Source organism: Bos indicus, chromosome 12, assembly GCF_029378745.1.
Source record: "Bos indicus isolate NIAB-ARS_2022 breed Sahiwal x Tharparkar chromosome 12, NIAB-ARS_B.indTharparkar_mat_pri_1.0, whole genome shotgun sequence".
Classification (NCBI taxonomy): domain Eukaryota; kingdom Metazoa; phylum Chordata; class Mammalia; order Artiodactyla; family Bovidae; genus Bos; species Bos indicus.
The window spans coordinates 63,696,596-63,768,684 of NC_091771.1; the positions used below are offsets into that span (position 1 = coordinate 63,696,596).

Sequence of the window (72,089 nt, forward strand, 5' to 3'; positions counted from 1 at the left end):
TTCACTGAATCAGTGTTACACAGTGCAAATTTTGTTCCCATGCAAACTTGTCAGCCTTCCCCATCTTTCTTTTATTTTCATTTTCAACTGTACTCTTTCTGCCTTTTATTCTGTTTTGTTAACTGAACATTGTTCTTAAGGCTATATAATCCTGTTTCATAGGGACCAATTGTTCTCACATTTTATGGCTGAAACTAACAATTTGTGGAATTGTCTTCTGCATTGATCAATACATTTTTTTTTTTTTACATGTATGCTATTCTCCAATGGCACCCCACTCCAGTACTCTTGCCTGGAAAATCCCATGGATGGAGGGGCCTGATAGGCTGCAGTCCATGGGGTCGCGAAGAGTCGGACACGACTGAGTGACTTCACTTTCACTTTTCACCTTCATGCATTGGAGAAGGAAATGGCAACCCACTCCAGTGTTCTGGCCTGGAGAATCCCAGGGACAGGGGAGCCTGGTGGGCTGCCATCTATGGGGTCGCACAGAGTTGGACACGACTGAAGCAACTTAGCAGCAGCAGCAGCAGCATGCTATTCTCCTATATATCTTTCCTGTCCTTCCTTCATTTGCCTTTACTTTTAAATGTGTTCAGCAAGTATATGTCTCATGTTTGATTTGTTTCCTTAACCAACATCTTCCAATGGTCAATATGGGTCCACTTCAAAGTTCTCTGATGACTTTTCTGAATGGATTACCCTTCCCTGATGCTCCACATGGCTTTAAATTTAACAGCACTAGTTGAGCCAGATATCAGATTGATGTCTAAAACTTTCATTCAAACTTCAAGTTTTCAGAAGCCTTTACTACCTCGCACACAAGAAGATAATGGTGTCTCAGATTTATCTGTATTATTCAGCGATTTGAACTGATGGAGAACATGAGCAAAAATTTGCAGCATCCTCTGCTGAAAGAGTTTTACCTTTCTTTTTCATTACTACCTCTATTTTTCATGAGTCATGGACATCACAGCTAAATAACTGCATCCCTACTTCCTTTGTCTCCTTTGAATATCATGAGAGGGACTAGGTCTAATTTTCTGATACAGAACTTGAGTCTTTGAGTAGAGAGACTGAGTAGGGAAGATATGGTATGTCTTTCTCACTTTTCTCTACCATATTTTTTTCTTTCTTTTTTTTTTTTTTTTTTGACTTGTGACCTTATGATAGCATTAAATAGATAAATTGATAATTTCTATTTCCCTTTTTCAAATATCTCTTTGATAATTATGAACCCTGTTTAATATCTGTTAAAGGTACTAGAATTTTCTCCTACTTTATTTTAGATTTCTGGCTTAATTCTGTTTTTGTGTGTTTTTTTCTACCATCTTCAGTATTTTTAGAAGATAGTGGGATGTGTTTAATTCAAAGTTCCTATATTGGCTTCATTATACCACCAAAATATTCATATCATGGCCACAATCATGCTTAGTACAATACTGTACTAAGGATTTAGAGGGGTTCAGTTGATAATACGATTTTTTCCTACTATCTTGTATTTTTATCTCTTTTATGCTTCTTACTTTTGCATAAAGAGGATCTTCTATTATGACATTTCCTTTGGCATTGCCATAACTCTTCTATCACTTCCTGTGAGAAGAAATAAATTATCTGATGAATGAATTTAATATGATTAACAGAGAGTTAATATTCAAGCCCTTCTGATGGCAACCCACTCCAGTACTTTTGCCTGGAAAATCCAATGGACAGAGGATCCTGGTAGGCTACAGTCCATGGGATTGCAAGGAGTCAGACACAACTGAGCAACTTCACTTCACTTCTGATTCTCTTTAGGATCTGTCTTCTTCAAACAATTCTGCAACTCTATGCTCTAGTTTTCACAGACTATGGTCACCAAAGTGGATTGACCAGTGACTAGAGTATAATTTTAATCTGAAGAGAAGCATACCTAAGTCACATTTTCCAAATATTTTTATTATCCTAAATTGCTCTTTTAATTTCTAACCAGTCTTTCAATGAGTCATTCAGTTTCAAAGGTGTTAATCTGATTAAATTTCAAAATTCCAACAAATGACACTCAATTTTGGGATAGGAAAGCTGTTCTGTTTTCCTACAGCCCTTTCTACTATAAGAATGTACAATCGATCAGTATAGTCATATCAGAAAATAAAAGGAATAGTACTCTATTGGAAAAGGCAGATATCCAAGATGAATGGGGGTCTATATCACTTTGCATTATTACCAATTGGCACATATTATGTGTATTTCCTGATGATTTTATTTGTAAATTGATGGAGTTGGAACAGATGACTATAGGGTTTTTAAACTCTGAAATCTTTTATAAATTTCAGTGAGATCCTTTCTTTAAAAATTGAAAGGAAAACTCTTCAATGCAAACAAAAGTGAATAAACAAATAATTGCAAAAATTAAAAAATCTATATTTTAACAAATAATGCCACCAAAGTTATTGATGCCCAGGCCAAACTAATTTAAAAAATCTACTATGACATTTTATTGACTTTTCAGAGCTTCTTGATATCCATTCTTGAGCTAAACATTAGCAAAGTCAGATTACATTTCTAACAACTAAAAGGAGTTTATTCCAGAGCTAAGCAAATGATCCTGAAAATAGGTTTACACCAATGGCTTCTAACTGAAATTTAGGACAGTAACCTTAATTTCACCAGCTGTTCTTATTGGAATAGAAAGCCTCATGAAAAATACAAAGCTGTATATAGGGATTTACAAACACATGTTGTAGGTGGTCAAGCAAGATCTTAGAACAACAAACTTACTACATTGAAGCCAGAATTTTTAAAAAGTACATATTACTACCTCCCTGAGTAAGGAGAATTTATGACAACGAGATATTATGCACACAAGGGTTTATAAGCTCTTAGAGGATGATTAAATATGATTTATAGCTCAAAATAGCATATTGTATTTATTTTCTTATTGATATTGTTGGTGAACCATAAACCAGATGTTGCAATAATCTCAAGTGAACATTTTAAAACAATCCACATTCATATATTTTGCTACTTACTTATATATGTTGCAAATGTAAAAATGCAAGCATGCTTGAATATTTAATTAAGGATTCCACTTAGTATTTTCATATCTCCCCTATGTAGCCCAAATTCCTTGAGCAAGAAAGAGTCAGGATATACAAGAAAACCATATAATAAAAATAAGTTTAAAAAATATAAAGACCTTTAACTACAAAATTGATAAATCATAGTTAATAAATTTCCCCAAAAGTTTTTAAGTGAAAATTTGCCCTCAACATGTCTGAGTCTCTTACTGTGTTTCTGAAATAACTTCATCTCCATTTATCTGTTTGCCCCATTTCACGTCTTTCTATCAGAACTTATAATAAATTTTCTCCTTTGCCCTTCCTTTCAGGAAGTAAATTGTCTTATTGCTTGTTGAGGAAAAAAAAAAAGTATGACAGTTGGAAAACTGTGTGTGCTCCCATCATGAGATACCCAAACATCCCTCCTATCTTATTTTTTTTTAGGTATAGCTGATTTATAATATTATGTTAGTTTTAGGTGTACAGCAAGTGATTCAGTTATACATATACATGTATATCTGTATTTTGGATTATTTTCCATTATAGTTTTTCATAAAATGTTGAATATATTCCCCATGCTATACAGTAAATTCTTGTTGTTTATATAAGTTATATATCTTTGTTATCTGTCTCACATATGACAGGGGGACCTGTTAATCTTACACTCCCAATTTATCTCCATTTCCCCTTTCAAAACCATAAGTTTGTTTTCTATGTCTGTTTTGTAAATAAGTTCATTGGTACCATTTTTTATGTTCCATATAAAAGTGATATCATATACATTTGTCTATTCTGTCCCTTCCTGTCAAAGCAGGGAAAAGATCTCTCTTGCCAAACACATGTACTTTTAATGCTTAAAATTAGATTTCTCCTACTTTGTCATTTATTTAAAACCTTAATTTAATATTTTCTTTACTATTTAAAAAATTTTTTTGGCTGCAGTGGGTCTTTGATAAGGTGCACAGGCTCTTCATTATTGCACGTGGGCTGTTTCTAGTGGTGAAGAGCAGGGGCTACTCACTACTTGCGGTGTGAGAGCTCCAAGATATAGTTGCAATTGTGATGTAAAGTCCCAATATTTTCTTTTATACACCTTATCCCCAGCTTCTGTAATGTTTCTTTTCTATCAATAGATACACATTCTACCATTTTAAAAACAAACAAAACTGCCTTCAAAGCTCACCGTCCTTCATTCTAGCTGTTGTCCTATTTGGGGCTCTTCTTTTCATACTAGACTTTAAAGAGTTACTTACATATGATGATTGGCTTCATTCATCCTTTGCTTTTCACTCTCCAAGTCACCCCCAACCATGTCCACAGACACTTGTCAAAGTATTGCTTAAGAAAGAAGTCATCTAAAAAGAAAGAAAATGATTGTTTTTAAATACAAGGTGTATTGGAAAGTCAGAATGGAAGAAAACATATACTAATTAAAAATTTGAATGAATAGACAAGGATTTCTTTCTATTGACACTTTATATTATATCTGGCAGTGGAAATAAATTTTTAATATTGTATGATTCTGTTATAAATATATGGAATAGGGAATGTTTGGAACAATTATATTCTAAGAGAGGGGCAGAGAGTGAAGTTATGTAAAATGAAATAAACTTTCTATACTTTATTCACAGTGATAAAATGATGACCTCAGTAGTTAAATTATGTGTATAAATAATGCAGTACCTAGAAAAACCACAAACACTATGGCTAAATAGAAGTGGAATTCCCATATATTCGTGTAACCTGTAGGAAGACAGGAAAATGAAAACTAAAAACATAAAAATATGTAAAGGAAAAAGTAGAAGATAGAAAAATTAAGTGACAGACAAGCTCTAACAGATCATTAAATACAGATGGTTTAACACAACAATTAAAAGACAGAAATTGGCAGAGGCGAATATAGTCTGTCCATAAGGAATTCACTTCAAATATAATGATATAGGTGATTTGAAAGCAAGGAAAAGGATATATCAAAAAAAAATGAAAGGAAAGTAGAAGTGGGTGTATTATATAAGATAAGTAACCTTCAGAGCAAATAAAATGACCAGAGATAAAGAGGAACATATGGGCTTCCCTAGTGGTTCAGATGGTTAAGAATTCGCCTGCAACGTGGGAGATGCAGGTTCGATCCCTGGGTTTTGAAGATCGCTTGCAGAAGGGCATGGCAACCCACTCCAGTATTCTTGCCTGGAGAATCTCTATGGACAAAGGAGCCTGGTGGGCTACAGTCCATGGGGGTCACAAAGAGTCAGACATGACTGAGCGACTGAGCACACAAAGAGCGACATAATATAATGATTAAAGGGTCAAGCCAACAAGAAGATGCAGAAATTTGCACTAAACAACCTAGGGACAAAAATCAATCATCATCAATCATTTAATTAATAATCATCACCTAAGTATAAGTCTCCCACCTTATTCAAAACTTAGCTTAGGATGGATTATGGACTTAAATAAAAAACATAAAATTATAGAAATTTTCAAAACAATATGGGATAAAGTCTAGGGGTAAGCAAAGAGATTTGATACCAAAAACACTATCCATAAAAGGAAAACCTGGTAGGTTGGACTGCATCAAAATTTAAAATTTTTTTCTTCAAAAGATGATGTTAAAAAGATGAAAAGACAAGCTACAGAGTAGGAGAAAATGTTTGCAAAACACATATCTCAAAACACACTCGTATCTAAAATATATAAAGAATCCTAAAAACTCAATAGTGAAAAACAATTCAACTTGAAAATGAGCAGAAGACAAACATTTTACTTATGAGGATAAACAGATGGCAAATTAGCACAGGAAAAGATGTTCTATATCATTAACCATTTGGGAAATGCAAATTAGAACCACAAGGAGATAGCATTGTATACCTATCAGTATGGCAAAAATTAAAAATCATGACAACTTTAATTGCTGTTGAGGATGTACAGAAAGTGGATAACTTATAGCTTGCTGTTGGGAATGTAAAGAGGTATTATTCCTCCTAAAAACAGATAGACTTTGTTTTTTAAACCAAGTATGCACTTTCCATAGAGCACAGTGATTATGCTTCTGAACATTTATCCCAGAGAACTGAAGACTTATGTTCACCCAAAACCTGCTCAAAAATGTTTATAGCAGCTTTACAGTAACAATAAATCTTGAAAATAAATCAGATGTAGTGGAATGAGAAAATGATTAAATGAACTGATATATTCATAGCACGGAGTATTGCTTAATAATCAAAGAAATGAGTCAGTAATACTCCCAACAACCTAGAAGAAATCCCAGAGAGTTAGTCTGAGTGAGAAAAGCCAATCTCAAAAACATTACATAATATATCATTCCATTTACACAATGCTCTTGAAAAGACAAGTTACAGGAATACAAAACATACCAGTAGTGGACAGGAATTAAGTTGGAGGCCTCTGGGAATAGAGGTAAGTGTGGTTATAAAAGGGAAAAATCATTATGATGCTACAGTATTTAGACTGTATCAAAGTCAATGTCCTAACTAGGATATGATACTGTAGTTTATTAAGATGTTACCATTATGAGAATCTTGGTAAAGGGTATATAGATGCTATTTGTATTATTTCTAAGAACTGCTTTACGAGTTTAGATTTTTAAAGTTGGAAAGAATGGAGAAAGGAAAGGAGAGAGGAAGAAAAAGCCTGTTACATCCATCTGAAAAGCAATGGCTTGGAGCATCTGAATTGGTATTTTAAAAATATTAATGCCATATTTCACATTCTATTTTTAAATTAAGTCCTTGAAATTTGGTGTATATCTTACATTTATGATACTTCACAGTTCGGACTACCCACACTTCAAGCACTCAGTAGACACTTGTGACCAGTAGCTACTAGCTACTATATTCAAATGTGTGGAAATAAAAACATTTTGAATATTTATTGGAGGGAGTAGGAGTGATGGAATGTGGTAAGGTGAGTAAGAGGAAAGATGAGAGAAAGAAAATATTTGTGTAGGGGGGGGAGATGGTAGGGATAAAATTTAATACTCTCTAAAAATATTGATTAATAAAAAGTGTATGGCCTAACTGATCTGGAAAAACATTAGAGATGAACCTATTTCCAGGGTAGGAATAGAAACACAGATGTAGAGGTGGACACGTGGACAAAGGGAGGGAAGGGGAGTGGGACAAACCGGGAGACTAGGTTTCATACTACCGTATGTGAAACAGATAGCTAGTGGGAAGCTGCTATAGAGCACAGGGAGCTCAACGTGGTACTTTCTGATGACCTAGAGGGGTGGGGTGAGGCGAGGGGCTGGAAACAGCCTCAAGAGGGAGGGGACATATGTATACACACAGCTGATTCACTTCGTTGTACAGCAGAAACTAACACAACATTGGAAAGCAATTATCTTTCAATAAAAACAAACAAAAAATACTTGTGCAGTTTAATAGAAAAAAAACTTTCTTTAAGGGTTGAAGAATAAAAACTGTTCACCCAGAATCTTCTACTCAGCAACATGTACTCCAAAAATGAAGGGGAAATCAATAGATCTGCAGATGAAGGATTTAGGATAGCAGATCTATCCTAAAAAGAACAATTTAATTTTTAAAAATGGTGAGGCAAAGAACTGAATAGACATTTGTTTGAAGAAGACATCCTAATGACCAACAGATACATGAAAAGATGATCAATATTACTAATCATCAGGAAAATAAAAATAAAGACCATGGTGAGTAGAGTAGAAACTACCACAGCTTTGTAAGCAACCATAGTCCAACAAAAATTAATTTAAAAGCAAAATAAACTCCCAGTTATTCTTTAAAAAAAAAACCGCGATGGGATATCACTTCACACCTGTTAGGATTTATTAACAAAAAGACAAGCAATAAGTGTTGGAAAGGATGTGGAGGAAAGGGGATCTGTTTGCACTATTGATGGGCATGTAAACTGGCATAGCCATTTGTAGAAAACAGGTAGAAGTCTCTCAAAAATTAAAATAGAAACATGTGACCTTGCTATCTCAATTCCAGGTATATATCCAAAGGAAATGAAATCCAGGTCTCAAAGAAATTTCTTCACTCCCATATTCATTGCAGCATTATTCACAATAGGCAAGATATGGAAGCAACTTCAGTGCCCACACAAGGATGATGTATTATAGATATTATATATATATATTTTTTATATATATATATATGTATACAGATACACACACATATAATACATATGCCCAATGGAATATTATTTAGTCATGAGAAAAAAAGGAAATCTTGACATTTGTGATAGTATGGATGGACCTCAGGGGCATTATACTAAATGAAATATGTCAGTCAGAGAAAGATAAATAATATATGAAATCATAGTATCTATGAAATAGTATTTATTTCGTAGTGTCTATTTCTATCTGTGAAATCATAGTATCATGAAATCTAAAAAAAAAAAAAAAGCTGAACTCATAGATACAGAGAGTTGAATGGTGGTTTCCAGGGGCTGGGGCTGGAGAGAAATGGGAAGATTTGAGGGTATCAGAAACCACATGGGTCGCCTGGACTTATATTCACACCTGACAATAGTAAGGTCTCTCTGTAGCCCTCCTTCCATCTGGGGTAGAGTCATAGGAAGCCTAGTGGTGGGTCAAGACTCTCACTCTTGAACAACGCAATCCCTACCTTGGTGTCAGTTGAGAAAATGTGGGAAACCAGAATTCCCATCAACACACTCAGGCCAAGTGCGGACCCCAGAATTCTACCTTCACCTGGAAGTAATGAGGCAGCACACTGGCACTTTCTGTTGATGGAATGGTGATGGAAAAATATAGCTAAAACAAAAGGTTTAAATAAGTAAGACCCAGCATCTTATATAAAAACATCCAATATTCAATTAAAAAAAAATCACCTGTCATACCAAGAATCAGGGAGATTCAAATCAAATGAAAAAGGACAAACAATAGATGCAAAACTTACAAAGATAGTTGTTCAGTCACGAAGTTATGCCCGATTTTGAGACCCCATGGACTGCAGCATGCCAGGCTTCCCCGTCCATCACCATCTCCCAGAGTTTGCTCAAATTCATGTCCATTGAGTTGGTGATACGATCCAACCATCTCATCCTCTCTTGCCCGCTTCTACCCCTGTCCTCAGTCTTTCCTGAAGGGAATGGCAAACCACTCCAGTATTCTTGCCTTGAGAACCCTATGAACAGTATGAAAAGGCAAAAAGCAGATAGAGATGTCAGAATTAAAGCAGTCATGATCAAAGCTTTCAGGGAGCATATTTTCAAGCACAGACAGTATTTTCTTCCCTGTTCCAGCTCTTTTAAAATGTAATAAGTAATTCTTAGCTTCAGGGCCATGTAAAAACAGCAGTTTGGCCAAATTTCGCCTGTGGAATTTAATTTGCCTACCTCGGATTCAAGGCTTATCAGGCACAATAAATGTTTGGAACAGTTACTGGAGAGTAAGATTAGGAGCCTGAGAGAAGTTAACAAAAGGATTAATGGAGAGTAAGTGTCTAACAACATGAATTTTTATTGTACCCAGTGAGGGTAGGTTAATTGCAGAAGTAAATGACCTCAAAGTTCCTAATTCATCAGTCTAATTTTAACCATATGTTTTATCCCATAGTATTACTTAATCTGAAGGCTTCCAAGGTGGCTCTAGTGGTAAAGAATATGCGTGCCAATGCAAGAGCTATGAGACCCAGGTTTGATCCCTATTCAGGAAGATCCCCTGGAGGAGGGCATGGCACCCCATTCCAGTATTCTTGCCTGGAGAATCCCATGGACAGAGGAGCCTAGGGGGGCTATAGTCCATAGGATCGCAAAGAGTTGGGCACGACTGAAGCTACTTAGCACCCACATCACTTTAACTGAAACTTTTTTTTTTCCTTATGCTACTTTTGTATTGGTTTATTTTGTATTTTTGGATTGGACATTTTAGAAAAGATGACCTCCAAAAGATAAGAATCATTTTTATTATAAGTTTTAACTTATTGTATATAATAATTGCAGTAAATATTTGACTTTTTAAATTGTGTGTCTCATGATATCTAAGGTGAATTCCCTTAGGAGTCATTTTCTTTTCTAAACTGTTAATAGATAAATTATTCTATTGAAAAGATACATTAAAGTTAATTTGGATTAGAATGAATGTGAGGGTGTATAAAACTGTATGTGAATTTAAATTAAATAGATCCTAGAGAATTTGAACTATAGGAAAAGTGGAAGAGTTGTGTATCATGTATGTTTACTTTTGAATGTATTAAAATAGGGAAAAGGGGAGTTTTCACTACTAAAAATTCAACATGGCTTTAAGAATCTTCAAAGTAAGAACGCACGTATCATCAAATATAGCTACTAAATGTACACACTATATATATAAATTATCAGCAGAAACCCCATAAACCATTTGAATGGACAAATGGAATGGGTAGTGCACTTTTTATTTTATCTTCTGTTAACTTCTCTCCAATTCTGACCCATCTTATTTTAATTTCTATTGCTTTGTTTGAGAGTGTATATATATATACACACACACACACACACACACACACACACACACACACATACGCCTGGTGCCAGCTTGTGACAGTCAATACCTGATAAAGTATGTTAGCGAAGTTATTTTTCATTCCCCTTCCTAAAAAGATTGTTCATCTGCCCAAAATTAAGATATAATGATCTTATTTGATTTTATTACATGCTTTTAATCAAAATCTGAGAAACTATGCACCACAAAATATTTCCAAAAATTATAATCTCTTTCTTAAATAAAAATACATGAATTAATATTCTTCCCAGTCCAAGTGAACATCAGTGAAAAGATCATATATCTCTTCTTTGTCTCATACATCTAGAATCATTCATGTTCTAAGAAGATGGCTACTTCTTTTTTTGGGGGGAAGGGTCATCAGTTTACAAAGAAGTAAATCCTCAGCATTTCTTGAGTATCTAAATGTGCTCCTGCCTTGAAAGTGGGTTCCTCCTACATGAGGTAGCATTCATTGGAAGAGATTCTTAGACTGAGGTCTGTAACAGAGTATCTAGGAGCAATCTTGAACAGTATTTACTCAATTTTCCTGGCAACAGAGCAACAGATAAGCGGTCTTGGCCTCAGATGTTTCTGTGCCCTTCTATTTCCTTTGCCGTGCTCTCCTAACCTATCTCAGGATCTGTGCCTCTGACATGAAGTATCTACCAACATCAGGTGCTGAGGGAAACTCAGCGTGTTTTCAATTTTGGCTGTCAACAACTGTGTTAGGGAAAGAAAACAGTGACAGCACAGCCAACGATCTGGCATCTTTTTTTGTTGTTTTTTCTTGTGCTTCAGCATGAAGTCGTTACATTTCTGTCGGTGGGGATGGCATCACTCTTCACACAAGAGGGCCATGTCAAAAGGGTGTGAACAGATGCAGCAGTTATCGTTGAGAACATTTGCATCACTCTCAACCATTGTGTTAAAGTTTAAGTATGTGCTACACATATTTAGGTGTATCTAGTTATGACTGATTTTTTCTATGAAAAAATAATTCATGGGAATATTTTATTCCATTATGATTTTCTGAAGACTGGCCATGTACTCTCTGCAGTTTCTCATTCATATCAGTTCACAGTTTCTGGGCCTATGTTCTAAAGCCAACATCTACTTTTATGGTACCACTCCAGCTTGAATTTAACAGAGGCTTCCCTAATAAGAGTGGGAAGACACTGAGTTGCCAGATTGATGAATGGGGAAATGGGGTTTTCTACACCTGGATTAAGTTGATACCCAAGGAGGTCTTGGTACTTCTACCCAAGACCACCCACCATTCATACACATACCACACCCCTATGTACTGAACAAGACCTGTGAATGAGAAGAAAAAAAAAGAATAAGAATATTATTCACTAAGGAATTTAATTCTCATCATGAATATGAGCTTTCTGAGTTTTAAGTTCATAACCCTCTTCTTCTCAAGTTTTAAATAATACTGAAGCTCTTAATTTGCTTTCAAGAAGGGGATCTCTGGTAGCCACTGTGTATTCATAAAATTCAGAATCATATACACATAAATACAATTCATATATATATACATAAAATTCACAGTCACATTATATATTCATATTAATGTTTAATTATAATAAAGCTTTACTTCCTTCTACCTTTTATGGAAGCTGTTATTATCCTGCCTGATCAATGGTGCTGATGAATGTATTTGCAGGGCAGGAATAGAGATGCAAATGTAGCAAATGGACTTGTGGACACAGGGAGAGGAAAGGGTGGGACGAATTGCGAGAGTAGCATTGACATGTGTAGCTGGACATTGACATGGAGAGTAGCACCACCACATGTGAAATAGCTAGCTGGTGCGAAGCTGCTGTATAGCACAGGGAGCTCAGCCAGGTGCTCTGTGATGATCTAGAAGTGTGGGACTGGGGAGTGGGGTGGGAGAGGGGGATGTATGTATCAGTTCAGTTCAGTTCAGTCACTCAGTCGTGTCCAACTCTTTGCGACCCCAGGAATCGCAGCATGCCAGGCCTCCCTGTCCATCACCAACTTCCAGAGTTCACTCAAATTCATGTCCATCGAGTCGGCGATGCCATCTGGCCATCTCAACCTCTGTCATCCCCTTCTCCTCCTTCCCCCAATTTCTCCCAGCATCAGAGTCTTTTCCAATTGGTCAACTCTTCGCATGAGGTGGCCAAAGTATTGGAGTTTCAGCTTTAGGATCAGTCCTTCCAATGAACACCCAGGACTGATCTCCTTTAGAATGGACTAGTTGGAGCTAATTCATGTTGTACAGAAGAAACTAACACAACATTGTAAAAAAATTATATTCCAATTAAAAATAAAATTTAAAAAAAGCCCAAATGTGAATCTGTTAAAGTAACCAACAATATTAGACTATCTACCAAATTAAACATTGTTGTTGTTTAGTCACTAAGTCATGTCCGACTCTTTGTGACCCCATGAATTGCAGCATACCAGGTTTCCCTTTCTTCACTATCTCCCAGAGTTTACTCAAACTCATGTCCATTGAATCAGGATGCCATCCAACCATCTCATCCTCTGTCAACCCCTTCTCTTTCTGCCTTCAATCTTTCCCAGAATCAGGGTCTTTTCTAATGAGTCAGTTCCTCACACGAGGCGAATAAACGATTGGAGCTTCAGATTCAGTATCAGTCCTTTAAATGAATATTCAAGATTGATTTCCTGTAGGCTCAACTGGTTTGATCTCCTTGCTGTCCAAGGGGACACCCAAGAGTCTTCTCCAGCATGCATTCCTCTATTCTCCTCGGTGGAAACTGTGATCCTTTCTTCCCAGTCTCTTCTTTCAACACTTCCCTGTGACCCTAATGTTTCAATGAAACTGGACTCTCTGTTCCTTAAATGTATCATATATTCACAATCTCATTGGAAACTTTGCTTATGCTCTTCACCCTGCCTACAGTATGTTTCCAGTCTTTAATTTTTCTGTGTTCTGAAGCTTACTTAAGTGTTTTCAAATAAATATTTAGGACAGATGACTTTTGGAATTGTGCCTTGGGGAAATATCTGGACCCTCACCCAACTAAAAGATTCGTCAGTTCAGTTCAGTCACTCAATCATGTCCGACTCTTTGCGACCCCATAAATAACAGTATGCCAGGCCTCCCTGTCCATCACCAACTCCTGGAGTTCACTGAAATTCACGTCCATCGATTTGGTGATGCCATCCAGCCATCTCATCCTCTGTCGTCACCTTTTCTTCCTGCCCCCAATCCCTCCCAGCATCAGAGTCTTTTCCAATGTGTCAACTCTTTGCATGATGTGGCCAAAGTACTGGAGTTTCAGCTTCAGCATCATTCCTTCCAAAGAACACCCAGGACTGATCTTCTTTAGAATGGACTGGTTGGATCTCCTTGCAGTCCAAGGGACTCTCAAGAGTCTTCTCCAACACCACAGTTCAAAAGCATCAATTCTTCAGAGCTCAGCCTTCTTCACAGTCCAACTCTCACATCCATACATGACCACTGGAAAAACAATAGCCTTGACTAGACGGACCTTTGTTGGCAAAGTAATGTCTCTGCTTTTCAATATGCCATCTAGGTTGGTCATAACTGTCCTTCCAAGAAGTAAGCGTCTTTTAATTTCATGGCCGCAGTCACAATCTGCAGTGATTTTGGAACCCAAAAAAATAAAGTCTGACACTGTTTCCACTGTTTCCCCATCTATTTCCCATGAAGTGATATGTAAATGGTAAAAATTAGAAAAATATATAAATAAATGAACACCAACCAACCAACCATTTAAAATCACTGTAAACTGACCTAAAGGCATATTATAAATATTAAAGCGTATATTGAAGAAAATTTACTAAATCAACCCTGTAAAATTGTGAGTCAGTGGCATTTGCACCATAACTCCACTTCCACAATGAATGAGATGTAAGCTACATTCTAAGTGGGTGACCAAGAATCTCTCCCACAGATTCCACTCAAGGGCAGTAGTGTCTCCCCAAGGGAGGCAGAGCACCAACATGTCACCTCCCCAAATCCATGTTTCGGAGACTAAATTAGAAGCAAGAGCAGCCCAGGGTTGAGAGATTCCCTTTTGCATCCAGTATCCCCCTCACAGAATGGAACTTCTACACCAGACATAGCAGGCTGGAGACTGGGACCCCAAAAGCCCTCATTTCAGTTTGGTTGTGGGGTGGGAGGTTCCACACTCAGAGAAGCAAGACCTGAATACAGACCAGCGCTCCTGACCATCTTCTGGCTCACAGAAAAGAGGTGTCAACCTGAGAGAAGGGGCCCCCAGTCCCTTCACCCAGCTCTGGAGTAGCAGCTCAGAAATTTTCCCAGAGGGAGAGGTAGGCCACCACAATAGAGAGGTCTGAAACTCTCCCTAGGTGAGTCAACTTTTTTGGAACAGAACTTAGGAAAATTCCAGCCTAAGGGTATTCTCAAAATCAGTGGATATTTGGTGGCAAGCAATTGGGAGCTGGTAGTTCCATGTGAGAAACAAGCTAAATGTAGCCAGCTAATTTATTAGATAAAACCAGTGAGAAAGATAAGAATTCCTTCTGGATCCAGAACAAGTCTGAAAGACTGCTCTCAAAAACTGTGATTCCGTACATATTAAGTAATCAACAATTCATGTTAACAGGACCCATGGAAATAATTTCATCAATTTGACCATCATTTGCTATATTTTCCTAAAATTATACTTGCTTAATTTATTTTATTGCATGAATTGTATCTTAAAATCTACAGATCTTTAACTTAAAGAAGATTATATAACACAGATTGTTTGTGCCTTCAAATAAACAAACAAAAGTAAATAATCCTCCAGCCACATATTAGATATGATAAAAATATCAAAAGTAATCTAGGGTGCATTTAGAATGGATTACAAAAAATGAAAACCTGTAAATCTAAAATAGAGAATTTTTAAATTATAGACAAGAAATATAAAATAATTTAGGTTAAAAGAACATATCAGTTCAGTTCAGTCACTCAGTCATGTCCAACTCTTTGCAACCCCACGAACTGCAGCACACCAGGCCTCCCTGTCCATCACCAACTCCTGGAGTTCACCCAAACCCATGTCCATTGAGTCGGTGATGCCATCCAACCATCTCATCCTCTGACATCTCCTTCTCCTCCTGCTCTCAATCTTTCCCAGTATGAGGGTCTTTTCAAATGAGTCAGCTCTTTGCATCAGGTGTCCAAAGTATTGGAGTTTCAGCTTCAACATCAGTCCTTCCAATGAATATTCAGGACTGATTTTCTTTAGAATGGACTGGTTGGATCTCCTTGCAGTCCAAGGGACTCTCAAGAGTCTTCTCCAACACCACAGTTCAAAAGCATCAATTTTTCAGTGCTCAGCTTTCTTTATAATCCAGCTCTCGTATCCATACATGATCACTGAAAAAACCATGGCCTAGACTAGATGAACCTTTGTTGACAGCATAATGTCTCTGCTTTTCAATTCACTGTCTAGGTTGGTCATAACTTTCCTTTCAAGGAGTAAGCATCTTTTAATTTCATGGCTGCAATCACCATCTAACTATATTAATATGTGCAATTAATTTATATTTGTTTTAATTTATATCAATGCAAGAGGTGATTTAGTATTTTTAGTTGAAGTTTTATGAATTGAAATGAAGACGATGAGGTTTTAGTTTTCTGAGTTGTTTATAGTTTTAACACTGGAGAAAATATTTTCCAAAAGTGATTATAAGCTCACTGGATGTCTACTATATTTAGCAAGGCACTATATAATGTTTTTCATTTGAACATAAAAAATCTGGAGACAGAAATCAGCAATGCCTTCTGTTTCTTACTTTAGATAATTACATATAAATCATATAAATCTTAATTCATAAAGCTCCTGCTTATTATAGGATAGAAAATAAATAAATAAAATTGTGCAGTGAATAAGCCTTGTATTTCAAAAAATAGTGAAATAAAAATGTTCTAAGGATTCTTTAAAAATATTCAGAGATTCAGTAAATGTATCATTTTTTTAAATTTAACAATTCTTGTCACTCAAAAAAATGTACAAGACAAATATAAAAATAGAAATATCATATGGAACAACACAATAGACATGTTTTAAAATGTGAAAATAAATAGTGAAGTGTATTAGTTACTCTCCCTTCCATCTAGCTATTCAGTTGTACAACAACATAAGTTGACCCTTGAACAACACGTATTTGAACTGGATGAGTCGACTGACATACCATTGTTGTTGTTGTTGTTTTTTTTTTCAATAAACACAGTACTAGATGATCCACTTGCTGAATCCAACGATGTTGAACCACAGATACAGAGGGCTGACCCTGGGACTTGAACATCCCCAGATTTTGAAATCTGACGGCAAGTCCTGGATCCAGTCCTCTGTGGTTATTGAAGAAAGACTGTAGGTAAATGTTTCACCATGCAGCCTTCAGTGTCCCTAACCTTGTCCTTGTTCAAGGGTCAAGGAAAATGTATATCTTTCTTGGTTCCTGTCCCATTATCAAGCGCTAAGTCACTTCAGTCATGTCTGACTCTTTGCAACCCAATGGACTGTAGCCTGCCAGGCTCCTCTGTCCAAGGATTCTCTAGGCAATACTACTGGGGTGGGTTGCCATGCCCTCCTCCAGGGGATCGTCCCAACCAGGGATCAAACCCAGGTCTCCTGAGTCTCCCACATGGGCAGGCCGGTTCTTTACCACTAGTGTCACCTGGGAAGCACTTATTATCCAGCGCAAACTCTAATTTACTTAAATGTAAATAATCTGTATCTGAGAGGTGACAACTGAAGTAGCCACCATAAGTAGTAGGTACCACAGTGAAAAGTTAATGAGATTGCTTTATCTGTGTGCAAACAATGATACAGGAAGACAAAATACTCCATTTATTACAGTACTAGTGAGATCTGCCTTATAGTTTGGCTTAAGTATAGCAATAGAGATTTAATCACTTCAATCTGGATGCTTGCATTTGCAAGGCCACTCCACCACTTCCTAGTGATGCATTGTTGGACAATATGTGTGTGTATACCTTCTGCATGTCTTTTTGTATGAAAAATGGAGATACAACTGTCCATTTCTCATACTGTGGTGGTGATACCACAGTGAGTTATATTATTATAAATGTGAATACTCATATATTTCTTTCCAAAAGTAATATTTGAAAAATTGGAAGAGAAAAGTTTGAGATTTCAGATTATTTCAAAAAATAATGTGAAAATTAAATGAACATACAACAAACCTGGCATCCTCGAATGATGCTCAGAGAATATTTTTAAACCCTCACTTAGATGGAGTTCTATCCAGGTTACAAATAAACATGACTCTAAGATATACCTGTAACAGAACCAAATATATTTTAAGTAAGTTAGTCTTGGAAACACTTGGATTAGATAATGTCTAAGTGTTTAAAATTGGTTATAATGGGACATGAAAAAAATCTCAACCATATCCTCATGGAGAATTGAATTAAAAATTATCTACTCTACATAGGGTTGTCTCAGTTCAGTTCAGTTCAGTTCAGTCACTCAGTCGTGTCTGACTCTTTGCAACCCCATGAATCGCAGCACGCCAGGCCTCCCTGTCCATCACCAACTCCCGGAGTTCACTCAGACTCCAGTCCATCGAGTCAGTGATGCCATCCAGCCATCTCATCCTCTGTCATTCCTTTATCCTCCTGCCCCCAATCCCTCCCAGCATCAGAGTCTTTTCCAATGAGTCAGCTCTTCACATGAGGTGGCCAAAGTACTGGAGTTTCAGCTTTAGCATCATTCCTTCCAAAGAAATCCCAGGGCTGATCTCCTTTAGGATGGACTGGTTGGACCTCCTTGCAGTCCAAGGGACTCTCAAGAGTCTTCTCCAACACCACAGTTTAAAAGCATCAATTCTTCGGTGCTCAGTTTTCTTCACAGTCCAACTCTCACATCCATACACGACCACTGGAAAAACATGGCCTTGACTAGGTGGACCTTTGTTGGCAAAGTATGTCTCTGCTTTTCAATATGCTATCTAGGTTGGTCATAAGTTTTCTTCCAAGGAGTAAGCCTCTTTTAATTTCATGGCTGCAGTCACCATCTGCTGTGATTTTGGAGCCCCCCAAAATAAAGTCTGACTCTGTTTCCACAGTTTCCCTATCTACTTCCCATGAAGTGATGGGACCAGATGCCATGATCTTCATTTTCTGAATGTTGAGTTTTAAGCCAACTTTTTCACTCTCTTCTTTGACATTCATCAAGAGTTGTCTAGAATCCAGGAAATGAAAGATTTAATAAACACATTTTTGAGGTAGCAGCATATTAATAATAGGGAATATTTTGATGTTACTTTATGATCTACATTGTGCTTTAGACATATTTCTCTGATTTAATCATATTCCAAATATATGAGGTATTTAATGATATGTCACTTTTTCAAATGAACAGATTCCATTTCAGTCATCATCAAAGAGATTCAAAAGTAATAAAGACACAGTGGCTGCCACCTGACTAGCATCCTATGACTCCAAATCTAAGGGATTTCTTATCCATCACAGGCGGGCTACAGGCCACGGTGTCACAGAAGAGTCAGACACAACCTGGCCGCAAGACAACAACAGGAGTAGTGCCGATAGTATCCTAAGTGAAAAAAGCCAAGCTGTTTCCTAAATTCAAGCAAGAGAGTCATGTTATCATGGTTTACTATACCACTCCTGAGAGAAATGCTTGCTATTTCATAGAAGCTCTGTCCCCAAAGAACAAGCACTAAACACTAGTGCATACCCCAGTAAATTACATGCCTTCTTCCTTTAAAAAATATGAAACATAAAAATCCAAGTAAAACACTTTATGAAACGTGAGATGACCACAAATGCAATCCTGTATCCTGTGCTTTATTTCAATGCATCAGGATATTCGTTTACCCAGACTTTGATCTTAAATCAAAGTGCCATTTTCCTGTATTTCTTTACTCCTCTTAATTACATTTTACTTGATTTGTAAATTATTTTATTAAGTAAAATATGTTTATTTTTCCTATAATAACAGAATATTTAGGAGAAACAAACTACAGCTATACAAGCATCTTTAATTACAGAGCTTCATGTATTATGCTTTTATGCAATTTTGTGATATGGAAGACAGCTTTATGTGAGATTACCAGCAATATATCTTCATTAAAGATTGTTGAGGAAAGTACAATGATTTCAAATCTGTAAGCATATCATTAGGCTAGACAGAAAAGCAGCAAAGCATATTAGCTTGTTTTGTTATGGGTGTATGAAACTTTTGAAATTAGAAGAGAAAAAATAATGATTGGTTTCTTTTAAACAGTTAAGAGAATTAAATACAAAAATGATTTTTATATCTCTTGTGTTTTAATTAGTGTCTCAGTTATTACTAGAGAATTTTAATAATGTTTTAAAACTTTTGGGTCTTCCATTAAGATCCAAAAATTTTGTGCCTTCAATTGACTTTAATTAACAGCTTATCATAAAAACTATTCAATGTGTCTTTCAAAATGTTATCACAGTTTCTGTCAAATCTTTCGAATTTTATTTGACAGGCCATCTGGGCTAATCAGATAGCAGTCATATTTCAACCCAGAAATGTTTATATATTTCACAATTGTGTTTTTAAGTCATATTTTTATCATACATATATCCATAGTTTTAGTCCTTGTTTCTCCTTAGAATAAAATTGTCTTAAAACCTACACTGATATAATAGAATACCTGGGCTTCCCTATAGCTCAGTAGTAAAGAATGTGCCTGCCAATGTAGGAGATGCAGGATCATTCCCTGGGTTGGGAAGATCCCCTGGAAAAGGGAATGGCAACCCAATCCAGTAATCTTGCCTAGGAAGTCCCATGGACAGAGGAACCTGGTGGGCGACAATCCATGGGGTTGCAAAAGAGTTGGACATGACTTAGAGACTAAACAACAACACAACACTTGGACTCCTACTAATGCTAATGCTGCTCTTACTACCACCAATGGTAACAACAATCATAATAACAGCACTACCTTTTTCCATTCTTTCTCTGGCTGTAATATATGACCACACGCACTTGACCTATGATAATATATTTCATGTTTATAACGTGTGTATTTGTTATAATCATATTTTATACACAGTGAACTCTAAATTCCCACATTCACACAGATAAAAAGTGGTTAATAATAAGTAGCTGGATTTATGTATACAGACTTTCATCGATTCTGGAATTTTTAGTGTCAAACTAGGAAGATTCTTCCTATATCTGGTACATGATAGAAGTCACCTAGTTAGTGCATGCATGTTTCCCTTTTTCAGTATTTACATAATTCCCTTTTTAAAATGTAGATTCTGGATCCATTTAGGATTTAGCCCCATATACACCATGACGTATGGATCCAATTTTATCTTCTTTCCGAAATAGCTATCCAGTTATCTCAACACCATATATTTTTGGTTCACCATTTCTCCACTAATTTGAGATGCTGCTTTTAGCTCATTTTACATTTCCATCTGAAGTGATTCCATATATAAACTTTCTCTTCCGTTTCAATATCTACTACTCATCTTTCAGCAAATTATTATTTAAGATGTAGAGGCTTTAGATTAAGGTTTAATATCTGGTAGACCAGTGTACCAGTCAGAATTCTATAAGAGAAGCAGATTCTTTATATGCAATGCTGCAGAAAGTTGAGTGTGACAGATGAGTAAAAAGACTGTATGTCTTCTGTGTCTTCATTTGAAGCTGAACCTTGAGGTACAAAGGGCAGTCAAAAAGGGAATATGGGTGGAAAGTTGGGGAAGACATGGACAAATTGCAACAAAGTGCAAGCTGCCAGTAAACTGGAAACTAACCGTATTTGTCTCTCACCATCTCCAAATTTGATGATGTGGGTGTCCTGCAGGAAAGCTGGCAAACTTCATCATAGGCCTAAATATGCATCTAGCTCAAGAGCTGGGCAAGGTGGAACAGATTCTGCCAAACTACTGCTCTGTGCCAAGGAGGTGAGCCAGCAGATAAGCAACAACTTGGCTGAGCGGAAAGAACACACGGTGCATCTTCACCAGCCTCTGATTACGGAAGCAGTATGGGCACTGCTTCGTTTTCACCTTCCAGATCACACATAAACCCTCCTTGTGCCCTTCCCTAACCAGAGTATATCCGAAAAGAAATCCGAGGAGACATAATTTAGCAGAGCCATGTGGATGTACAATAAAGCCACCACAGCACAACTAATGACCCCAGCATTCAAACAGGGCTCTGAAAATCATGTTAGCTTCTGAATAAAACAATAATATAGTCATGTTTCACCAGACCCGATGCAGTTATTCTGCAAGTAATTGCAAGCAAGCTTACTCTTTCCCCAAAAGAAGATACTAAAGTTCTTTTCCACCTTTACTTGGTATTCATTATTTTTTTCCTTAAGTCTCAGTATCCTATTTATAATTTGTTTGCTACTGCTAAGTCGCTTCAGTCGTGTATGACTCTTTGTGACTCTATGGACTGTAGCCCGCCAAGCTCCTCTGACCTTGGGATTCTCTAGGCAAGAGCACTGGAGTGGGTTGTTATTTCCCTCTCCTGTGGTCTTCCCAATCCAGGGATTGAACCTGCATATCTTATGTCTCCTGCCATGGCAGATGGGTAAGTTTATAACTTAAAATACTGAGATACAAGGTTAACTACTATTAGCATACTATATGGTTTTGAACAGGGGAAAGATAAGAGGGAAACTCACATATATACACACTGTCCAGAGTTTAAGCTGCTCCACCTCCACGGTATTTTTTTTTTTTTTTTTTATGGCCAAGCAAACTGTGTGACTTTACATTAACCCTAGCCCCTCATGCTCAACCTAGGAAACAGTCTGAAGAGTCACAAACAAATACAAATTCCTCTACTGACATTACCAACAGCCCTCATGATAAAGTCTCCTTTTCCCTAAAGTCTGTCTTCCCTTGGTGTGCCCTGTGAAGTTTTACCAAAACCCTACAATTTTTGCTTTAAATTGGGTAGTCTGACCTCAGTCCTGGAACATCAAAGCATTCTACCTACAGACCCTGGGAAAGGCACTGTCCTAGGTCCTGTCTCCCACTTTGCCTGCATGCTGCCCTGACCTCCTCATGTGACCTCTCAAGGCATGTTAAGTACTTCCTCCAGGACCTGTGAGTAATAAACATCTCTATTTCAATTTCTCTTGTGGTCTTTTGTTGAGCCTTACTTCACCATCCAACACTGACACTGGGAATTTTACTTAACAAATGTTAATTTAACAAAGCCATAACACATACACACATGCAAATGTATTCATATCAAAACAAGAAATAACTACTGACAACTACTGCAGTTTTTGTTTCTGCAATTCTTCTCATAGTTGGAGTTGTTCTTAATAATTACTTTTCCCCACTAGCCATTCTCTACGTCTTTGTTCCAAAGACCCCAGTTAGCTGGGAGGACCCAAGTCTTACTGCCTAGGGCATGAACCACACTGTCTACCTAGGTCATTGTAGTTTCCCCTTGACTTTAACCACAAGATATGGGAGTATTAAGTAACAGCCCTAGAAGACTTTTAACATTTCAGACATATTCTCCATTATCCTCTCCTGCAGAGTAGCAACCCCAATTCTGCCTCAATTATCAAAATCAATCACCAATATAGTGACCTGTTTCTTTGCCAGTTAATTTACTGACATGGAAAACCCAAAGTATACATGTAGTAGTCTCAACTTTTTGTGAAAGGAACAGGAGAGTGGAAGTATTCCTGACTTGGGGTTAACAACTCTCCATCACCAGAGCCAGGGCTTCCCTGATAGCTCAGTTGGTAAAGAATCTGCCTGCAATGCAGGAAACCCTGGTTCGATTTCTGGGTTGGGAGGATTCACTGGTGACAGGATAGGCTACCCACTCCAGTATTCTTGGGCTTCCCTTGTGGCTCAGCTGGTAAAGAATCTCCCTGCAATGAGGGAGACCTGGGTTCAATCCCTGGATTGGGAAGATCCCCTGGAGAAGGAAAAGGCTACCCACTCCAGTATTTTGGCCTGGAGAATTCTGTGAACTATATAGTCCATGGGGAATCAAAGAGTCGGACGCAACTGAGCAACTTTCACTTTCACTTCATCACCAGAGCCCAACACTGCAGGAATACAAAATGAACATTTTGCCAGTTGATTACTATGTGACTATCTGCATAAATATATTGCTACTGAGTGGCCACTAAGTGATAGAAACACAACTCCACATAACTAAGAATCAATTCATAGAATTTATCCATCTACGTTGTTTTCTGGAAACAATTTTGATACCAAATTTACTATCAATTCATGTTAAATCATAAAAGTAGAACTACTAGAAGGAAGTGAAAAGCTGATTTTTTAAGGATGTTGTCATCTTATGTGATGTTGGAGCTTGAAATCTATAGGGCAGACAGTCAAGAAGGAAAACTTTTTATGTTTCTCTTTTAAATAATTTTGGAATGGGGCATTGCTTCCCCTTTTACCTTTTCAAATGTTCTACATGCAATTATTTTGTACTCATTTTGTAAATTCACTTTTTTCCCACCTGGAATAAATCCATCTCAAGAAGATTTATGTAATTTTTTATACTGACTTTTTACTTATTTTTTTATATACCCTTTTTTCTATTTTTTTTCTGTTTTATAAGCTTATCTTGATTTGACTTCCCCTTTCACCATCTTTGTTTCTTTCTTCACTTATCCACATATAGTAGCTTTTTTGAAGTTTCATCCATGTAGATACTGTGCTCTGCAATATTGAATAAATTATTTAATTTGCAGCTCCAGACATGTACCCTGTGATGATACAAAAACTGGTACAAATTCAGCCAACAATCCAGCAGATCAGCTCACATACTTTTCTTTGCTCTATCCACATTGTTCTTTTTGTTCTGTGCTTTTGGTTTTTCAGGGTAGGTGGGAGACTTTCATTTGTATGTAAACACATCCTCAGACAGGCAGTACATCTTATAGTGTTTCATGTGAAATCTCATGAAATTTCACTTCATAAGCTAAGGAGTTCAACCATCACCTGCCTCAGAGAGGAAGCTGGCCTCTGGACCTGCTCTCTCATCAGGTACTTTTACCTGGCCTGAGGGTTAAGTCAGAGGTGACACTGTTAGATAAAATGCCTTATCAAATGCTTCAAAGACTTTGTAAAATCTGATTTAGAACTTACTAGGTCACAGGTGAACTTTCAAGAGAGTTATATATGTTTAAACCATCTTGAAATTGTTTATGAAGAATATCCAGAGTTTAAAAAAAAAGATAGAATGTAGAGTGTTATTTCAAGGTGTTTGCTTACTGAGCAAAGTAGAAAGCTAAGATGTTAGTGTAAAGAAAGAATGGCTAAAAAATTAAGCTTAAAAGATAGGAGGACACATTGTACCATAAGCAGGGATACAATGTCAGACCAAGTTTATCTCACTTTCATTACATTCCTTTGAGGATATGTATCAAAATCCCAATGAACACAACAGTGAACACTATAGTAAGTATTGTTTCTGGAGCACTTAACATTTGTCAGAATTTTAAGTTAAATTATTAAAGTAAATTATAATTCTAATCCTCATTTTATTGATTGGGTGTCATTACTATTATCTCTTATTACTCTTTGGTAAATTTGAGAAATTATAAATTCTATACATTTGACAAAATAAGGGATCAAATCACAAGTTCAAAATCACACAGCTAATAATTTAACACAACTAGAGGCTGAATACAGAGAGCTGACAATATTAATACTTTTATCTGTAAAGGCAGAGAGAGGTGAAATACCATTTGCTTGAAAGAGACACTCATTTTCCTCATTCATGTATATGTTGCACACATAATGGGCAGGTTGGCCAATGTCAAGACCAACTAGAGTAGCAAGAGTGTGGGACCAAATACGAAGAAAGACTAATACAAAACTCTACAATCCAACAGCTCTAAGAAGTCACTCTCCTATTCTAATCCTCTGCAGTGTATGTGTGTGTGTTAGTCACTCACAGTGTGTGTGTGTGTTAGTCCAACTCTTTGTGACCCCCGTGGGCAATAGCCCACCAGGATCCTCTGTCCATGGAATTCTCCAGGCAAGAATATTTAAGTGGGTTGCCATGCCCTTCTCAGGGGACCTTCCCAACCCAAGGATTGAACCCAGGTCTCCACATTGCAGGCAGATTCTTTACTGTTTGAACTACCCCGGATCCTCCATTACAATCTCTTAATGTTTTAGGGAGAGGCCAAGTACAAAGCAAAAATATGAATAGGGATAAAATGTCAGACCAAGCTTGTATCACTTTCATTATATTCCTTTGAGGACATGCATCAAAATCCTAAAGTTCTTATAAAGAAATTATACTGCTTTTTAAAATGACTGATGAATGGTAAGGATTCCCTCTAGATTGCTTTCTATCAAGCTCAATCCCTGGCGTCAAAAACACCATTAAAATACTTTGCCTGGCTTGGGCATGGAGAAAGAACAGGTAACAATACAGAACCTCATGAAATGAAAGTCGCTCAGTAGTGTCTGACTCTTTGTGACCCCATGGACTATACAGTCCATGGAATTCTCCAGGCTAGAATACTGGAGTGGGTAGCCTTTCCCTTCTCCAGGGGATCTTCCCAACCCAAGGATCGAACCCAGTTCTCTCGCATTGCAGGCAGATTCTTTACCAGCTGAGCCACAAGGGAAGCCCAAGATTACTGGAGTGGGTAGCCTATCCCTTTACCAGCAGATCTTCCCAACCCAGGAATTGGACCAGGGTCTCCTGCATTCCAGACAGGTTCTGTACCAAGTGAGCTTATCAGGGAAGCCCCAAGGAAGACCAAAGGGAGGTGGAACAAACAAGGAGCTTGAGGAAAAGCACTGAGAACACAATGAGCCATAGTGGGAGGTGCTATAACATAACTCCCTACTGATGAGAGAGAAGATCTTCCTTCACGCAGTACAAGCCATGCCGGCATTTGAGATGAAACAGCTTAATATGAGCAAAAACCTCACGCTGAGAGTGAGGAAAAGGAGTACTTCGGAAAAAGATACTTTGAGCCATGATCAGAGTGGTTATTAAGCCCACTGTCTCTCTTCCTTCTCTTCTTCCTCTGTTTATATACACACATACATATATAAAAAGAATAGAATGAATGGCATGGTATGCCAAAGATTTCAGTTATAGTTAAGAACGTACAGATAACACATTTGTTGCTGCTAAGTCGCTTCAGTCGTGTCCGACTTTGTGCAACCCCATAGACGGCAGCCCACCAGGCTCCCCCATCCCTGGGATTCTCCAGGCAAGAACACTGGAGTGGGTTGCCATTTCCCTCTCCAATGATGAAAGTGAAAAGTGAAAGTGAAGTCACTCAGTCATGTCCGACTCTTAGCGACCCCATGGACTGCAGCCTACCAGGCTCCTCCGTCCATGGGATTCTCCAGGCAAGAGTACTGGAGTGGGTTGCCATTGCCTAACACATTTGTTAGGAATAGAATTAAAAAGAAATAAATAACTTTAAGTTTAAAAAATGTTATTTTCCTCTATATTCTGATATCTGATCTTTATGGCCACTTTTACCCATCTTTTGTTTAAGAAAAATATTGCGTTTAAAAGAATATATCCATTTATGTGAATTCACTTTAATCTCTCAAATCATTTTAAGTATCCTCTTGAGATACACATATATTGACTAATTCACTAAAGTCCAGTCCTACTTATTTTTCCCTAATTCATTGTCTTTATGATTAAATGTTTCTTCCCTTCTTGTTCTTCTTCTCTCTCTGCCTGTCTTCTCATTCTCATCTATAAAAAGACTCCTTTTCACTGATTTCAATTTTACTGGTATATCTATGTGATCAAATATTTCCTCAACAATTACTTTAAAAAATAATAGATAACAAATATCAGCCCCAGGTCTAATTAGATAAAAGGTTGAGTCATCCTTTTCTTCCTCCTTTCTTGCATACCTGGAGTTTTGTCTGCTTTGCTGTACACTAATAAGGCTGTGATAGCCAAAACCTCATTTAACATCACCTCATCTGGTAAAATGGGCTTCCCAGGTGGCACAGTGGTAAAGAATCTGCCACAATGCAGGAGACCCAGGAGATGTGGGTTCAATCCTGGGGCTGGGAAGATCCCCTGGAGGAGGAAATAACAACTCACTCCAGTATTCTTGCCCGGAGAATCACATGGACAGAGGAACCTGGATCACAGAGGATGAGACATACACACACACACACACACACACACACACACACCTGGTAAAACTACCTCCCACTGCTAGGTATGGAAGACAGTCTCCTTCTAAAGACACAGACTTCTATTTGTCAATTTCCTCCTGTGATTTTTGGCTATGCTTTCTGAAGTTAATTACTGGCTTGTTGACCTTGTTAAAGGGCTAGAACATTAATGGTTCCCTTTTCTGAGTCAATAGGCTTTCCCACCAATCAAACTATACAAAACGTTGCTTTTCTTCACATGTGCTGGCCATAGATTAGAGGCTTGAGGGTTTACCTCACTCTCCTTCCACATTTGTGACCTATACTCATTTCCTTTTCTCTCATGTAAAAGTTGAAGCCCTTTCTAGAAATACAGATAGAGCCCTAGGCCTTGATATCAAGTTCCTTTCTTATTTTTTATGTCTCTGCTCCTCCTTTCTGGAGACTGGTCATATTCCCGTCACTCTTCTTTAGTTTTATTTTATTTTACTGCATTTACATAACTACATTTAAATTCTTTTGTGGGTTATTACTGCATTCAAATTACTCCATATAATTCAATAGAAATTACTACTGCGTAGAAATTACTGGATGCAATACAGTTTGGATTTTTACTGCATTTAAAACAATGAGAAGAAAGTCATTTTGCTTCATTGTCCCTGAAGTAGTCAAGGATTTATGTATAAAGACACAGTTTTACCGTTAGGCTCCCATTTTGTATTTTTGTCATTTTTGATATTATCACAGGTATTAAATAGTCATATACTGTTTACTTGCTAAGTCATATCTAACTCTTGTGACCCCCCATGGGCTGTATGTAGCCTGCCAGACTCCTCTACCCATGGAATTTCCCAGGCAAGAATACTGGAGTGGGTTGTCATTTCCTTCTCTGGGGATCTTCCCAACTCAGGGATCAAAGCTGCATCTCCTGAATTAGCAGGTGGATTCTTTACAGCTGAACCATCAGGGAAGGCCAAATAGTCATATACATTATTATTTAAAAATAAGACATATAGAAAAATTATATGCCATTTTTATCCAGATTGTTCATTCATTACACTTTAAAATACAAATGAGAAGAGTATATATAATGAAAAATGGCATAAATAACAGTATATAACTTGAAATGTCTATGTATCAAAGTGCTCAATAAACTAAAATTAAATAAAATTTTAAAAATAGTAAGTGTAATATCTGTTAAATCAATATTAATATTCTAAGGTTCAAATATTGTCCTTTCATACATATAAGTTATTATCACTTTTTGGAGGATGCTTTTATAATCTAAGTGTTGTTGTTGTTGTTGTTTTTTTTGAAAAAACAATTCCACTTACAAGAATTTAATCTGAAGAAATAGTTTAAATCCTATAATTCTACTGCTTTAAATGCATTTTGGGGGAAAACATCTAAAATGGATATCATTTGCAACTTTTGTATAGTACTTAAAATTGCAACAAATTAAAAGCTGATTAAATGTCCAATGAAATGGTATGGATAAGTGTCATAAACAAGATAATGAGATAATATACATGAATTAATAATACCATTTAGGAATTTTATTTAATAAAATGGGACAATGATCATAATGTTAAACTGTAGCAAAAAAAAAAAAAAAAAAAGAAAGAAATGATCTTTCTTCTAAATAGGGCTTTCTGAGAAAATTTTATTGAAATTTGCTGAGTTAAAAGTTGAGTCTGAAACCTGGGTTAAAGTTGACTCTTGGATTAAATTATGACAATATAGCTAGTGAGGACTTGAGAGATTTATCTGAAGTTAGAGTAGGCCATGAGGAAGGCATGGCAACCCACTACAGTATTCTTGCCTGGAGAATCCCATGGACAGAGGAGGCTGGTGGGCTATAGTCCATAGGGTAACAAAGAACCAGATACAACTAAAGCTATTTAGCATGTGTGTGAACACACACAGGGTAAGCCACTGTTTTTCAAAAAAACTAACTACAAACATGTGTATATACTTACATATAGTTATTGAGATACCAAAGAAGATTTATTTTATTCACTTGCTTACCACCAATTTTTAAATGAAACTTCAAGAAAACCTATAAATCCATAAAAGTAAATCCACATTAAAATAAAACAAATATTTAGAATGTAATAAATACCAAAAACTTGTAATAGAAAAGAAATATACTGAGGATATTCAGCCACCAATGAATCTGTAATTAAGTGAATGAGGTGAGACTCAAAAAGTTTCCATTTACATCAATTTTTTTAAGTGTATTCATTCTTCATACTAAATTAAAAAGCCCAATATTATTTGTGTTCCCTGACATAATTTGTGTTCTGACTACCTGGTAAATGGGTGTCCATCATACTAAATAGCTGCAGGATTACATGTATCAGTTTGGGAGGTATTAGTGAGCAGATTACAATTTCAATCTGAAGTACAAGATGAGAAGGAATTCTTAGCACAAGTTGTGTGCAAATATGAGCGAGAAGTTCCTGAAACTTGGGCAATGGGGAGGGAAGCATTTCATTTACTGTAACAAGTAGTTTGACCCTCATACCATTATGTGGAAAGAGAGCTAGGGTTTAGTGCTAAGAGGGTACCAACTGGAGGCATCAAGGAAGAGCATCGTTCCATTAAAAACTGAACCTGTTTGAGTACCTTCCACATCCTGCTTTATTCACAAAGAATTTTTTCAGTAAATAATATACCAGTGATTTTGATTGGAAGCATGAAAAATAATATATATGTTTTGATGCAGATATCCTAGCTTTAAACTTTGCAACTAAAGCACTGCTGATTATAGGCTCAGATTTTTATGAATTATTTTTTAAAACCAATCTCACTCCATCTTTTCAATGATGCCCTCAGGGTACACAGACTTAAGATTCTCATTACATCCCCCGCCTTTTTTTATTCCTGTATGTACAGATACCTTGCTAAAGTAGAAATGTGAATTTAATCAGATGTAATATAGCATCTTTAAAAAGATAGCACGTATCTAACACCTGTCAATTCATCAATGTTTGGTCTGCTACTCTACAAATTACTACATATATCATCCTTGACACCTAAACTGATGTAGAGAATAAAACACAACTTACAAATTTTGTGCTACTCACAAGAAAGTCATGCAGCAGACAATCTGTTCGCAAGCTTGGATTTAGAACTCCTTTAGACACTTAAAAAGAAGTGGCTATTCAAAACAATTTCTGTATGTCTGGAATATATTATGAATATATACCTAGGTATGCCATTTTTAATTAAAATTGGAAAAGAATTAAAATACACAGATTGAGAGGCAAGGCATGAAAGACAGTAATACAAACAGGCATAGTGGATCACCCAATTAAATGAGACAGTTGTCTAGGGCAAATACATTGAGGAAGGAGCCAGGAGTCTCTGCGCTTCTCAAAGAAGAGGACAAGGAAATGTGAAGGTACATGAAAGGCCAGAGACACAAACTGAACCTCCCAGGCTACCAAAAATGGCTTGTGATAATGGCAGTGATTTTAGTAATTGTAGTAATTTTAGTAATTGTTGTTCCACTGTATTTTTAGATATCAAATTATGTCGATTAAGATACAAGATATCAAATTATGTCAATTAAGAATGCAAGCAGATCAAACCAGTCAGTCCTAAAGAAAATCAATCCTGAATATTCATTGGAAGGTCTGATGCTGAAGCCAAAGCTCCAATACTTTGGCCACCTGATGCGAAGAGCTGACTCTTTAGAAAAGACCCTGATGCTGGGAAAGGCTGAAGGCAAGAGGAGAAGGGGACGGCAGAGGATGAGATAGTTGGATGGCAGCACTGACTCAATGGACATGAGTTTGAGCAAGCTCTGAGTGATGGTGAAGGACAGGGAAGCCTGGCATGCTGCAGTCCATGGAGTCACAAAGAGTTGGAAGTGACTGAGCAACTGAACAAGAACAAAGAATGTTTTGGAACCTTAGTTACTATATCCTAAAAATTTGGCCATCAGCTCTTTTCAATGCTTGGATTTTTTCAGCTCTCTAAACTCTGAGAATATCTAATGGATTTATAACAACATTTTTAACAATTAGTTGTCAGCTGCTATCTCTCCCATATATTTGTCCTTCCTAGTATTGATTATACATTTTACTTCATTCTATTTTAAGCAAATCTCAGACATTCAAACACTAGAGCTTTTTATGTTAAAATCTATATTTTAAGGCACATTTTGTTGAATTTCAATATTAAAATCTATTTCCAACATTATTTTTCAGAACATTTATTAAAATTAAATGAAAATGTAAAATGCTTGGTAACATATCAGAATAAAGTAGCAAAAATAAATCATGATGTAATTCCATTTAATCAAATTTTGACCATTGGCTGACTCTTTGCAGGCTTCCCTTGTAGCTCAGTCAGTAAAGAATCTCCCTGCAGTGCAGGAGACCGGGGTTGGGAAGATCCCCGGAGAAGAAAATGGCAACCCACTCCAGTATTCTTGCCTGGAAAATATCATGGACAGAGGAGCCTGGTGGGCTGTAGTCCATGGGGTTGCAAAGAGTTGGGCATGACGTAACAACTAACACTTACATACACTTTTGCTGATTAAATATATGAGTACGGATTCAACAGTGCCATTAGAGCCCTGGTTTTAAATATTAACATTGTAGTAGATAATGGTTAATCTTTCACTAGTACATTCCTGTTATCTTTAGGAAAGGTTAAAAGATACAGCTTGATTATTTTAAAATATTTACAGAACAATCTGAATCATTTTATGGAAATTTGAATTGAAATTTAAAGTACAAGTAACCTTTTTTCTTATTCAGTGTAAAGACTGCACATTTATAGTATTGAAAGAAGAGATAATATGCCTTATGAACAATGCACTTATGAATGTTTATTAAAATAACAGTTTATTTTCTAGCATATTAAATAGTCAATAACCCTACCAATTCATTAAACTGTTAATATGTTCTTTGGCTAGCACTTATTTTTTTGTCTTTATGAAACTAGGATGACATATTTTTCAATATCTATATATAGAAAATTTTAACAAAGTATTCAGTGCTTAGAATGGCCTAGAGTGAGGAGCAAAGAATTCCTGGGAGATAGACGAGGAAAATTCACACCTAGCCAGAGGGGAATAGCGCGTTTTACTCGCAGTGTACCTGCTTGTTCGGCATGTAAGAGGCAAATTCAGAAGTAATGCTTTTTTTCCAGTTGGAAAGCTTATTCTATAAAGTTAGACTTTACATTCAGTTAAATGATAATATTGAGTGGTTAAAAATAAAAGGCGTGTCAGTGAGAGTTTCCACTGCTGTGCATATATGGTAACACTATGTGAGATATATGTGGACCTGCTGTTTCAACTACATCTTTAAAAGCAGACATCTGGTTAGTTGCCTGTCTCTTCTAACATAACTCCATTATAAAATAGCACTACTATTTTTTTATGCATTTATTGCTACAGATTGCTCATGTAACATATTTTATATTGGATTTTGTTTTCTCACAGGGATCGGTTTTTCCATGAAGCCCTCTTCTATTCAATCTCCTATAAGAAGAATACCAAATAGCTTTTTTTGTGTGTGTAATTCAATTAAGAATTTATGCATTGTAGTCGTTGGGGTTATTTATGTCTTGAAATAATGGTATTTTCTAGATTACTTCTAATTTTACTAGTTAATTTTAGAAAGTATTAAATGTTGTGAAGACCATAAATTGGGATAATATGACAGAGGCTGAGTGAGGAAAGTGGATAATTTAGATATCATGGGTTTAAACCCCATTTACATTTAGACCAGTATTATACAGAAATGGTATTATACAACAAAAGTCCATCAGTCAAAGCTATGGTTTTTCCAGTAGTCATGTATGGATGTGAAAGTTCAACTATAAAGAAAGCTGAGTGCCAAAGTATTGATGCTTTTGAATCATGGTGTTGGAGAAGAGTCTTGAGAGTCCCTTGGACTGCAGGGCAATCCAATTAGTCAATCCTAAAGGAAATCAGTCCCAAATATTTGTTGGAAGGACTTATGCTGAAGCTGAAACTCTGATACTTTGGCCCCTTGATGTGAAGAACTGGCTCATTGGAAGAGACATTGATACTGGGAAAGATTGAAGGCGGGAGGAGAAGGGGATGGCAGAAGATGAGATGGTTGGATGGCATCACTGACTCAATGGATATGAGTTTGAATAAGCTCTGGGAGTTGGTGATGGACAGGGAGGCCTGGCATGCTGCAGTCCATGGGGTCGCAAAGAGTTGAACACGGCTGAGTGACTGAACTGAACTGACTGATACAAATATGGGGATGTTATTTGTGCAAAGATGGAGAAAACATTTGAAGTAATGGGAAGAGCAAGTGTAAAGACTAAATTACAAATGCATTTGCTATTTTAGAGGAATAGAGTGTGAGGAAAAAATGCCTGAAATGAAGTCAAGGAAGCAGTAGAAGGTCTTGAAGGATCTTGAAGGCCATGGCCAATATTGTCATATAAGATCCTCTTTCTGTATGTATGTGATGGAATTAATTATTAAGGCAGCCTCTACTGGATTATATTTAGATTGTGATAGGCAGAGTAATGCCCTCTAAGGATGTCCATGTCCCAATACTTGGAATCCATGAACATGTTATGTTACATGGAAAAATAACTTTGCAAGTAGAATTAGGTTATGGATTTTACAAAAGGAAGATTATTCTGGATTAATTGATGGGATCAGTGTAGTTACATGGGCCCTTAGCAATGGAAGAAGAAGGCAAAAAGATAAATCAGAGATATGTGGCAATAGAAAGATAGGTATGAGAAATTCAAAGTGTGAGGAGGACTTCACTCACCATTGCTAAGTTGCTACATTCACGTCTGACTCTTTGCGACCCCATGGACTGTAGCATGTCAGGCTCTTCTGTCCATGGGATTCTCCAGACAAGATACTGGAATGGGTTGCCATTTCCTTCTCCAGGGGATCTTCTGGACTCGGGGATCAAACCTGCATCTCTTATGTCTCCTGCATTGGCAGAAGGGTTCTTTACCACTAGCACCATTGGGAAGTCCCCATCCACCATTACTGGCTGTAAAAGTGTAGAAAGGAGCCAGTAGCCAGGCAATGTGGGTTGTCACTAAAACAGCCGAAAGACAAAAAGGAAATGGGATCTCAATTCTATATTTGCAAGAATCAAATTCTACCAGCAATGGGAATGAACAAAGAAACTGGTACTCCTCTAGAACATTCAGAATGGAACACAGACTGCCAACAGCTTGGTTTCAGCCCAGTGAGATACATGTCAAATGTGTGACCAATAGAATTATAAAATAAAATCTGTATTGTTTTTTAATTTGTATGGCAGCAATGGAAAACTAATACAGAGATCTTACCAACACTTAATTTACTAGTGATTCAAAGGCTACAGGCAAGAAGTAGGCAGAGAAAATGTATTCCTTGATAGAGGGTGTTGAATCTGTCAGATTCAGCTTCCAAAATAACTTTCCTCTCTCCAGTGTTCGGATGCATTTGGCTATTAGATTAACAGATGAGTTTTGAACAGCATGTATATAAATGATATACTCAAAGGAATCTTGGATTTGGGGCTCCTCAATTCCATGTAGTGAAAAATACACGTGTGTTTTATTTGGGATTGCTTAAATTTTGGACATAATTCAGGATGAGTAATAGTTTTTCCTTCTTATAATCACTGTTTTAAATATCATGATTACAATTTGCTTCATAAATAACTTGAAGTACTTTCTTTACATTCATTCTGTTTTATAGAACACTGTATAAACAGGAACTCTAACTTTTAAAATTGTATCTGAAACCACCTATAAAGTTGTCCGTGTCTAATGTTACTTTTTTATATGTTTTTTTTAAATGCTGTTATAATTACATTAATCACGAAGTTAAATTTAGGAGACTCTAATGATTGACTGTGTCCTGACCTCCTTGTATATTAAAGGTATAATACCTACTTTGGGTTTATATATATAAAAGACCTAATATGGTCTTTTAACATGATAGTATTCTATAGGAGAGAAGAGAGTAAAAAAAAAAAAAAAAAAAGGAAGTAATAATGGTATTTAGTAGAAATATAATGAGATCTTTATAAAAAAAATTTTTAGCTGGATTTATATGGTTTGACTCAATTCATTACTGTAAATAGATTGTATTTCTTGGAAATGAATATTGGGAGAAATAGATATCGTTTTGTTACTAAAATTTACACCAGATTTCTATGCCGCATAGCAAATTGTCTCACACAGAGTGGCTTACCACAATAAACCGCTTATTATCTCCCAGTTTCTGCAGGTCAGAGCCCAGACATCACCTAGCTGCTTTCTCTGTTCAAGGTCCCCAATACTGCATATGTGTGTGAGGCAGCATCTTCATCAGGAGACTCAACAAGAGAAAAACATTTGCTTTTGAGTTCCATCAAGTTCTTGGTAAAACTGACTTTGTGGCTGTATAAAAAAATAAACATTTTCAAAGCCAGCAACAGAATTTAAACTAGTAGTCTGACCTCTGGACATACTTTTAAAGTGCTCACCTGATTACGTCAGACTCAGACAAGATAATCTCATTTTTTATCTACTTAAAATCAACTGATGAGATATTTGTATCTACAGAATCCCTTCAGCCTTGCATATAACATAATCTTATCATGAAAATGCTATTCCATCATTTTTGCCATATTCTATTGGATTATCTCTGTACTCAAGATAAGGAGATCTGTTAAGGAATTGCCCATTCTGTATGTTACATGGGGAATGACATACAATTTTTTATAGTGATCTCATTTAAAAAAATTCTACTACAAAAAATAATTAAAAGCCTAAAAAGCAACAAAAATAAATTTTTACTAATGCTGGAGATAAATCATGTATTTTGACTTTATTAACATCTAAGTCTTCTTTTAAATTTAATCTTGCTAGACAATTGTCTACTTAATTAACATTTCCAAAGAAACCAAATGGTTGTACGTGAATTTTAGATTGCATGTATATTTTTTCAGTTAATTAGTTTATGTTATTGTCCATCTTATTTCCCACTTTCATTTTCATGCTATTTTAACTTCAAAGTACTTGAGTAAAATATTTGCAAACTTTAAAAAATCTGTTTCGTTGAGGTTTAACTTAGTCATAGTAAAACATACTATTTTTTGATAGAGCTAAACAAACAAAAAGTCAAGATATACACTGTTTTTATCAGCCTCCAAATTTTGGTGCACTATTTATTATCCCGAACTCCCAAAGCCTTGCAGCCAATGATTTATTTTCAGTCCTATTTTTTTTTTCATTTACAGAATGTCACATAAATAAGAGTGCACAATATGTTACATTTTATTTTTGGCTTCAATTAGCATGATGCATTCAAGATTTATCCATATAGCTCTGTGCACCAGCAAGGTTTCTTTTCTATTTCTAAGTAACAGTCTGTTGTATGGATATGCTATGTTTGTTTTTCCATTTTCCAGTTGAAGGACATTTGAGCTGTTCCAAATGTGGAGTGATTATGAACTATACTGCTCTAAACATTCAAGCACAGATTTTTGTCTGAACAAAAGCTGTAATTTCCCTTGAGTAAACACCTAAGATTAGAATTGCTGGGAAACATGTAAAGTTTTTGGATAACTTTATAAGAAAACTGTTTTCCAAATACCTCTAACAATTTTTATCCCACCTGTGGTGGAGGACAGCAGTCACCACTATGAGAAATCCATAAAATGCAATTAGAGTAAGGATACTAGGGAAATGTTCTGACACCTCCAATGAACAGGTGAAGACCTATTGAGTTTGATAAAAGAAAAAAAAAGTCAAACAAAAATCCCCCTATTTAAGGAGAAGTGGAAGAACAGCCTGGGCTCATACTGAAACCAAGCAGGATCCTGTGGGGCTCCTGGCCTTGGAAGCCCTTCTGTGTCCTCTGTTTCTTATCTGTAGGCAACAGACTACAGCCTCCATGACCTTCCCTGAGTTCCAAAGGGTGGATTCAAACAATTGCTAGAGACAAGGGAGAAGAGCCAAGAAACAATATTGTTGCTTTGTGGCAGGGTCCATCTCAACAGACACATATAACAATATCTTTAAGCTCTTTAAAATAGAACTCTTATCACCTGGACTGCAATGAGATCAAACCAGTCAATCCTAAAGGGAATCAACGCTGAATATTCACTGGAAGGATTGATGTTGAAGCTAAAGCTCCCATACTTTGGCCACCTGATGCGAAGAGCTGACTCATTAGAAAAGACCCTGATGCTGGGAAAGATTGAAGGTAGGAGAAGGGGACAACAGAGGATAAGATGGTTGGATGGCATCACTGACTCAATCGACATGAATTTGAGCAAACTCTGGGAGATGGTGAAGGACAGGGAAGCCTGGAGTGCTGCAGTCCATGGGGCCTCAAAGAGTTGGACATGACTGAGTGACTGAACTACAGCAACATAATAGCACTAAAACCCCAACAAATGGAAGATATTAGCATTTTTCATTCCAGAGAAGACCATCTGAGGCCAAATGAAAGGAACCAGAGAAGCACTTCAAGAAATCACCTGAGGATCAAAATAAAGGACTGCAGACCCTGTACACACTTTATTCTTCTCAGCAACGCTATCCTTCGATCATTGCTATACAACTCCTCACCAAATCCTCCATGGTTGAGTCACACAGTTTTCAAGGACAGGAGTTCACTGTGTCCCTCTTTGCCTGACAAAGCAATAAAGCTATTCTTTTCTATTTCACCCAAAACTCTGTCTCTGAGATTTGATTTGGCACCAGTGTGCAGAGGGTGAGTTTTTGACATCAATACTATTAGAAGTCTCCTACTTTATGGGGCAGACACAACATACTATTGTGTAATGCCCACAAGACATAGAGGACAGAAGTTGGTAGAGGCAGGGAGAGGCAGGTTACTGAAATAATTAACTTTTCAGACTCAGGGGCATGGTTCTGCCATTAAAAAAGAGGCTGGGCCATGTCAAAGGAGAAAGTTTCCTCCATTGCACTACCAAGTTTATAAGAACTAATATGCAATAGCAGTATATCTCTAATCAAAAGGTAAAAGATGAAGAGAGTTCCTATTTGAGGTCAGGCATAAAAGAAAGGTAGAAAGTTGAAGGTAAAAAAGGAACATTGAAGAAAACTCCTTAGCCCCTCAGCATCCAACCAGTCAAAAGGATAAATTAGAGGGCTTGAATTCAGTGGTGCACTATAAGCAACCATCCCAAAAATAAAACCTAAATCCAGCTTAATTTTTCATGAGCTTACCTCAAACTCCTCCCCAAACACACAATTACAACCTAACACTAGAAGTAGCATGCCCATCTTCAGGCATAAAACTTACCTTCATCTCTACTGTTCTCTTTGAATAGATAAAAAAGTTTACTACTTCATCAGCAATTGTCAGTCACAAAAACAGAACAATAATAACATGTTGTTAAGAAACAAAAACCCCCAACAGAACCTAAATTAGACATGATATATATACTGGAATCATCAAAGAGGGGATTTAAAATAGCAATACTTAATGTTAAAGGTTTCAGTGGAAAAACAAATAAATAAATAAAAAGTTTCAGTGGAAAAAGTTTAAAACATGGAAAACTAGATAAGAAATTTCAGCATAAATGGAACTCTACGATGAAATAGAAATGCTCAGAGAAAAGAAAGGAAAAGCACTGTCGCTGCATTAGGCTTCTGCTGCTGCATAGCAAATAAGCACAAACCTCCTGGTTTAAAATAACAGCCATTTATTATCTCACAGGCCCTATGGGTCAGGTGTCAGTGAAGTATAGGCAGATCATTCTGCTTAGTTGTTTCATGTAATGTCAGCTGGACTGCATACTCATCAGAGGATCACTTGGGGAAAGAACTGCATCCAAGCTGTTGAAGGTTGTGGCAGAGTAAATTTTAGTTGCAGCTGTGGCTCTCATGGTGATTGACTCGGTCCCTTAGATCGCAAGAAAGAGACTTTCTCACCTTAGGAAATGGTTCAGTCCCTCACTTAAAGGCTTTCTTCTGATTAGTTGAGGTTCGCCTATAATAATCTCCCTTTTGATAAACTCAAGAATGATCAATTTTGGATATTAATTTTGTTGGCCAAAATCCTTCACCTTTTCCATGGTCTATTGGCTTGAAGAAGTATTCTGCTTATCCTTAAAGAAAGGGAATTGAGATTCATGCTATGCATTGTCCAGTATAGTGAGCAATCTGGATCCCAGTGATTCTTCATTCCTGTACTACATGCAGGACACATTTACCACATCCCAAGATCTCATCCCATTACAGCATCAACTGCAAGTCCAAAATCTCATCATCTTCGTCATGTCCAAGTTCAGATAAAGCTGGTAAGTGTAACCCATTAGATACAGCTCTTAGGACACAATCTCTCACGATAACTAATGAAATTAGGATAAGTTATCTTCCTTAAACCTACCTAACACACTATATTGGAACAGAATAGAATAAATACTATAGGCCTTATTTAATTCAAAAAGCAGGTAAAGGATGGTAAAAATTAGTCATTGGTGCAAAAGATTTCTAAAATCCTGGCAGATAAACTCCAGCCAAATCTTGATTCAGTCTCAAGTTCTGGCATTAATACTCTGTGAGTTTCTGTCCCATGCTCTGAGCTATTGGTTTAGCTCTCTAAGTCATCCTTTCTATATCATATAATATAGCACATATTCACACCTGGGTAGTCTCCTCAAGGTATTTTCTTGCCAGTAGAATTTTGAAGGTCAAGCAACTGCCTTTCATTTTATACTCTTTCTGGCCCCTCTAGCAAAAGCTGTCAGTGTTTATGTAATTGGTTAAGTTAAACAGAATGGACAAATTTACACATATATTTGATAATGATTTAATTACCATAGTCATAAATTATCTAAAAAGCAATTGTGGTTATTGGTAAATGTTATTAGATGCTATTCTTTTTTCAATAAACAATATAAAATATTTACAGCCAGCAGGTTAAATATACTTGAAAACACTTTTTCAGCCAACTGTACAAATGGTGGTATGTGCTAAGCGACTTCAGTTGTGTCCAACTCTTCTGCGGCCCCATGGACTGACTGCAAGTGCCCAGGCTTCTCTGTCCGAGAGATTCTCCAAGCCAGAATACTGTAGTGGATTGCCACGCCCTCCTCCAGGGGATCTTCTTGACCCAATGATAAAACCCTGGTCTCTTATTTCTCCTGCATTAGGAAGCTGGTTCTTTACCACTAGTGCCACCTAGGAAGACCGCAATTGGTGGTAATTCTATTCAAAATCTGATATTACAATGTAAGTAGAAATCTTTTAGCATTATTTATTCTTTCTTGTCAAGTTTAATTGCATGTTTCAAATCACTCTAAGTTATTGAGTGGGTATACAGATCTTTTTTTAAAATTATTTTTTAAAGAAATATTTAGTTTACATTCCAAAGAAGATATGTGGACTATCTACCAAAACAAAGTTATATAAACTTCCTTGGTTTTCAATAGAAGATTGTAACCATGAAACCTGATTTTTTGTTTGTTTCACTGTGTTGCCTGGCTTGCAGGATCTTAGCTTGCCAACCAGAGAATGAACCTCATGGCCCCCTGCAGTGAAAGTGTGAAATCTCAACCACTGGGCCACCAGGAAAGTCCCTAAACATTTATTTCTTAAGCATACATAAATTTATCAGTCTAGAGTAAAGGATATTTATACCTCAAACACATCTCTGTTTAATATAATTCATTTAAATAACATCTATTATAAGAAAGTCTCTCCCATACTTTTTTAATGACAGTTCAAATTATATACTTGAAAATAATATAATTGTGGAATATTCTTAATGAGATGAGAATATCAGACCACCTTGCCTCCTCCTGAGAAATGTGTATGCAGCACAAGAAGTAACAGAATTGGACATGGAAGAAGGGACTGGTTCAAAATTGGAAAAGGTATGTCAAAGTGTATATTGTCACCCTGCTTATTTAATTTATATGCAGAATACATCAGGAAAAATGCTAAGCTGGATGAAGCACAAGCTGGAATCAAGATTGCTAGGAGAAATATCAATAACCTCAGATATGCAGATGATACCACTTTAATGGCAGAAAGTGAAGAGGATCCAAAGAGCCTCTTGATGAAGATGAAAGAGGAGAGCCGAAAAGCTGGGTTAAAACTCAACATTCGAAAAACAAAGATCATGGCATCTGGTCCTACCACTTCATGGTAAATTGATGGGAAAAATGTAGAAACAGTGTCAAATTTTATTTTCTTGAGCTCAAAAATCAATACAGACAGTGACTGCAACCATGAAATTAAATGATGCTTGCTTCTTGGAAGAATGACAAAACTAGACAGAGTATTAAAAAGCAGAGACATCACTTTGCCTACAAAGGTCCTTTTACGTACATAGTCAAAGCTATGGTTTTTCCAGTAGTCAAGTATGGATGTGAGAGTTGGACCATAAGGAAGGCTGAGTGCTGAAGAACTGATGCTTTTGAATTGTGGTATTGGAGAAGACTCTTGAGAGTCCCTTGGACAGCAAGGAGATCAGTCAATCCTAAAGGAAATCAACCCTGAGTATTCATTGAAAGCACTGGTGCTGAACGGAAGCTCCGATACTTTCATCACCTGATGTGAAGAGCTGACTCATTGGAAAAGACCCTGATGTTGGGAAAGATTGAGGGCAACAGGAGTAGGGGGCTACAGAAGACAAAATAGTTGGATGGTATCACTGACTCAAGGGACATGAGTTTGAGCCAACTCAGGAAGATAGTGAAGGACAGAGAAGCCTTGCATGCTGCAGTCCATGCGGCCCAAAGAGTTGGACATGTCTGAGTGACTTAACAAGAGAAATATAATTGAATTAAATTTGGAACTACTAAGGAAACTTAGTAGCTGGTAAGAGTAAGAAAACAATGTAGTTGTGTAAGATCATTGTATAAGAGATGGAATTATCAGCAGCTTGCACAATATTCCTGGTTTGCTCATACCCATTTTATTTTCTGGTGAGACCCTGTAAAAGGGAATCATAACACTCAATTAATAACAGTAACAAGACATCATATACTGACAACTACTTCCATTCAAAAAGTGGCATGACTGGGACATAAAAATATGGGGGCCTGTAGCTTGGGATGGGAGATTAAGTAGTCAGAACTATAGTAAATATCTATTTTTCTTTTTAATTTTTCTCATACTGCTACCAGAGTGACATGCTAAACATAATTAGCCTATACAAATGCATATGGTAAAATTAAAATTGCATCCTTACAATTTTTAAATCCACTTAAAAGCTATCTACAAGGCCTAAGAGATGGCACAAAGGGTATTTTTTTCAATTTTTAAAATGATTTTAGCTATTATATTTCTATCAAGTTAAATCCCTTAAAACTCTATATTTGGTTTAATACTCTCTAGCTTCCTATAGCAATCTGTTGGCATGGCTACAATTCTGTATAATATGCATTTGAATCGATGAAATTCATTATAAAGCATGTCTATTTTATGCATGCACTGCAGAAAGAAAATTGAGGAGAATGTTTATTATGTTACTTTATGACTTTTATAAAATGACCCATGTGCTATATTTTTTATAAGAATTCAATGATAGGGAAAAAATTATCTCTACTGAAAAACAAAACAAATCACAAAAACACAAGTGAAACATTAAAACATTTTAATCTATAGCATGAAAACTAAATATCTTTTCAAATTTTTAATTTCTTGGCTTTCAGAAAATTAGCAACAACATAAAGCTTCTAACAATAAATTTTGCCAAATGTTACCTGTTATTTATATAATCATGACACTTGGTTTTATATTTATTAAAAGTATACACACATTTTTGTGTTTTATCTTATATCAACTAATGTTGTATGTACCAGAGAAAACTGATTTGTAAACATATAATTTGTATTTCAGTGACATAATGTGTTGCTGTTCTTCACTCATGTCATGGGTCATGATGGAGTAGGGCTGACCTAACCTAGGCTCTGTGTTAAATGCCTGGGGTTAGATTTGTGTTCTATGGGGACAGAAAGGGAATAGATGGCTCTGGCAAGCAGAGCTCAGGCCATATTTCCTATACCAGGAATCAAGCTTACAGTTATAAAACCTAAGAACCTGAATTGAACAGAGGTCAAAAAAAAAAAAGCAATAGTCTAGCTGGAAAAGAAAGGGCACCTGGGCACTTGCATGAGTCCTGGTTCTGAATGTGTAGAATGGGACTCACATGAGGCTTCTGTGATTTCTAGACTGAGACAAAGTGAACAGGTGGCACTTCATGCTTATATTTTTTTTCAGGTTAAATCATTTTTCAGCATATACTATGTCTTTCCTCAAACTAATCTGAAACAATTCCAAATGAAAATGCAAATGCTATTTGGTAAGCTTTGTTGTTAACTCGTGCCATCAATTATTAAAATTACTATTGTAACAATAGGGCTTTCCTGGTAGCTCAGACGGTAAAGCGTCTGCCTACAATGAGGGAGACCCAGGTTCGATCCCTGGGTCGGAAAGATCCCCTGGAGAAGGAAATGGCAACCCACTCCAGTATTCTTGCCTGGAAAATAATGTGGACCGAGGAGCCTGGTAGGCTACAGTCTATGGGGTCGCAAAGAGTCGGAAACGACTGAGCAACTTCACTTCACTATTGTAACAATAAATCAGAATTAGTGAGAATAATAAATAGCAACCAACTATGTTTCCTATATGATATTCATTATGCCAAGTGTTTTATATTTATTTAAAAGCCTTTTGTTCCACAAAGCAATCATACATCTGAGGGAAATTAGTTCTATTTTATTGACAAAGAAAGTATGACATAGTGAGCCCAATACCAGCTCTTTAAGTGCTGTAGCTTTGCTTATATCCACATATTAATACCTGGAAGCACAAATTTTCACCCTGTAGTTCCCTACATATTACATTTTAATTCAGCTACAATATACATTCTGATAAAACAGTGGTTGAATTTTTTAATATAACCTAACGATACAATAATAAGATCTTTTTCTAAAAACATTTTAAATTTTTATTTTTTAATTGAAGGGTAATTGCTTTACAGAAATGTGTTGCTTTCTGCCAAACATCAACGTGAGTCAGCCATAGATATACATGTGCCCCCTCCCTCTTGAACCTCCCTTCTATCTTCCTCTCCATTCCACCCCTCTAGGTTGTTACAGAGCCCAGGTTTGACTTCCCTGAGTCCTACATAAAGTTCCCATTGGCTAGCTATTTTACATATGGTAATTTACATATGGCATTGTAAATTAGTCTTAAATTTTCCACTGTTTTCTATGTATGAATCCTTTAAATTGTCTGCACGTTCCTAATGGAATGTTTTAGGTAGTTTTTAACTTACATTCATTCTTGGTGCTTTGCTTTGTTTCCTTATATCTCTAACTTGTTGTTAAGTCCTGCTATCTATCGCCCAAACTACGAATGCTTAGACTTAAGCTCTAGATTTAGTTGCATGCTAGTTGATACTGCAGTTATTTCAGAGTTCTCTATATTATCTTAGAAATACTGAGAGATCACTGCATCCTTTTGGGAATAATCATCAACTTATTTTCAAACAGAATTTCATAGATACCTTTTCTCTGTGCACTAAGACCTTGATTTCTTTCCCTTTTGGCTTTCAGACAACAACATCGCCAGTTCTTGACAAAAACCAACTTTCACAAGAATTTTGCCCTGCAGGTCTAAGGTCTGAAAACAAACAAGTAGAGCAGGGATTCATGCTGGCTGGTGCTGCAGAAATCCCTGGTTTGGTTCTGTATTAGCAATTCTATTTAAAATGTTCCAGAAAAATATCTACTTCTGCTTCACTGACTACACAAGCCTTTGATGTATGGATCCCAATAAACTTTAAAAAATTATTTATGAGGTGGGAATACCAGACCACCATATCTGCCTTCTGTGAAACATGTATGCAGGTCAAGAAGCAACAGGTAGAACCAGACATGGAAAAATGGACTGGTTCAAAATTGGGAAAGGAGTAGGTCAAGGCTGTATATTGTCATCCTGCTTATTTAACTTATATGCAGAGTACATCATGAGAAACACTGGGCTGGATGAAGCACAAGCTGGAATCAAGATTGCTGGGATAAATATCAATAACCTCAGATATGCAGATGACACCATCCTTACGGCAGAAAGCGAAGAGGAACTGAAGAGCCTCTGGATGAAAGTGAAAGAAGAGAGTGTAAAAACTGACTTCAAACTCAACATTCAAAAAAACTAAGGTCATGACATCCAGTCCCATCACTTTATGGCAAATAGATGGGGAAACAATGGAAACAGTGAGAGACCTTATTTTGGGGGCTCCAAAATCACTGCAGATGTTGACCACAACCATGAAACTAAAAGACGCTTATTCCTAGGAAGAAAAGCTATGACAAACCTAGATAGCACATAAAAAAGCAGAGACATTACTTTGCCAACAAAAGTCTGTAGAGTCAAAGCTATGACTTTTCCAGTAGTCATGTACTGATTGGAGAGTTGGACTGTAAATAAAGCTGAATGCCAAATAATTGATGTTTTTGATATGTGGTGTTGGAGAAGACTCTTGAGAGTCCCTTGGACTGCAAGGAGATCAAACCAGTCAATCCTAAAGGAAATCAATCCTGAATATCCATTGAAGGGACTGATGCTGAGGCTGAAGCTCCAAAGTTTGGCCATCTAATATGAAGAGCCAATTCATTGGAAATGACCCTGATGCTAGGAAAGACTGAAGGCAGGAGGAGAAGGGGTGACAGAGGAAAAGATGGCATCACTGACTCAATGGACATGAGTTTGAGCAAACTCCAGGATATAGTGAAAGACATGGAAGCCTGGCATGCTGCAATCCATTGGGTCCCAAAGAGTCGAACACAACAGAGCAACTGAACAGCATTAGCAATTCTAATCCTCAAATAATAATTTGTTTAACCTTACTTTGGACTTTCCAGGATATTCCTGGAGCTGACAAACTATGATTCAGACTAATGATATATTATTCCCTTTCTCTTCCCAGAGGTAAAGTTGTTTGTAGTGCACCATTTGGGTGCAGTATTCAAATTGCAAAGAGTCAAATGTGAACCTTTCTATACAGAACCATCAAACTGTTCACAGGTAAAATGTAGAAAACAGAAATTACATGATTCTTCATGCTATATCCTTTGAGTTTTTGATAGTTTTTCATTTAGACAAGCCCCTAGGCGATAAAACCAATTCAAGAAAGGTGAGATTGACTTCATGTGCCCTAGTCTATAAATCAGAGAAGGCAATGGCACCCCACTCCAGTACTCTTGCCTGGGAAATCCCATGGACGGAGGAACCTGGTAGGCTACAGTCCATGGGGTCTCTAAGAGTCGGACACAACTGAGTGACTTCACTTTCACTTTTCACTTTCATGCATTGGAGAAGGAAATGGCAACCCACTCCAGTGTTCTTGCCTGGAGAATCCCAGGGACGGAGGAGCCTGGTGGGCTTCCGTCTATGTGGTCGCACAGAGTCAGACACGACTGATGTAACTTAGCAGCGGCAGCAGCAGTCTATAAACAGATGCAATAACCATTTCAGCACTGTCTCTTCATCATTGTCCTCTGATACATTAACAATTAGAAACATGAAAATCATGGCACTTTTCCTTTCTGAAGTATGTGAACTGATGCCTGGGATGTGCTATTCAAGGTGATTATTTTGCTTTGCTTGAAGCTATCTGGAGGCTTTTTAATAGGTGTCATAATTCAGGCCAAAGTCAATATATTTCAAAGCTACTAAAAATATCTGTCACGTATAAATGCATAAAATAAGATAGGTGGGGTTCAGTCCAATTAACTCTGTGTTAAGTTAGAAACATAAAATTTCCTTTATTTTAAGGAAATGCAAAATCATATTCTCACTTGAATAGATACAAATTTTTGCAGGCCAAAAAAAATGTGTTATAAGTTGGAAAAGATGTGATTAAATTACTAAGTACTCTATGATATCAATGACAACTCACATTTCTAAATATCAACATATTTAACATTCTGTTCACAGAACACGTAAAATGTCACAGTAATGAAATGATGACAAAATGTGTTGCAAAACTAGAAAGTGATTCAAAACTTTGGAAAAAGTTCCAGGTATTTGTAAAGGTAAGGAAATTCCCAGAGTATTAAATATTTTTATTGTTGAAATTTTCCTACAAAATTAATTTTTTCTTAAGAAATTTGGAAGTTGAAAAAAAATCAATTAAAGAACACCTTTGTACTTGCCTAGTTTGATAATGGTTAGGATAAAATTCCAGTCTTCAGCTAAAAGTCAGGAGTCTTGCTGCCAATAGATAAAGAAGCTATTACCCTCTAAAGACAGCAGCTTTGGTTGAAGGGTTTTGTGCTTCGTTTATCATAACAGTGGGTGATAAGGGTAATAAGAAGTGGTGCACTGCTAATAGTGATGATAAGAAAAGACAGAACATTACTCTTGGGTAATCTTAGATATGATCAAATTCTGGACTGGCTCAATGTTGCCGAGTAAGCTGTCCACTTTAGGTACAACAAAAGAAAAAAAAAAAACAAAACTTTTCATATAGAATGCTTCAGGGAAAGTAACTTGCAAATCTGAAAATCTATAGTTCCCAATGTACTTTTGCACACTGAACCACTGTTTTAATAATATGATTTTTGATAATTTAAGTGTTTTTTTTGAACACAATTGACAGCGAGCATCTATTGAGCACTTTGTATTTTGTGAGAACACAAATGTGGTTAAGAGAATCACCATCCATCTTTACGAAAGAGTTGACACTTGAGTTGATATTGAAGACTGGGTAGGTTTACTAGATAGGTAAGTTAAGAATGTCCCAGTAGAGAGAACAGAACGGACAGAGGCAGGTGTGAGGGGAAAATGGTGTGGAAGTGAACTATAAACTAAAGGTTACATAAGGGAAAGGCTGAAAATGGGTCCAGAAATGGTAACTTGTAGATATACTGTCTTTACCTCAAGTGGCTGGTGAAGAATTAAGCCTTTAACCCCAGAATGTGATCTCCTATAGTCTAAAGGCCACCTGCATCAGAAAGCCACCTGAGGGGCTTGTTAAATTTTCAAAATCCAAAGCCTACCAGAAGTTTAAATAATCATAAGCCCTCTGTGTGTGGTCCAGGAATCTATAGTTTAACCAACTTCTTGATTCTATTCCCAATAAACTTTGAGCTCCGGTTTCTATCAGTGGAATCCAATGTGAAATATGCATACCCCATGTATGGCCCAAGATAGGCAGTGGTGAATAAAGAATTAAAAATTCTGTTTAGCTATTATTTACCAAGAGAGGAAATCAAGAGAGGAGGAAGGAGACAGAGAAAGAAAGAGGAAGAGAGAGAGATTTTATTGGTGTTGCTAAATGTACAGGTAGATAAAATATCCTTCATTTGGTCTATGTAAAAGCAAAGTCAAAATGGAGTCATTATTGCTAAGACAGCACTCAGAAATGGAGTCAGGAAGTATGACTTATACATATCACAGCCCAGCTAGAATTTGTATGTCTGACCAGTTATTGCCTTTACGTAGGTATCCACATTATCTGTCCAATGTTTCAGAAACTCAAAATATTTATCTAATCCTCATCCTAAAATAACTCATGACAACCTATTCTTTAAAGAGAAATATTTCCATACTTGAAACAGAGTAAACCACAATTCTCACCAGTCATCTTAAATGACCTTGTGGCTTTTGTTTTTTTAAGTCCTTCACTTTTTTCTTCTCCCCAAACACTCTTCAGTTCAGTTTAGTTGAGTCGCTCAGTCATGTCCGACTCTTTGCGACCCCATGGATCGCAGCACGCCAGGCCTCCCTGTCCATCACCAACTCTCGGAGTCCACCCAAACCCATGTGCATCAAGTCTGTAATGCCGTCCAGACATCTTATCCTCTGTTGTCCCCTTCTCCTCCTGCCCCCAATCCCTCCCAGCATCAGGGTCTTTTCCAGTGAGTCAATTCTTCTCATGAGGTGGCCAAAGTACTGGCGTTTCAGCCTCAGCACCAGTCCCTCCAATGAACATCCAGGACTGATCTCGTTTAGGATGGACTGGTTGGATCTCCTTGCAGTCCGAGGGACTCTCAAGAGTCTTCTCCAACACCACAGTTCAAAAGCATCAATTCTTTGGCGCTCAGCTTTCTTCACAGTCCAACTCTCACATCCATATATGACCACTGGAAAAACCATAGCCTAGATGAAACTTTGTTGGCGAAGTAATATCTCTGCTTTTTAATATGCTGTCTAGGTTGGTCATAACTTTCCTTCCAAGGAGTAAATGTCTTTTAATTTCATGGCTGCAATCACCATCTGCAGTGATTTTTAGAGCCCCCAAAATAAAATCTGACACTGTTTCCACTGTTTCCCCATCTATTTCCCATGAAGTGATGGGGCCAGATGCCAGGATCTTCGTTTTCTGAATGTTGAGCTTTAAGCCAACTTTTTCACTCTCCTCTTTCAATTTCATCAAGAGGCTTTTGTGTTCCTCTTCACTTTCTGCCATAAGGGTGGTGTCATCTGCATTTCTGAGGTTATTGATATTTCTCCTGGCAATCTTGATTCCAGCTTGTGCTTCTTCCAGCCCAGCGTTTCTCATGATGTACTCTGCATATAAGTTAAATAAGCAGGGTGACAATATACAGCCTTGATGTACTCCTTTTCCTATTTGGAACCAGTCTGTTGTTCCATGTCCAGTTCTAACTGTTGCTTCTGACCTGCATATAGGTTTCTCAAGAGGCAGGTCAGGTGGTCTGGTATTCCCATCTCTTGAAGAATTTTCCACAGTTTATTGAGGTCTACACAGTCAAAGGCTTTGGCATAGTCAATAAAGCAGAAATAGATGTTTTTCTGGAACTCTCTTGCTTTTTCCATGATCCAGCGGATGTTGGCAATTTGATCTCTGGTTCCTCTGCCTTTTCTAAAACCAGCTTGAACATCTGAAAGTTCACGGTTCCCATATTGCTGAAGCCTGGCTTGGAGAATTTTGAGCATTACTTTACTAGTGTGTGAGTTTTTTTCAAATCTATGTCTCTTGAATTGCAATTCCTGAGACATACAAATAAACCTTTTTGTTCTTTGCAACCTCGGTAGTGATTATTTTTCTTCACTCAAATATTATACAGTTTATTACATATATGACATATATTACATACTGTATAAGTGTTTAAGATATCCTCAGAGAAGAGTTTTGCTCCCATATCCATTTGTTTTCAGTATGTTGGGTTGTATTGCATTTTAGCTATGCTGGATTAAATTGTTTTAGGTATTATTATATTATGTTTTACTTGAACTTGCAGATGAAGTCTACGGTTAAGTCTAGCTTCTGAAACCACATGTGTTATAAGCTGTTTAAATTATAAAAAGCACTAAAATATCAAGCAAATTGACTTTAGCACTACAAATTGGTTTTAAAAAGTCACTTTAAGAAGGGAGAAATGCTTACACTATTAAAATTATTTAATTAGAAATGAAAATGATGAAACCATATCTTCCTATTAAGCTAGAAGATATGTGGGGCTGACAGATCTTTCTTTCTATAAAAGAAATGTATTCAACAAAAATGACAATATAGAAAACAAACCTGAAATCATAAAATCCTAAAATACATTATTTTCTTACTTAATAATTTTGATTATTAAGTAATAATTTTGATTATTTCCCATTGCCTGTGATCTCCAATTGCTTTTAAATCACAGAACCTATCATAAATAATTTTGAGCACAAATCCAATTATCATTTGTCTGATTTTATTTTTGTACTATTCCATCCTACATTATTCTATTACAAAAACTACAAAAATATTTCAAAATATAAATAATATTAATAAATAATAATACAAATTGAATATTCAAAAACTCAAGGCCAACAGTACCAATTTTTAAAGTTTGTTTTAAATAGTAAATAGATCTTGCAAATGGAAAATCAGAGTAATGAATAGTATATGGCAAGAACTTAGCAAAGGTTACAGTAGGTATGATTGCTGCTATTGTGTTAAAATTCTTAGTGGCTCGAATGTGTCTTTGTGTATTTGCTTGCTCCATCAAATTTCCTTTTCCACTCCCAGCATTTTCTAAGCTTCTGATTTTGTGAACAAACACATACTATGACAAAATGACTTTGTATTTTAAATAGTATGCTTAATCTAGAGGATAGCTATATTTTAAGTTGATTCATTTAATGTAAATCAGTGGTAAAGATGAATAGGTTTAAGATTATATTAGATATTCTGGGTTTATTGTGTTATCATACAGTTTGTATCAGAAAGCAGTTTTTCATACCTCAGCACTTCATTTCAAAATATAAAAGACAGTTCTGATTCTGTCAGAGGCACTGTACATTAATTCAGGGCTTATAACCACAAAGAAGTTTGCCATTTTTCTTGTGTTTAATATTTTGCTTTTTTCCCAGAGGCTGTATTTAATGATACTGTTATTCCAAAAGTTCTTCCTTCAAAAAGTTCAGAGATAGTTTTCTATTTCCTTCTTTGATAGTATTGTAACACATCTTTGAATAGATATTAAAGACTAATGATGAGACAGACATATTTTATACAATAAAAGTATGTATGTAATGACTTGTCTGTCTAATACACTGGAAAAGGTATACAGTACAACTACTCTATATTTTTGTACATCATGTATAAATGAACGTGTAAACAGTCTATGAGAGCATTTTAACATCGTATTGTGATTGTTTATATTTTATAGTGACATACACATGTATATAAACATATTCACATATTGAGTTTTCATAGTCTTTATTTATTTTAAAGAAGTAGATAACTGCTCCAGAGAGTGAAACATTAATAGAATTAGTTAACTGTTTGTCAACTTCCCCCAAACTATATTTTAAGAATAAGTAATAATAAAAAAGAAATTAGTATGTTCCTACTTACATATGATAGGCTTTCCAGGTGGTTCAGTGATAAAGAATCCATCTGCCAATGCAGGAGATGTGGGTTCTAACCCTGGGTCAGAAAGATCCCCTAGAGAAGAAAGTCGCAACCCACTCCAGTATTCTTGCCTGGAAAATCCCATGGACAGAGGAGCCTCATGGGCTACAGTCCATGGGGTCACAAACAGTTGGATACGACTGAAGCAACAACACACAGGCACACATGGAAGCTATATTAGAAAAAAACAGAAATAGAACAACATGATATAAAACCCATGGAGTACAAGCAGACAGGTTCGAGGAAGTCACTCAAAAGCAACAAGAAGGACAAAAGTATAAAACTGATAAAAGATAAGAACAAAGAGTATCTTCATGAGCAATCTATGCTCCTGGAATAGCAAAGAGAATAATTAAAACTGAAAAATATCCTCAAAGCCACAAGAAAGAAACCTTCAGGCAGAACTGAAACTGCTGATGAGAACAATGGGTTCCAAGAGACGGTATTTCAAATCATTACCACAAAAACATTTCCAAGTGAATTTATTAACTCAAGTGTATGGGCACGGTTTATAATATCAACCGGGAATATAAAGAGGAAGGCATATGCTATGAAGTTTGTAGCATCAGTTTAACAGTCATAGATGAGGATCCAAACTCTGGGAGTTCAAGAGTTCAAGTTCTAGCTTCTCTTACTGGCTTGGTTACTAGGATCAGCCTCTTTACCTTCGCTGCTCTTTTCTAATTTTTAAATGGTACTTAATGAAAGTACCTACTTGAAAGTGCCTTCCAGACAATACATTAGATAATGTATAAAGGGACTTAACAATTCTTGGCTGTAATTAAGCATTCTCTAAGGTATTGTAAACAAACTGGCAAGCACGGAGAGTAGAAGCATCCATGATTGCTTCAGGCTTTCTGGAAAAAAAAAAGGTATTAGATGAAGTTCCCACAAAACAACATGAATATAAACGACAAACTTGGAAATGGAGAAGACACTAAAGGAATAGTGGCAAGTATTAAATCTTACTAAAATAAGATGGCTATACAGCCCTTGGTAGTACAACTGATATATATATCATAAAACTTGACATTGTAATGTTAATAATATAGCAACGGGAAATAAGAGGCAGGTAGAATATTATATTTTAGCAATTTTTATAGCAGAGGATCACTAGATATTGCTGAATAGTGTTAAAAAACAGAAGTACTTAAACCATTTAACATTTTTCTTGATAATTATTTTATATTCCAATGGATTTTAGAAACTATCACCTCTTGTTCCGAAGAAATATTGAATAGAAATTCACAGATATCTTTTGATTTGTGTCTTTTCCTTTTGATAAAGTTAAATAAAATTTAAAATAACATTTTATTTTGAATTAATATTTGATCAAATCATAAAAGACTATCTATGAACTGCCTATTATCTACTAGATCTACATTTTCATATGCATATAAAAAGGATTGGAATTACTAACAATGCATCTTTAGGGGTGATAAAATTTGTGCTTGGTTTTCTTCTTTTAAACTAAGCAACAGAATACAAAGAAAATATAAGGGACTAAAAAATAACTGCATATGTGGGTAGCTGGGCTAAATTATAAAAAAGATACAGAAAGATCAAAAATTCAATTTTTGAAGTGTTGGGAACAAAAGTAGGGTATTGCACATGATCCTGTACACAGCCACCACCTAGGGGATGGACAGACCACCCAAGCCATCCCTGGGGCAGGACCCCTGTCTGCTCCTACTCTTAACCATTTAAGGGACCACAGTTACTTGTTTACAATCCCCTGTGCTGCAGCATGATTTCCAATAAAGCCTTACCTGAATTCTTCATTTAGCCTCATCAATTTCTATTGATTAAGGAGTCTTAAGAGCCCTGGCTGGTAACAATGGTACCTATTGGTAAGTAATTTCTTTGACTTATGGATGATTTAAACTTATGTTGCTCAGCAGCCACAAAGTTTGGTGATGAATTCTATTGCAGATTAAAGGTGAACTTATACCTATGTAGTAATAGGTAAAATGGCACCTTTTAAAGAACACATATATTCAGTCAATTCTAAGAATACGTTAATTAAACACTTTAAAAGATTGCAAGAATTGAATCTAAGTTCTGTCTAAAATAATTCTAGTCTCCACCAAAAACAATTCCAATTGCATTCTATTATGAATATTAAACTACCAAGTTGGTATAAATTATCAAAATGTTATCTTTATTTATATTCTTTCAAATTAGTAATGCCAATTCAAGATTGATGAAGACTTGATTTTAATAAAAATAATTTAACAGATAACTTACAATAGACAATTCATTACGTGTATGTTTTATATTGTCTAAAGAAAATTACTAGTTTGTAATATCTTTCCTGCTCTTATATTTGCCTTCAGTAGGACTAGACATTAACTCATCCATTAATATTACAGGATCCATGCTCCCAAAATTGTTGACTGTACCAGAAATGGAAACTGATCCTGGTCAGGACAATCAGATTCTTTTTACCAGAATTTAGAACTGGGAAAAATAATTATTTTTCAAATTTTGATTTATTTGAATCTTGGACTTGGTAATTCTGCAGTGGTGAACTTGGCACGTTTTGGAAAAAAATTTAATAAGTAAAATTCAATTCAAAGAAGAAGAAGAATGAATTAGAGACACAAAAAAGCAGAGATATGAGTCCATGCAAGTTAAACAAGTGAAATTAAGTGAAACATGTCTCTCAAGTTCCTGAAAATTGCCTTGTTCCAACTGATAAGGATCTTGGTGGTGCTTCTTGCTCCAAAAAAATGCTCCTGAATCCCTATGCTCTATTTCATTTTTTGCTTCTGTTATTTGAAAATGGTTTTCTGTTACTGGAACAAAGCATCTTGACTATCCAAAGATATGGAAGGAATTGTTATCTAATAAAGAATCCTAAAATGAGTGAGTATATTATTAACATGGATAGTAATGAATAAAAAAATAACTGTAAAATAATTTTTATTTGATCAAATTATATTATTTGAAGACAAACATACTCTATTCCTTAAATTCAAAATCATCACATTAACCCTTTAAAGATAAGAACACTTCTAAACAAGTTTATCCAGATAAATTATTGATGCAGTGATACATTTATAGTGAAAACCTATATTCAAATAAATTATGAAATAAATTTCAAAAGTGCAAACAAATGTGGACAGTATAATGGTAGACACACTTTCATTTCTCTGAAAAATTAATACAACCCAAGTGTAAAACAAGATGAATTAGATTACTTCCAAGATACTATAGTAATGTATATCTAGAAGGATATACATTAGAATGTATATCTAGAAGGAAATAATATATATTAATCCTTATGAAAAATATTACAATGATTAAATGAAGTGTATGATTTGTACATTTCCTTTTAGCATTTTGGATAAAGCTTCCATTCATTTTTTAAAAATAAAATCACTGCTTGAATAATTTCTTCACATTTTGGCTGTTTTTCAAACTCTCCATTTTAATTAGGGTTCTATAAGCATTAATACTATATCCTAATTAAGGAATCCATTAAATCTCTATAATAGTTGCTTTAGAGATAATGTTAAATTTACTGGAGTTTTAAATAATAAATTCATGTGATGGGATTTTAATGTGCAATTTAAAAAGTTATTAACATTTAAAAGAAGCAGTCACTGCTTCTGTGTTCAATCAATAATAAGCTTTTGTCACATACTTTGCTATCAACTTTACCATTTCTAATATTTCACAAATACTCTTAAATGCTCTTTACTGAAAGGGATATCTTACTTTAGTGAAACCTCTTTGCTTAAGTAGCTGAGTACTTCTATTCTTTTATCTCAATTACCAAAAAAGTACCTGATATAGATTAGTCTTACCTTTTTGTGAAGTGTGACTACTATGCCTTTTACTCAGTCAATACTTTTTCATTCCTTAGCCTCTAAATGTGAAATTTGCGTACAGTATAGTTTATATTACAAAGAAGATGATATTTAATGGAAGCTAGGAGAATCTATTAATCATAAATTAACTTGGCAATCTATGGAGCTAAACCTAAGCTCTGGGACTCCTGCTAACTGCTTGTATTATGTTATGCACCCATGCCAACTCTCGTTGAGTGTGTTTCTTCATCTATTAAATGAAAAGCCCCCCCATAGACTGAGCTATCTTTTGTCCATTAAAAATTAAAAATCTATTCTAAATAATCAAGTTGAATAAATTTTTAAGCTGTTATAAAAGTCACTAGTATGTTACTATTTTTCAATTTGTTTAACATCTATGACTTTTTAACTTGTATACCTGATAGCAAACTTCAAGATGAGAAATAAAATGTCATATTCCTAACTTCCTTATTCTTTCAATTATCCATTTTAAACAAATTTAGTATCAATTAATGTTCACTTTTGATTACATCATAAAAATTTGCAAGGTTTTTCTTCATTTGGTCTTTTATTGAAATAGCTATTTTTTATATAACCAGAAGAACAACTCAAGAAGTGCCTATTAAAAAAAATATATTAAAAGCAACCTTAAAATAAATTAACAAGTCCTTGGTTCTACCAGGCTTTTGAATTATCTAAACAGCTTTATGTTCATTCAAAAAATATTTTGGCTTTTTAAAACAATGAGTTCTATCAGCTAGCAATGGATAAACAAGAGAGAGGACCTTATGTTTTCAAAATTATTTGAGTTCTGAGAAAACTGTTTTCCGGACTTTATAGCTAACGAGTAACACAAAGGAAAGATATACCCATTTGAATGCAGAGTTCCAAAGAATAGCAAGAAAAGATAAGAAAACCTTCCTCAGCTATCAATGCAAAGAAATAGAGGAAAACAATAGAATGGGAAAGACTAGAGATCTCTTCAAGAAAATTAGATCTACCAAAGGAACATTTCATGCAAAGATGGGCTAAAAAAGGACATAAATGGTATGGACCTAACAGAAGCAAAAGATAATAAGAAAGGCTGGCAAAATACACAGAAGAACTGTACAAAAAAGATCTTCATGACCCAGATAATCATGATGGTGTGATCACTCACACTCAGCTAGAGCCAGACATCCTGGAATGTGAAGTCAAGTGTGCCTTAAAAAGCATCACTACGAACAAAGCTAGCGGAGGTGATGGAATTCCAGTTGAGCTATTTCAAATCCTGAAAGATGCTGTGAATGTGCTGCACTCAGTATGTCTGCAAATTTGGAAAACTCAGCAGTGGCCACAGGACTGGAAAAGGTCGGTTTTCATTCCAATCCCAAAGAAAAGCAATGCCAAGAATGCTCAAACCACTGCACAATTGCACTCATCTCACACACTTGTAAAGTAATGTTCAAAATTCTCCAAGCCAGGTCAGCAATACATGAAGTGTGAACTTCCAGATGTTCAAGCTGGTTTTAGAAAAGGCAGAGGAACCAGAGATCAAATTGCCAACATCCGCTGGATCATGGAGAAAGCAAGAGAGTTCCAGAAAAACATCTACTTCTGCTTAATTGACTGTGCCAAAGCCTTTGACTGTGTGGATCATAACAAACTGTGGAAAATTCTGAAAGACATGGGAATACCAGACCACCTGACCTGACTCTTGAGAAATTTATATGCAGGTCAGGAAGCAACAGTTAGAACTGGACATGGAACAACAGACTGGTTCCAAATAGGAAAAGGAGTACGTCAAGGCTGTATATTGTCACCCTGCTTATTTAACTTATATACAGAGTACATCATTAGAAACTCTGGGGTGGAAGAAGCACAAGCTGGAATCAAGATTGCTGGGAGAAATATCAATAACCTCAGAAATGCAGATGACACCAACCTTATGGCGGAAAGTGAAGAGGAACTAAAAAGCCTCTTGATGAAGGTGAAAGAGGAGAGTGAAAAAGTTGGCTTAAAGCTCAGCATTCAGAAAACTAAGATCATGGCATCTGGTCCCATCACTTCATGGGAAATAGATGGGGAAACAGTGGAAACAGTGTCAGACTTTATTTTTCTGGGCTCCAAAATCACTGTAGATGGTGACTGCAGCCATGAAATTAAAAGACGCTTATTCCTTCGAAGAAAAGTTATGACCAACCTAGATAGCGTATTGAAAAGCAGAGATATTACTTTGCCAACAAAGGTCCATCTAGTCAAGGCTATGGTTTACCCAGTGGTCATGTATGGATGTGAGAGTTGGACTGTGAAGAAAGCTGAGTGCCGAAGAATTGATGCTTTGAACTGTGGTGTTGGAGAAGACTCTTGAGAGTCCTTTGGACTGCAAGGAGATCCAACCAGTCCATCCTAAAGGAGATCAATCCTGGGTGTTCATTGGAAGAACTGATGCTGAGGCTGAAATACTTTGGCCACTTCATGAGAAGAGTTGACTCATTTGAAAAGACCCTGATGCTGAGAGGGATTGAGGGCAGGAGGAGAAGGAGACGACAGAGGACGAAATGGTTGGATGGCACCAGTGACTCAATGGACGTGGGTTTGGGTGGACTCTGGGAGTTGGTGATGGACAGGGAGGCCTAGAGTGCTGTGGTTCTTGGGGTCGCAAAGAGTCAGACAAGACTGTGTGACTGAACTGAACACTCTATTATTCATTATTTCCTTTGAAATTATATTCATGTGAGAATTTATATGCATGATAAACATGTAATTCTGAATCACTGTGGTGACACCATGTCATCACAATCATTTGATATGGAATAGGTTAATGTTTAGAAAGAACAACAAACTTTTCCAAAGAGGAAAATTATAACATAGCAAATACAATAGAAAAAAAACAGGAAAATATAAGAAATAAAAAAGATATCTCTTAGGTTTTGGTTTCATTTTTTTGTATTCTATATTAACATAAGTTTTCTAAATGTCATTTTGAAGAGGAAAATTCTTCCTAAGTAAGTGAAACATAGAGATATATTCTTGAAAAGTAATAACTTTTGTCTGTAATTCAATTAAAATAAACACCTTTAATGGAAAAACTGATGATAAAATTAGATATATATAGTATATTACTCTTAAGATTATTTATATTTAAACAGAAATTATGCTTTTGTTTTATATATCATATTTTAAATATGCTCCATAAAATTAATAAGTAATTATCTGGAAGAAAATATAATACTAATAATTTTGAAAATCAAAAAACAACAGAAATAATTCTCAAATTATTATATTATGAATAAATGTCTATAAGAATATTTCTTTAGGTTAGGAAATTTATTTTTTTGTTCTAGTGTTTTATTCAAGTCATAAACATCAGATCAGATCAGATCAGTCGCTCATTCATAAACATACATTCTAGAAAAAAGTAATACACAATACTGAAACATAGACTATTTTATATTTTAATGCATATATAATTAACTTGAAATTTAGCTAAATTTTTAATATAATTCAATGTGTTATAGTTTGTCATTTTAATTATAAATTTTTAAACTATAAATTTGTTACAAAAATTTAACATAGATATCATATTTAAAAATTGATGTATTTAAAACTCAAGTACTTCTAAAGATAAGACAGACATTGAATAAATTACTAAGCCAGAACAACCAGGCATAGTGCATTCTTAACAAAAACACTACTGACTCCAAATGAAAACCAATTAGTGCATTGGAAGGACTTATAGCAAAACAGAGAGCATGCTATCTATTCAGTTCAGTTCAGTTCACTTGCTCAGTTGTGTCCAACTCTTTGCGACCCCGTGAATCGCAGCACGCCAGGCCTCCTTGTCCATCACCAACTCGGATGGGTCATGGTGGAGACATCTGACAGAATGTGGTCCACTGGAGAAGGGAATCGCAAACCACTTCAGTATTCTTGCCTTGAGAACCCCATGAACAGTATGATATCTATTAGCTCTATGCTAATGGTGAGGGTCTGGGTGACACTCTGGAGATCACAACACTGCAGGTATTTGAGAGGTCCCATCAAAAAACTGTGTGTGCGATACTATTCTTCTTGGGATTGTGGACATATTAAAAATCATGAGAAAGGAAACCCAGGAACAGCCAGAGCTTTCAATAGCAGATTTGGATTGAAAATCAATGAAGCATTTTTTAACATTAGGGAAATTTTCCCTTCTTCACTTCAACTTCGTAACTGTGCTAGCTTATCCATTAATTAGCACTGGAGCCAGTTTTCAACTGAAGCCGATTTAATATTCTGAGACTCCAAAACCTATTCTACAACATATACTTGCCTGAATATTATACAAGGATAACAAAAAATTGATCTCTGTTTCAAGAGAGCCTAACATATGGCAAAGAAGAGAAATACACAAAAACAAGAAAGCCCTGGGGGTGGTAGGAATACAGTGAAACTCAAAACACAATTGAGAGTTTCAGGGAAGGAGTGCCTAACTCACCTGAATAGTTACAAGAAGTTCGGAAAAAGCAGATTACACGAGTGCTGAATCTTGAATCACAAGCAGAAAGTTGCAAAAAGACACAGAGGAGGGAAGTAGTTAAGATAATAGATAACTTCGTGGGACAGATACGTAGAGTAATAAGTTTGAATCAGGTATTTAAGAGGAAATTACAGCTCAAATACATACGACAGCCAATATCAGAGGAGTTTAGGTATTATTCAATCTCAATTTATTGAAAAGTGTTACATAGTGAAATAATGAAATCTGGTTTGTATTTATGGCATTTAATAAATTCACTTCTATAACTAATATTTGTTAAGAGACTATAATATGCAAAGCACTATGAAGTTATATTTTTAAGGGAAAGCAAAAAATCATAGTGAAGGATGGCAGAATATGTCACCCCAAATATGAAAGTTTGGATTATTTTGAGTTAAGGGCACTTAAAGAACAGCAGATACAAAAAGCTCATTCTGATCTCCCCTTTTCTGCCTGAAAGTAGAAAGTAAAAACTCCCATGTGAAAGATGCCTTTCCTATACCAGGAGAAAATAAATAGTCTTCCTCAAGGAACAAAAACTGAGATATTTTATATAAACAGACTTTGTTGAAATATTTTAAAATTCCCTTTAGCCTTCCATATATTTTAATTACTTTTCCACAGTTTCTTCTCTTTGTTCAACCTCGTATATAAAGGCATGTAGTAGCCACCATTTCAGGGGGACTTCATTCCTTATGAGGGCTCCTGTGTCATGTAAGTCTTATATAAATGTGTATGCTTTTGTCCTGTTAATCTGTTTTATGACAGTTTAATTCTCAAACCAGGCCAAGAAAGTCTAAGAGGATTTTTCCTTACAATAGAATATGCTTAAGACTGATTTAATGATCATAAATATATTGGGCCTTTGTGATTTAATTCCTATTAGCATCTGCTTAACAAATCCGCTAGTTAAACAAGCTTGATTAAAACTTTTGATACTGCAGGAAATATGTGATCCATTTCAAACAATCCTAGGTCATATTTGCCAATACAATAGATTTACTGCACTCAAAGAGGAAAGGAGAAACTTGTTTATCTTTGGCTAATCTTGTTTCTCTGTCTCTGGAGTTCTGTCCCAGATTTAAAATATTTTAAAATTGTTTCCTTCCTAATGGTTCATCATTCTGTTATATGTGAAAGAGACACATATTTTCTAGTAAATATAAAGTACAGAGGAAATATTAAACATCCCTTCACTCTTTACTTCTCTAACATTATGTGAATACGGATGTGGGAGTTGGACCATAAAGAAGACTGAGTGCCGAAGAATTGATGCCTTCAAACCGTGATGCTAAAGAAAACTCTTGAGTCTCTTTGACAGCAAGATCAAATCAGTCAATCCTAAAGGAAATCCACCCTGAATATTCATTGGAATATTCATTCATTTCCAATATTCATTGGACTGATGCTGAAGCTAAAGCTGTAATACTTTGGCCACCTGATGCAAACAGCCAACTCATTGGAAAAGACCCTAATACTGGGATAGATAGACGGCAAAGGAAGAAGCATGAGGCAGAGGATGAGATGCTTAGATAGCATCACCGACTCAATGGACATGATATTGAGCAAACTCTAGGAGATCTGAAGGACAAGGAAGTCTGGCATGCTGCAGTCCATGGGATGGCAAAGAATCAGACATGACTTAGCCACTGAACAAGACTCAGTACCCACGCTCTGGATAGCAATGAGCAAGACAGATAGGATACCTGCCATAGTGAAATTATACTTTAGTTTAGGAAATAGAAAATAATAAAAACAACTGACTCAAACAAACAGAGTATTTAAGTGCTTTATAGGAAATGTGCAATTATTTGATACAGAACAACCAAGACGATGGTCTCCAGGATGTGATAATATTTCAGCTGAGACCTACAGAATGCTAGAGGCCAGTAATGCCAAGTCGCAGGGGAAAAGAATGAATAATAAATGCAAAAGCTTTGAGAATGTGGCATGTTTGTTCCTGGAATTGACAAAAGCTGTTGTGACTATTAGAGTGAATGAGTTAAGGAGTTCTAAAAGATGAAGTCAGAAAGTGGGTTAGGTTGTATAAGGATAGGTTGTGTAAGGTCCTGGGAAAAGGCTTCAGTTGCATTCTAAGTATAATGCAAAATTATTGACTCTAAGCTCGGAATATCATAATTTCTTTTTATTTTTTTTTAAAGATTTCACTAGCTTCTAAATGAAGAGGTTGGAGAAGGAAAGCAGGGTGGTTGGATAATAAGCCAGTGAGTGCATTCTCCTAAACAAGAAGTGATAGTGACTTTAATAAAATTGCAGAGATAGAAAAATGAGGATGCAATAGAGATAAAATTCAAAGGTGAGCAAAACAGGATTGAAGATTGCTGGGATATGAGCTTCTAGAGACTTGAGGATGAGTTCTGGTCTTATTACACTGACTCCAAGGACAAAATCTACTTTTTCCTAACGTAATTTTTTTACTAAATCCACACTGTAGGTTTATCTGGGAAGGACAACAGCAAGAGCATAAATATAAGATTTTTGGTCCAATTTCATTCTTCTGCATGTGGATGTTTTTCTCATCATCATTTATTAGAGACTATCCTTTTCCCATTGTGTATTCTTGGTGCCCTTGTTGAAATTTATAGATTGTATATGCTTGTGTTATTTTCTAGACTCCTGATTCTGTTCCATTGCTTTGTGCGTCTGTTTTTATACCAGTTCCATATTGTTGTGAATACTAGAGATTTTTAGTAACTTGAAATTCAGAAATGTGATACCTGTTTTTCTTTCTCAAGACTGCTTTGACTATTCTAGGTCTTCTGTGGTTCCATGTGAATTTTAGAATTGTTTTTTCTATTTCTGAGAAGCTATTTCCAAATAACAACCCCTAAATATATAGGCATTGGTCCTATATTATTGATATATACCACATAAACTATTTAAGTTTTCAGTTTCAATTTCAGAAATATAAACATTGCAAAATAACAAAAAACCATTTGCAAAGGTCTTCTGTAAAATTTAAAAACATTTAAAAATCTTCTTATTTAGCTTTGTGAATGTTGAAAAGTAAATTTTTAGTTTTAATTTTGCATTATATTTTTGCCATCTTAAATAAAGTCAATATATTAAAATTGTAAATTTAGTATTAGTTATTCTAAGTTCGGAAAAATCAAATATTTCTCTATGTTATTTGTATGGATTAGGAACATCAAAAGAATGCACCCATCCTTCTTACAAGACTTCCCTGGTGGCTCAGATGGTAAAGTCTCTGCCTACAATGTGGGAGACCCAGGTGCGATCCCTGGGTTGGGAAGATCCTCTGGAGAAGGAAATGGCAACCCACTCCAGTACTCTTGTCTGGAAAATCCCATGGATCGAGAAGCATGGTAGGCTACAGTAGTCCATGGGGTCGCAAAGAGTTGGACATGACTGAGCGACTTCACTTCATGACTGAGAGACTTCACTTCATTTCATTCTTACAAAGTTAATTCATAACCTATTTTCAAAGGCAAATTTTTTGATTCAGGAATTTTTGAACTTACTATTATTTGATGTAATAAAACAAGTCTTTCCTTTAATTAAGGAGAATTTATTTTCTACACAAGCAAGTTTCAAAAAAATTTCCATTTGTCACTACGTAGAGTGCTGTGTTGTGTGCTGTGCTTAGCTGTTCAGTTGTATCGGACTCTTTGCAACCCCATGTACTGTAGCCCACCAGGCTGCTCTGTCCATGGGGATTCTCCAGACAAGAATACTGGAGTGGGTTTCTATACCTTCCTCCAGGGGATCTTCCCAACCCAAGGATTGGATCGAATATAGGTCTATTGCATTGCTGGCAGATTCTTTACTTTCTGAGCCATCAGGGAAGCCCATGAATACTGGAGTGCATAGCCTATCCCTTCTCAGGGGATCTCCCCAACCTAGGAATCAAACCGGGGTCTCCTGCATTGCAGGTTGATTCTTTATCAGATGAGCTACCAGGGAAGCCCACTATGTAGAATGATCATGGCTGGATAATCCTTGTGAGAGATTTACCAATAAAAGGGCAATGCCAAAAACAATTTATAAAATGTGGATATTGCAGGGAAAGTCATGTACCAAAGAGACAGTCAGCAATATGGCTTGATGTAAAGTTCCATTGACAAATGAATAAAGAAGATGTGGTATAAACATACAATGAAATATCACCCAGCCATAAGAAAATGAAATAATTCCACTTACAGTGGCAAAAAATAATAAATTACCTAGAGATTATCATACTAAGTGAAGTAAGCAAGATAAAGACAAATATCATATGATATCACTTATATGTGGAATCTAAAAAAAATGATACAAATGAAGTAATAAATTAGAAGGTTTGGATTAATATATACACACACCTATATGCAAAATAGATAACCAACAAGGTCTTATTGTATAGGGAATTATACTCAATATTTTGCATTAATCTACAAAGGAAAAGAATTTGAAGAGGAATATATATATAAAATTATATATATAATTATATATATTATTGTTGTGCATATATATATTATTGTTGTGCTGTACACCTGTTGAAACTAATGCAATATTGTAAATCAATTATATTTCAATAAAAATATAAAATTACTAGGAATTGTCCCAAAGTGTGCCCAAATATTTCTGACATCATCATTCTGGTACATCACTAGGAATCCTTTCACTGATCATTTCTTATTATTAAGTTGTTATGGATAACATAAAGGTGCTTACTACACTCTTGTGAAATGCAGTATGAATGAGTCCTAAATAAGTTTGCATCAGTAACTACTACATTTGCTTTTCGCCCCATTTTTCATATTTCCAAACTTAATAGTCAAACAAATGGAGAGAACATAACTAAAAAAGGATCTCTCTGGTTTGAAAAAAAATCTCAGTACCTTTATCTTCTCCAGTGGAACTGAATCTCCTACCCCTTTTCGGTGAAGAAACTGGAGATATTATAAGTTGTGCTGTAGCATTTGAATTAAATGTTTTTATCTTCAGAAAAAGGATCCAGGGCTATTTTATGTGTATATATGTATGTATATATATATCATTAAAAATCAGCTGACCACTTCCATTTTTTCAAATTCACCTGAAATTTTTAATACTAATAGTGTGAAATCCTGGGCTGTAGGAGCTTCTACTATTTCAGGCAATTATAAACCTAAGGAATATTTTTAGTAGAAATGTTACTTCTTAATTTTGTGGTTGAACCAATAAATATAGCTTTTAATGAAATGTGGGACAACTAATGAAACATTAAGAGATCTGCTGAAGTGATAAAAGATTAGTTCATGGACAGAAAATCACTTTTTTAATGACTTGAAGCAAGCTGCCTTTGCAAAGCTTTGAAAATTATCATCAGTAAATTGAGATAATTTTAGTAAGAAACATATGCTTAAATTCTAGAAAATATAAACTCATTAACTGACCTAATGGGAGGTATGCAAATAATTTTACAACTAAAATAATAAAGCTATGCTGAACAAATTGCAAAATGTCAATAATAAAATTTTGCTTTACAAAATAAAGGAAACCCATTGCTTATTTTTATTATATATTATTAAAATTATTAACATTATTTTGTTTATATAATATTTTAAGATGGAAGTCACCACCCAGAAAGAGGAAGACAGGAACTCCCAATTAAACATAGGTCTGCGCTGGAGGTTGAGTTTAGAGAGGTGTTATGTAAATAAACAAGGCCACACAATTGTAAAGGAAAAACTAGAGAGCAAGAAAATGATAAATCCAAATACAGACCTCAGAGAATATGAATATTAATTGGACACAGGAGTATAAAAATGAACCCACAAAGTGACTGAGTTATCAGAGCTGTCAGTAGTAGGTAAGAAATAGTCTTGTTAAATGAACTCTAGAGAAGGAGAAAGCTTTAAGGGAAGTAACAAAGATAGGGACAATGACTACTTGTATTTGACAATTCTAGATTACTAATCAGATTTTTCGAGAGAAACATGAAACCTGCCATGAGATGCCTAACTACTACAGTGGAAATGATGTGGATTAGTATGTTTACATAAATTGAAGTCTCAGATATTATCTGCCCGATCTAATAAGTTTTTATACTTCAAAGTTGTATCCTTACATAAAACAGTCTAGAAAAAATTAATTTTGAAAATCCAATGGGATATAAAATATATAAAATGTAATGTCTTCTCTTGCCTCTGATTTGTTCTTTTGTGATGTACATTTTCTGATCAATATGTGTTTGAATCTTGGTCTGTTTCTAGGAAAAGAAAGAAGGACTAGTTTAATATTGTGATTATGTTATATTTCAGGTTTTGCATAAAATATCTTGAGTTACACAGATAATATATTTGACAAAATTTATTGAGTTGCTACTAAGCACCAAGAATGGATAAGAAAAATACTATAGTGAGTCATTAGAAAGCTTTATGTCCACTTAAGAAGGGACATGCTAATCATGTTCACTCATCAAATAAATATAAAATTACTACTATGATAAATAACTTGCAATGCAAAACCAAACATCAAAGTTACCATGAGACCATGTGATATATAGTTCTTTTCCCCATTAGCATGGCTACAAGAGTTAGAAAGTAGGAAATGGAGTACTTTAAAATGCATCTTGTTTTTATTATGATTAATTGTCATTCAAGAAGAGTCATGTGTTTCTTCATTAAACATACTTAAAACATTTTCCCAGATATAAATCTTTGATTTGCATTTACCTTCTGATTTATTTTCAGTACATAAATGATATTTCATTATAAAACTCTTTCATTTATCCCCTGTAATTTTCTGAAAGGAACACATATTTACTTTTTTTAATAAAACATAATGGGAAATAAATTCAACATATTGTAATTTTAAAAAGCAGACAAACATAAACAATTAAAAATTATCAGCACTAAATTATAGAGGAAGAATGCAAGCTTTTCATTCATATATAATGATTTAACAATTATGAATCATATATAATGTGCCAGGCATGAGGCTAGATGGTGTGAATGAGAGTTTGGCAAGATTCCTTCCTCAGAGAGCTCATAGTTCAGAAGACAGGAGATAAGAACAAAAATGTAATCATAAACCAAGTACTACTCCGGGGATAGCATGGCTGAGAGATCTAAGGTGCTGGATTAAGGCTCCAGTTTCTTTAAGGGTGTGGGTTCATATCCCACTGCTGCCAGCTCTGTTATTGATGGTAAAGAAACTGCCTGCAAATGTAGGAGACCTAGTTCGAGCCCTGGGTCAGGAAGATCCCCTGGAGAATGGAATGGGAACCCACTCCAGTGTCCTTGCCTAGAGAATTCCATGGACAGAGGAGCCTGGCATGCTGCAGTTCATGGGGTTGCAAAGAGTCAGGCATGTAAGTAGTTACACTTACTTACTTACCCAAGGAATATATAGAGCATAACCACAGGTATCTTTTGGAGGTGTCAGCTAAAAACATGAAGAATTACTTGTTTTTCTGTTGTTCAGTCATTAAGTCATGTCTGACTCTTTGCGATCCCATGGACTGCAGCATGTCAGGCTTCCCTGTCCTTCAGTTTCTCCCAGAGTTTTCTCAAATTCATGTCCATTGAGTTGGTGATGCTATTTAACCATCTCATCCTTTGCTGCTCCCTTGTTTTGCCTTCAGTCTTTGCCACAATCAAGGTCTTTTCCAATGAGTCAGCTCTTCAGGTCAGGGGGCCAAAGGATTGGAGCTATAGCATCAGTCCCTCCAATGAATATTCAGAGTTGATTTCCTTTAGGATTGACTGGTTTGATCTCCTTGCTATCCAAGGTATCTCAAGAGTCTTCTTCAGCACCACAATTCAGAAGCAGTTCTTCGGTGCTCAGCCTTCTTTATAGTCCAACTCTCACAACTGTACATGACTACCAGCCAGGTAAAGGTTAACGGTATTTGAGAGTAATTTAAAGATATGATAGTAATATGTCAGATGATTCCTCCCATTGTGTTCACATCATGTCTAGTGTCTATAATTCCTCATCATTCAACCTACAAGTTTTAGTTTATCTCCAAATTATATATTCACTGAAGCTAGGGACTCTTTTTAACCCCAATAGTTTTTAAACAGTCACATTCAGAATACTTAGATGAGCTTTAACAGCTAATGTCCTCAGAGCCTCACCTTCAGAGATTCTGACATATTAAATGGATCTTTCAAGGTGAAGAATTAATTACGGTTGGTCAATATTTAAGAGAGGGGCTTCCTCGATGGTTCAAATGGTAAAGAATCTGCCTGCAATGCAGAAAACCTGGATTCAATCCCTGGGTTGGGAAGATCCCCTGGAGAAGGGAATGGCTACCCATGGCAGTATTCTTCCCTGGAGAATCCCCATGGACAGAGAAGCCTGGTGGGCTACAATCTATGAGGTCACAAAGATTTGGACATGACTAAGCAATTAACACTGTCACACTCTCAGTGTTTATGATACAGTATCTTAGGATCTAGGGACACAGAGTTATAATCTTAGAATGAGTCTATGCGTAAAATGTTGTCTAAGAGAACTGTTTGAGTAGAAGAAATGTTAGCTAGATGAGCAACCTTTTTCCCAAATCGGTGGGTTTGTTGAAACTTCATGAAGCAATAAGCGGAATTATTTTTTGATTTGTGGTTTTATCTTCCTGATCAAGAATTTCATGGAACTAAAAATTAATTCATGTTAACACAAGTGATTCCCATCTTCAAGCTTTCTAGTTGAGCTTTGCAGATGCAAGTGGCCTCAGTTCTTACTAGCTGGACAGGTTTTTATATTATTTAGATAAGAATTTTCATCACTGCACTTATATTCATTTTATCAGTGGCTGAATTCTCATAATTTTTCTTAGCGATATCATAGATATATTTTACCAGAGTGTTACATTTAAACATTTCTTATACTTTGCAAATTGCTGGGCATGCTGGTTTACTGGGAGTGTATGAGTTCCCATTTCTCCATATCCTCAATATATCTCAGAGCTTTATGTTGTGTTTCCATTATTGTAATCATTTTTCATGTTTATTGACCTTTTACAGTTCTTTCTCTGAAAATTTATTATTGATAGTATTTGCATGTACTTCAATGTTTTTGTTTAATGGAGCTTTTTTGAAATATATTTATTCTTGCCACTGACAATTTGTACTTTTTTTAGTCTTCTGTTTTTTATACTTGCATAGTTTTGAGTTACACAAAGTTTACATTTGATGTAATAAATTTGTCAATCTTTATTCATTTTTCCTGTTTTCTTTGCCTTAAAAAAATCCTTTCCAACCATGCTGTCACTTATTCTTCATTTTTTATTTTCATTAAGCTGCCTGCCAACTGTTTCTGTGCTGCTTTATTTGAGGTTGCAAGTACCTGGAAAAGAGAAGCAAATGTTTTTCAAGAATGTTTATGAAACTTCTGTTTTTAAGGTGCACTTTGACAGGATGCAAACTGTCAAGCTCATTTGAAATTATGTACATGTCCTCTAGAATTTGCTTGGGCAAATCTTTATCCATGGGCTTTGGAAACCCCTTGGTTTCTGCATTGAAGCTGTTCATTTTGTCAGTGGCACCCCACCCCAGTACTCTTGCCTGGAAAATCCCATGGACGGAGGAGCCTGGTAGGCTGCAGTCCATGGGGTTGCTAAGAGTCAGACATGACTGAGTGACTTCACTTTCACTTTTCACTTTCATGAATTGGAGAAGGAAATGACAGCCCACTCCAGTGTTCTTGCCTGGAGTATCCCAGGGACGGGGGACCCTGGTGGGCTGCCCTCTATGGGGTCGCAGAGAGTTGGACAAGACTGAAGTGACTTAGCATCAGCAGCAGCAAGCTTTTTAAGGTTTAAAATATTGTTTAATATGCAGGTGTTTTTCATCTATTTACTTTTTTTCAACTTAGGGATATAATTTTATATTTATTTTAATAAATGTGCCTAAATCTAAATATTTCTCTTCACATACTGTTTATTTTCATCCCACAAATTTTGATATGCAATACTTTTATGAGTAGTTAAAATTGCATTTGTGAGTTTCTCTTTTACTTTTGATACATCAAAGAGAGACAGTATGCCTGTTTAACTGCCATAGACATTATTGTTGGGTTAGTAATGTTGCTATTGTTTTTGTGATATTTCTGCATCTCTTTTTTTTTTTTTTTTTAAGCTGGTGATGGTTTTTAACTCAGGAACTCTGTGGCTCCTGAGAGAAAAAAATGTTTATCTAACTACCTATCTATTTACCTATCTTTAGTTTATCTCAGTCTAAATTATATAGTAATTTTTATTCACTCTCAATTTTTAAGAGAAGAACCGTATTAAAGCCTGTCTCCCCACTGAATTATATTGCCTCCTCTGACTGTTCATTTCTGTATTGCTAATGTTTTCGGTTTAATCCTTCTTTACATACTAGTTGTTGTAGATTTAACATTTATGTTCCCTCCAAACTCTGATGGTGAAACCCTAATCCCAACTGTGGCGTCTTCAGAGATAGGCATCTAAGGATGTAATTAAAGTAATGAAGTCGCTCAGTCGTGTCCAGCTCTTTGCGACCCCATGGACTGTAGCCTGGAAGGCTCCTCCAACCATGGGGTTTTCCAGGCAAGAATACTGGATTGGGTTGCCATTTCCTTCTCCAATTAATATTTAATGTGGTTATAATAATGGGGGGCTAAAATGATAGCCTGAGTGCTAAGTCACTTCAGTTGTGTTTCACTCTGCAACCCTATTTACCAGTAGCCTGCCAGTCTCCTCTGGAGTGCTGTTCCCTCCACCAGGGAATCTTCCAGATCCAAGGATCGAACCCATGTCTTCTGCATCTCCTACTTTGGCAGGTGAGATCTTTGAGATCTTTACCACTAGCACCTCCTGGGAAGCCCCCAAATGATAGCTTTAGTCTCCTTATAAGAAGACAGCTGGCTTGGTCTATCTGCATACATGCACTGAGGGAAGGCCATGTGAAGACACAATGTCTACAAGCCAGGAAGAGAGCCTTCACCAAATCTCGATAACCTGGAATCTAGATCTTGGACTTAAAGCCTTCAAAACTGTGAACAAAAAATTTCTGTTGTTTAGGCCACCCAGTCTTTGGTATTTCATTTTACAGCATAAGCTGATAAACCTTTACAGCTATAATTATTAACTCTTGTCAATTGTGTTAATTTTACCAATTCATCTCTTTAACATTATTTCTTTCATCTGTTCTGATATCTGAGTATAATTTGCTTTTCTCGGAGACAATTCTATTAGTAATTATTTCTTCCAAAAGTGTTCAAAATGGAAATTTCCTCTATTTGGCTATTTTGTATCCAGAAATATATCTATTTTACTCTCTATCATGAATGATTTTGCCCTTGAAT

General features: G+C 36.0%; 1 long non-coding RNA gene across 1 annotated transcript; it reads right to left on the minus strand.

The window, feature by feature from the left end:
- Positions 1 to 1,121: 1,121 nt before the first annotated feature.
- LOC139186227 (uncharacterized) lies at positions 1,122 to 52,840 on the minus strand. The gene is made up of 3 exons (XR_011569788.1): positions 52,440 to 52,840; positions 8,960 to 9,187; positions 1,122 to 4,396 (listed from the first exon to the last, which is right to left on the minus strand). It is a non-coding gene; the product is annotated as an uncharacterized lncRNA (long non-coding RNA).
- Between the last annotated feature and the right edge of the window lie 19,249 nt (positions 52,841 to 72,089).